The sequence below is a fragment of the Hemicordylus capensis genome, chromosome 6 (genome assembly GCF_027244095.1).
Source record: "Hemicordylus capensis ecotype Gifberg chromosome 6, rHemCap1.1.pri, whole genome shotgun sequence".
In the NCBI taxonomy this organism is placed as follows: domain Eukaryota; kingdom Metazoa; phylum Chordata; class Lepidosauria; order Squamata; family Cordylidae; genus Hemicordylus; species Hemicordylus capensis.
Genome location: NC_069662.1, coordinates 102,827,840 through 102,899,928, shown reverse-complemented (window position 1 = coordinate 102,899,928; position 72,089 = coordinate 102,827,840). Strand labels below are relative to the sequence as shown.

At 44.6% G+C, this 72,089-nt stretch overlaps 1 protein-coding gene across 4 annotated transcripts; it reads right to left on the bottom strand.

Moving 5' to 3' along the window:
- Window positions 1–16,913: 16,913 nt before the first annotated feature.
- Window positions 16,914–57,136, bottom strand: GASK1A (golgi associated kinase 1A). 4 transcript variants are annotated; one of them, XM_053266157.1, is made up of 5 exons: window positions 56,019–57,130; window positions 28,286–29,737; window positions 21,459–21,581; window positions 20,058–20,161; window positions 16,914–18,091 (listed from the first exon to the last, which is right to left on the bottom strand). In XM_053266157.1, exons 1-5 carry the CDS (start codon window positions 56,019–56,021, stop codon window positions 17,881–17,883), a joined length of 1,893 nt encoding a protein of 630 aa, XP_053122132.1. In that variant the 5' UTR covers window positions 56,022–57,130; the 3' UTR covers window positions 16,914–17,880. The 4 variants fall into 4 exon arrangements, 2 of the variants coding, with proteins under 2 accessions (XP_053122132.1, XP_053122133.1); XR_008310506.1 differs by having other exon boundaries at window positions 18,043–18,091; window positions 20,058–20,115; window positions 26,672–29,737; window positions 56,019–57,136; XR_008310507.1 differs by having other exon boundaries at window positions 18,055–18,091; window positions 20,058–20,115; window positions 28,219–29,737; window positions 56,019–57,136.
- Between the last annotated feature and the right edge of the window lie 14,953 nt (window positions 57,137–72,089).

Below are 72,089 nucleotides of genomic sequence, written 5' to 3'. Positions count from 1 at the left end.
TTAAACCTCCCTCCACACATTATGGCCCTGGTTTGAATTGGGAGAGGCTGTAGCTACATTTGCCTTTAAAAAAAAAAAAAAAGGTGGGATATCTAATCATGAATCGCCCACTGTTTTGTTGAATTATAGGACAAAAGATAACAGGACCCTTACTGAAATCCAATAGCTCTAACCCAACTTTCTGCCCCCTAATTTTCACCAGAGCATGACCCGCTTTGGGCCTCTAAAACAAAAGTGGATGCAAAAGCTAAGGGGGTGGGCTCCTCTTTAAAGTTAAGATAAAGTGTGCCGTCAAGTCGGTGTCGACTCCTGGCGACCACAGAGCCCTGTGGTTGTCTTTGGTAGAATACAGGAGGGGTTTCCCATTGTCTTCTTCCGCACAGTATGAGATGATGCTTTTCAGCATCTTCCTATATCGCTGCTGCCCGATATAGGTACCAGAGGGGATTCGAACCAGCAACCTCTGGCTTGCTAATCAAGTCATTTCCTCACTGCGCTATTAGGTGGCTGGCTTCCTCTTTACTCCCACTGTAATGTGAGTACTTTGATTCACTGTCATGTCTAGTTTGGCCCTGCAGCTCCTCTCAGACAGCCTGACCCTCCTTACTTATGTGCCTACCCGCTCCCCCCCCCGCCCCCCGCCCCTTGCCTATCTGCCTCCTGGCTTGACTACCTGCCTGGTCAGAAGCATCTACTTCCCTCCAGGCCAGCTGTGACATGAACAACATCTTAGCCTCTTTATTAACGACTCTGTGTCTTACAGCAGGTCTTTAGGCAACTGAAATTAATCAACTCCCTGTCCTTGAAAGGAAATGTCACCTTTACTAACAACTTGCTGCACTCAGCCCTGTTAACCTTAACAATAGTGGAGGCATGAATAAGTGATGCTTGGATAATGCAGAGCAATTAACATTGTTCCATTATCATTTTAGATGCCTCGGAACTTGTGGTCCACAACACATCCTGACACAGGGCTTCCTAAAGGTCTGGAAATCTGCTGACTATTTATAGACAGCTAAAGAAAGAACAGAGCAATTGGTGGGAGGATGAACGAAGCAGAGAAGAGAATCTTGGGGCGGAGGGCTGGGTGGGATGCCAAGTCTGGTCAGGAAGAGATGATACAAAGAAGAGCAGTGTAGCTAAGAACACTCCTCAGTTTTGATTCATTACCATACTTTCCCTGAGCTGCTAAGAAAAGTGTGAGGATTGTGACTACAGTTCAGGTTGTGACTCACTAGTCTCACTCCCAAATGGTGTTAAAAGCAGATGATTATAATTTTTTAAATCAAAATGAGAATGACCTTTTAAAATTCTCAAAAAGAGAATGACTTGAGATCTGAATGCCTGCAGATAATGTAGTAAACTCAGACTCCTTCATCGGAGGCTTTTCAGGACTCTCTCTCTGAAGAAATGTGAGGCCTAGTGCCCCTATCCTGAACACATTTACTTAAGGATATATGGGGCCTGTTCAGCCATGCCCTCTCTCGTGTTTGGTGGACGTGTGTGAGGGGGAAGCAGGACCATGCCTGCTGCCCTTGCCCCCTGATGGAGATGCATTCAGTGTTAGTGAAAAGTGGGCCCTATCTGTGCACATCTGTGTGTGAACAGAGCTGCTTTCTTACTAATGGCACATGTATGGCAATTGGGTTGTGGCTGCATGGTGTTGGAGGTGTGGCTGTTAAGGTTGGTGCAATCCTGCTTCCCCTACATGCCAGACTGAGGGAAAGCCTGAGGAGCAACTCCTCACTTTGGGGGGGCACTTTTGGGGGGAAATGCTTTGGGGAACAGAAATGGGAGGATTCCTCAAATGCTTGGGGGAGGGGTTTCTGCACCTCTGCCTCATGCATTCCCTGAACTTGTGGGAGATACTTGTGAAAAAGGACTACAGTTTCTTTCAAATGTAATGGGATTCCTTCATGGCATGGGAGTAACATGCTGCCTATATCTAAATCATCATATATGACAATCCTACATGCACACATTTTGCTATAAGATACCATATAGGAAGCCATCTGAGACTAAATCAGACTGTGTGGTCTCTCTGGATCAGATGTTCCTTCCACATAGCTCCATCCCCGGGGAAACTCCATACGGAGCATTTTAAAACCTCTGATCTAAGATGTTTGCTAAGGCAGCCCCAACTCACACTGAGTTTCCCCAGTACTGTGAATCTGTGAATTCCCCCATAAGTGTATCAGATTAATAGAATCATTGGGAAACATGTGTTTGCCACTAATCCCGGTCTGGATATAAATGGCCTCAGCAACTAGCTTCTCTCCCAAGGGTCCTCTATTCTAGAGGAGCAAGAGGGGGAAATTACAGTTACAATTGTGTCCACAAGAGGTCACTGCTCTTACAGATGTAGGAATGCTAAATCGGTTCTTTCTGATTATATTTCTTTAAGGTACTGTCCACATTGGTGCATTTCTGTTGCACGCCTTTGCACTTTGCTTCTTGTTTTATTGTTCTGTGTTGCCCTTGTCCTGCATGCTTTTATTAGCCTTGTGGATCTTCATATCATATTTACAGTACCTATGTAAGTACAGTATCCTCCTCCTGCAATAACTGGACTGCTGTTTCCATCTCAGCATGGGTTTAGCATTTTAATTGCACTAGAGCACACACAAAGGAGGCACATGTGGAATGACACAGATTATCGGGAGCTGTGTCAATCTGGTTTTCACCCAGGTTCTGGGAACAAGGTGGGTCACCAAGGTAGATCATCTACCCCAGGAACTAGCCAGGAGAAGTATGTCCTGTTGTTGTTGTTGTTGTTGTTCTTGTTGTTATTTACATTTATATCCTGCTCTTCCTCCAAGGAGCCCAGAGCGATGTACTACATACTTAAGTTTCTCCTCACAACAACCCTATGAAGTAGGTTAGGCTGAGAGAGAAGTGTCTGGCCCAGAGTCACCCAGCTAGTATCATGGCTGAATGGGGATTTGAACTCTGGTCTCCCCGGTCCTAGTCCAGCACTCTAACCACTACACCATGCTGGCTCTGTTAGTTTCATTGGACGTGTCAGTGGTTTTAGATGCCATTACCATAGTAAGCTTCTGGTCTGACTCTCAGAATTGGGACTGGGTGGGTCAATTTTGGACTGGTTCCAGTCCTACTTGGATGGTCTAGTCTAGAAGGTGTTATTGGGGGACTACTGCTCAGCTCTGGGCTCAACAATTGATTGGCTTGTGGGTTCTAAATGAACTGGGGAAGATCGTCTGGAGGCAGTATGATGTTGTAGTGCTATGACAGCTTCATCTTACTATGTCATCCCAGAGAGATAGAGAAGGATCTGAGCTGAAAGGATCTGAGCTGGAGTCTGGAAGCGTGATGGGCTGGATGTGGGCTAACAAGCTAAAACTTAATCCAGACAAAATGGAGTTAATGGTGATGAGTAGAACAGCTGATTGGAGTAGAGGGTTTCAGCCTCGCCTGGGTGGAGTTGCACTCCCTCTGAAGGAGCAGGTCCATAACTTGGGTTGCCTCCTGGATCCAGCACTGTTTCTAGAGCATTAGGTTGTGGTCGTAGATTGCCTTTGCACAGCTTTGGTCGGTGTGCCAGCTGCATCCCTTCCTCATGAAGACTGATGTGGCCTGTCACCCATGCCTTAGTCATGTCATGTGCAATGTGCTTTACATAGGACTGCCCTTGAAAAGTATTTTCAAGAAGCTACAGAGTGTGCAGAATGTGGCATCCAGACTGATATCAGGAGTGCTCACCGTGTGCATGAAACACCAATCTTGACAATACTGAACTGCCTGCCAAATTGTTTCTGGGTACAATTCGAGGTGCTGGTCATTACATTTAAAGCCCTACATGACTTGAGCTCCAAGTAATTTAAGGACCACCTGCTCTTGGCTGAATCTACCCACCTGACTAGGTAGCCTGGGAGGGCTCAGTCAGTTCCATGTGCCAATTTCTGCTGAAGCTCACTTGTTGAGCATGAGGGGCAGGATCTCTCCCCCCCCCCCACCGCCCAGGCTGTGGAACTTGCTCTCAGAAAAGATCTGCATGGTTTTCTCACTCCCAGTTTTTTGAAGGTCTCAATTTCATACAGGTCTTTGGTCAGTGAGTAGCTGCCCTCTGTCTTCCTTTTAGCTGGTTTTGTTGCCATGTTTCTTGGGTTTCCATTGCATTTTAATGACTTTTAAAAATTGTTTTAATTGTTGTTTTCAATTAGTTCACTGCTGCAGAGTCCCAGGGTGAAAGGTGGTATCAATGTAATAAATAAAGATGTAGGAATGCACCATGCCAAAGTGACTGCCACACTGCTGGGTGTGCACGTGTGAAAGAGAACTTCATAGACGCTTTTGTCATTACTCCTACATACAGTAGTTACAGCTGCTCCAATTCATCTAAGTTTCAGAAAATATTCAGTACTCAGCCTTTGCTAGTTAAGGATGTTCCATCCAGTTCTCCCCAGATCAGATGACCAGCACCCACCAAAAGGACATTGGATGTTAATATGTGATGGAGAAATATTTGCATACGGGGTCCTCCATTGCTGCTGTAATTGGGAAGACAATCTAAACTAAAGATTAGAGTAAGGTATGCCATGCAGCAGGGATGTGCATGAACCTGTTCAGAGGCTCTTTTACGGGCCTTTGAACAGGTTCGAACGCTGGGAGGTTCGAAGGTTTGATGGCAGGGGGAATAACTTTAAGGGCAGGGCTGGGTGCACTTACCCTCCTGGCCACATTTTCCCCACCGGCGCTCACTGAAAAACTAGTCCGGTGGGGCGGCAGTGTACCTACCTGCCGACCCGTCTGCTCCTCGGACCGGAAGTGACATTAAGTAGAGTGTGCACATGTGCACGTTGGCTGGCGCATGCATGTGCAGGTCACACTCACATGCACGCATGTCAGGCACACTACTTCCTGTCACTTCCAGTCCAGGGTGTGGCAGGGAGGGGCGCAGGGAGGTATGCTGCCGCCCCGCCGGACCGGTTTTTCAGTGAGTGCCGGTGGGGAAAATGTGGTGTGAGGGGCTAAGTGCACCCTCCCCTGCCCTTAAAGTTATTCACCCTGTCGTCGAACCATCCCCCACCGGTTCCGTGCACATCCCTACCACACTGGAGGTGTCCTTAGCATGCAGTCTGGACACAGTAAACCTACCAAGAAAGAGCCAACCCAGCAAAGGGTGGTTGGTTGATGGGGGTAACAACTTGGGTTCCTGGATTTGTAGAGCTGTCTCATGTTTTATTTTCTTTTTTCTTTTTTATTACTATGACTTATATTCCACCATTCTGTGCTAGAACTGTACTCAAGTCAACTAACAGTGCATAAAACAAAATAAAACACACATCCCAAACACCGAAGCTATGAACAGAAACCATCAAAACACACCACAGTTAGAAAAAGTCATAAAAACAGTCGCAGTATGATGAAGCTTGTAAAGTAATACTGCAACTTCCACTGGAAACCTGAGTGACATTCCATATATATATTCGCCTACAGATTTTATTTATTTTTTTTAATCCTCTGTAAAAATTAAGATTCAAGATAGTTGTATCATTCTTCCAGTTTAGGACAGCCATTACAGCGCAGGGTTTTTAAATGTTTTGCAAACATTCAGCTGCTTAACAGAATGTAATAATTTTCAGTTTACTTTTAATGTGCCCATAGGCTGTTTATCAGATATTCGGGAAAGAAAAAAGTACACTTGGAGAATAACTTGGCAGCAGGCAGTGGTAGGATTTTTCAACATGCAAAAAACAGATTCATTTTAAATTGGGAGCAGAGACTTAGCAGGTGTGCTCTGTTCTTGGCATAAAGGCAGGAACCCATAATAAAGCATTTGCAGGAATGCAGTTTGCAGTATCCATTTGTGCAGCTCATTGGTATGGAAGCTGTCTTTTTTTTAATGAGATGGTGCTCACTGGACAGGTAATTATAAAAACCTTCACTTGCATCTCTCTCCTTCCCTGTATTGTTTTACCTACTGTCTCTTTTAGATTGTAAGTTCCTCAGGAACAGGGAACTGTCTCTGTAATTCTGTAAGGTGCCATGTCCACTGTTGTGGTCTGCATTCTTGTGGTGTGTTCCTTGTTGTTGTGTATCTATTGTTTATTGAGATATTTCTATCTTGTCTTCCTTGTTTATGTCAAAAACACTGAAGATAGTTGTAGCCTTTGTCTTAGAGCAAGCTCACGTGAGGGAAAGAAATGCTGAATCATCCTTACTGAGCTGCCTGGCTAGGCTTCTCCTAAAACTGTTCTGTATTATTGGTACGTTCAAAATGCTGCTGCCATCACCCCTTTTGTCTATAGAAACTCTCAGGGCTTGGGGTGGGATAAACCAGGGGAAAAAACCCTCTCTTAATTTGGCTCTTGGACAAGTACAAATATCTTTCACGGGCGAGCCTACACATGGTGAGAAAACTTATAGCTGCTGAACGTCTGAGGACGTGTTTGCACCAGATAAAATCCCACTCCCCCCTCCAACTTTTCCTGAGTTAAAAACCAACTCAGAGAGGCTTGTAAAAAGAAAAGAACTAGGCAAACAAAGAGCCGGAGACTGGAGTAGGGGAAGAAGATGCTGCTGGACTAGGTAGGCCCCTGCCAGAAAGGGAGGGCATTCTAAATTGGAGTAGTGGAAAGAAAGATGGAGGATGGCAGACAGGGAAGCAGGCAATCTGGCTTAGAGGGTAGAAGGAAGGATGTGTGGAGGGATGGATGATTGAATGGCAGGCAGGCAATCTAGTCTTGGTGGGGTGAAAAAAACTGTAAAGTCCTGTTGATCCCTTGCTCCTGGGGCACGGGATTTGACATCTTAGGCTTTGTCATTAATAAACCCCTCGCGTGTCCCAGCCAAGTTCAATCTGAAGAAGTCGGATACACAAAAGGGCTTCCCCTAATTATCTGGGTAAATGGAAAAGTTCATGTGTGAGGATACAGCTCTTTAATGTAACCTGGGCTCAAGAGATTTAGGACTGAAGATTTGTGCCTGAGGATAGCAAACCTCTCTGTTCAGATCTTCCCTTTGCTGATCATTAATCATGTTCATTTCCTGACCATTTGTGGCGCTTTTGATAAACTGTTTGCCTAACCATTTGAAAGAAAGAATGCCAGAAACTCTACTTTCGGCACTCTCCTAACTAATGAAGAAAATCCATCACAGTGGGAGTTTTATCTCTTTCTTTGCTGGATGTAAATAAACGTCCAGACTAATTTACATCCATTAATCTTTAGGCCCACTGCTGCTTTGCTATGTCATATTCATGAGAGGCCTCTTTTTAGCATCAGCTACTAAACAACATAAATAAATAAAATTACCCCCTGAAAGCCAGACAGCTGCTATGGGTATCGGCTATTATTATTGCGACTTGAATTGCCCTTGAAAAGGCATAGAAAGGTTTATTGTCATTAATATAATGCTAAATGCATAATCTCGACCCAATCTAGCTCCTCTTATCTAAATCTCTTCCTACTAACTGCACATGCATGCCTCAAGAAACTTCTTGAATGAGCTTCTGTTTGCTTTTCCCATAAGAATGTCAGATACCAGGAGAAGACACACATACCCCTGAAGAAACACAGAGTATATTGGAAATGCAACCATCCTCATCTCTTTGTAACCTTTACCTCCAAAAGCACAGGTCCATCTGTCTCCTTGCCCTGTATGAGGGTTTTCCTCCAGAACATTCTGTGATGTCACAGCAACAATACTACAATTGTTGGAAGGACAGATGGTCGGTCAGTCAGTTTCTCAGCTGCATCCAACTCCTGCCACTTTAGCTTCTTTCCCATTTCCTCCACACCATGTCTTTCCCAGGCATAGCATCCTTTCTTTGCCTGTTGCTTCTGCCAGTCCTCAGTACCTAGCTGCTGTTTCCTTTTTGTTGCATCTTCCTGAGCTCCACTTTGGCTCCTTGGTGGTTTTATCAATAGCGATGCTGAAATGAACCCTCTCATAAACACAGACACAGTTTAACAACAGTGGGCCTGAAGATTAATGGATGTAAATTAGGATGCAACTGCTTTTTTGTGTGTTTGCATCCTGCAAAGAGAGATAAATGGATTTTCATGTTGTTTTGGTGACATGGGATCACGCACAGTGGAGCAATTTTGCAGCAATAACTATACCACGAAGGTAGTTGGGGCAGTAACAAGATCTAGGGGGTTCTAGAGCAAAGCCCTGTAATGGGCTCCACATGCACACAGGGCTCCAACCCCCACGGTGCAGGCACTAGTCCCCACTGATGCCTAGGCACTAAAAAAAGATACAGGGGGTGGGTGGATTGATGTCCTCCTTACACTTCCCTTTTACTTTTCCCAGGCACTCAAGTAGGATGAGGTGGGGCAAAATAGGAGTAGACAGACACTCCTCCTTGAGCACCACTGCAAAGGCAGCAGTACCAGAGGAGCATCTGCTGCTTCCCACTACCTGGAGCTTTCCCAGAGAGCAGGCTTTAAAGGTAAAATGTGCCGTCGAGTCGGTGTCGACTCCTGGCGAGCACAGAGCCCTGTGGTTGTCTTTGGTAGAATACAGGAGGGCTTTACCATTGCCTCCTCCCACGCAGTGTGAGATGATGCCTTTCAGCATCTTCCTATATCGCTGCTGCCCGATATAGATACCAACGGGGATTCGAACTAGCAACCTCATGCTTGTTAGGCAAGTCATTTCCCGCTGTGCCCTGAGAGGCTTTACTGTGAATTTGAAGTTGCTCCCCAAAACCAACACAAAAAGAATATTTTTTTAACCCCTGATATAAATCGGGTTGCACTCTAACACGCAGTTTAAAAACAAAACAAAAAAACAAAAAAACGCAAATTGTGTGTGAAGTGCTCCCTGATAGCTCACAAGGACTTTTGGGTAAACTTGGCCGATATGTGAACGCATATCTCCATTCCGGAGGAGTTGTGTACTAAAAGCTGGTTGTGAAAAACTTCTAGGTAAAGGCTCAATGGGAAGGTAGTGGGCTGTAGCAGCAGTGGACTCTTGAGGGAATGATTGGGTTGGCCTTTCAGTGGGCAGGGGTCCTCACCGATACCCAACCTGGCCAATCCTTGCTGCCACCCCTGAAGCCTATGGACCTCATTCACAAACTTTCAAGGCCATTTATGGACATTCTGTGTTTCATGCATATTCCTGTGTAAAAGAACAAAATTATGTTGTTATGAAATTAGGAAATACAATTCTCAAGAGTGTGTTGTGGTGTGATTTTTTTAATATTCCCAATACCCCTGCTAACTTGGCAAAGAGGCACCTTTTAACCTGGTGATTCTCTTTATTGAGCAGGGGGAGAGTAACTGGCCCTATCCACCCCCAGCACAGTACTTCCAGTGACTGTTGCTGGTGTCTATCTGATGTTTCTTTTTAGATTGTGAGCCCTTTGGGGACAGGGATCCATCTTATTTATTTATCATTTCTCTGTGTAAATCACCCTGAGCCATTTTTGGAAGGGCGGTATAGAAATCTAATAAATAATAATAATAATAATAAGTATTCGAGTCCATAGTAGTTAGAAGGGGATAGTGACTCACCCCTAAGCTCCAAAGCCCTTCTGTGATATGACTCACAAAGCACTCACTAAGGAATCACTAATGTTTCAAATTCCATTAAATTAGGAACATAGGAAGCTGCCTTATGCAGAGTCAGACCATAGGTCCATCTAGCTCAGTGTTACCTCCACTGACTGGCAGCAGCTTCTCCAAGGCTGTCTCTCTCAGCCCTATCTTGGGGATGCCACGGCAGGAACTTCGAAGCTTCTGCATGCAAGCATGCAGGGTGCTATTCCCAGAGCAGCACCATTCCCTAATATCTCCTCAGTGCTCAGACGTGTGGTCTCCCATTCAAATGCAATCCAGGGCAGCTCCTGCTTAGCAAAGGGGGCAATGCTTGCTTGCTAGTACTCTCCCAAATTCAATGGGAATGTTAAGTATGTACTTAAATCTTTTCCACTAAAATCAAAGGGACTTTGACTGGATTGTGAAAAAAGACAACTGCAGGGAAACATTATAGAGGTCTACAAAATCATGCATGGTGTGGAGAAAGTGGATAGAGAGAAATTCTTCTCCCTCTCACATAACACTAGAACCAGGGGTCATCCTATGAAACTGATTGCCAGGAAATTTAGGACCAACAAATGGAGGTACTTTTTCACACACTGCATAATCAACCTGTGGAATTCTCTGCCACAAGATGTGGTGGCAACCAACAACCTGGATGGCTTTAAGAGGGGTTTGGATAACTCCATGGAGGTCTATCATTGGCTACTAGTCGGAGGCCTATACGCCACCTTGAGCTTCAAAGGCAGGATGTCTCTGAGTTCCAGTTGCAGGGGAGTAACAGCACGAGAGAGGGCATGCCCTCAACTCCTGCCTATGGCTTCCAGTGGCATCTAGTGGGCCACTGTGTGAAACAGGTTGCTGGACTAGATGGGCCTTAGGCTTGATCCAGCAGGGCTGTTCTTATATTCTTATTGTGCCTAAAGTGTCTGGCCATTAAGTAATAAGAAATCAGATGGTGCACATCATGTGTGAGCTGTTCCTGAGGCCTGGGATACTAGTTACTTCCTTCTTTTTTTTTAATGACCTTTATTGATGAACTTTGAAAATGTCACTTCCTTAGAATGGCATTACTAGGTGCCACATACTTGAGGAACTTGGAATCATCTTGTGAGCCATGATTCATGAGGGATTCCTCACCTTCCCACTCAGCAACTCCTTGGTTGCAGACTGTAGTGCCCAAGTTCAATTAGGTGTGGAAGCGGGGAAGGGAAATACGATGAAGCCCCCAACTCATGTAGTGCAATCCCACCCTTCTCTGTTTCTGTAATGGGTAAAGGGGGAAATCCAGTGGGCTACTTATTAAACATATTTAACCAGGTTTACTCAACAAAGGCGGGAGAGGGGAAAGAAACAATGGGAATAACTGAAACAGGTATGATTTCCAAATCAATCCCTAACTCACACAGTAAAAAGCCATTAGTGTCCGGTGTTTTAGTTGGGTCTCCCAGAGTGGTCCATTTCTCCCCTGGGTCTCTTCTTGCTGTGTCCAAGGTGAACCTCTGGCTTGGCTTGGTGAAGGCAAAAGAACAGCAGCTGCACTCCCTCTCCCTCTCAGTCCACTCTTCTCTTGAACAAATTCTTCCTGCTTGCTTTATCTGTCTGATCCTCCCCAATTCTTACTCCAGTCGAGAACTTCAATCTTCTTCTCCTTGTTCACTTCTCTCCCCTCAGACAATCTCTAGGGCAGCTGCCGAGGACCAAAAAAACCTGTGTGTGTTTGCATTCCACCAAGGGGGCTATACACTCACAGAGTTACAAAGGCTTAGCCCATTCCATCTTATATTATTTCCTTCTATCTGAAATATTATTTCTCATGGACATTCCTATATGGAAAAATAATGATATATTTATTATTAATTTTATTTACTTATTGTTAAATTTGTATACTGCCTTTCATTAAAACAATCCCAAGGCGAGTCACACAAAAATTAAAAACAAGACTATAAAAATGACACAATTAAAATATTAAGCTAAAATATAAAAACAAATCTGACTAAAAAGATTTAAAATACAAACAAAAGAACTGTAGAAAATACAAAGAAGCAGCAGTAGAGACAATCATATAAAAGACTAAGTTAAAAGCCAAGATTTAACACACTTTCTGAAAACTGTGATGGAGACCGAGGAGCAAATAGCCACCGGGAGAGCATTCCAGAGTCTGGGGGCAGCAACAGAAAAGGCCCTGTCCCGCATGCACAACAGCCAAGGCTCCCTCATTGTTGGCACCCAGAGCAGAGCCCCCTCAGCAGACAGCAACCCTTGGGATACCCTCAAGTATCCCGGGCCCAAACCATTAAGGGCTTTAAAGGTCAAAACCAGCACCTTGAATTGGACCCAGAAACAAACTATATGGAATTAGCTTATGAAATAGCAAAACTACACTTCTCAAAGTGTGTTGTGGTGGTGGTTATTTTTTTTTTTAATTTCTAGTATTTATCTAAATCAATAATGGTTCAAATGGGTCAGTGAATCACTCCTAACCTCCCAAGCCATTCTGTGTTCTGACTAATAAAGTCCTTCCTAATGAATTGTTAATATTTCCTTCTAGCAGAGGCGTAACTAGGGAAAACGGCGCCCGGGGCAAGCACTGAAATGGCGCCCCCCCACCGCCCCCCACCATACTACATTATACTTAGGTTTTTCCTCACAAGTGCCCGCCGCCGCCGCCAAGCCAGGCCACTGATTGGCCGCCAGGCGCCAGCAAAGCAATGGGGGGGGCGCAGGCAGCGCGGAAGGGACCGCTTGTGGGGAAGGGGGCACCGACGCACTCCCTTGACTGCTGCAGCGCTGCTGCACTGAGCAGGAAACATTTGTATTAACAAAAAATTTAAAAAATTTTTAAAAAAAATTGGTCATGGCGGCGCCCCCCACGTGGCCAGAAAAGATGGCGCCCGGGGCATGTGCCCCCCCTGCCCCCCCTATAGTTACGCCTCTGCCTTCTAGATTTCATAGCTTAGATTCTTCTTGAATTAACATAAAGTAAGCAAGCTCTAATGGAAAATGGAGTTAATTTCATTCTTTCTTTTGCTTGAAGTCATCTGAACGTAATGAAGCTTTTGAAGGGTCAAATTGCCATGTGAAGTGATTGAGGAAATGTAAATAAAAGTAAATAAATATGCCCGGCTGAAGTATCTTCTTTCTTTTCGGCATTTATATTTTTTAACATTTCCATTCTTATCATGAGGTATTGACACTGAAATAAGTCACCTTCGTGCATGGCACTTATGGGGTTGGGAGTTGGACTTTTAATGAAATGTCAGCTTCTAATGGATAATGTCAGGTGTCATTTGCTGTAGAAATAACTATGTTGACAGTGTCAAGTTTTCTTTTCTCACCTTCTCCCCTGTCTCATTATTATTACCAGAAATGATTTACATGAAAATAAGATATTTATTTTGCAAAGGTTCTTTCGTTTTTGATGGCTGCATTCCGTGATAAGTCATCTTAATCATTTCCATGGTAACCAACTGTGACTGAGGAAAGGCAGAAACAATTTTAAGATGGGTTTTTTCAAAGCTGCCGGCTGCTGTTTCAATCCAAGAAGAACAAACAATGAGGATGCCAGCCTGCTGTATGAGATGTCCAGATGTTGACATTGATACACCAAAGAGCTTGAGGCCCAATGGGGTTCAAAAGCAGAGTAGCATGGAAAGGCCTGATATGTTTAAACTGTCAATCCATTTTACTGTTGGATCAGCCATACTTAAATCCAGCCTTTTAAAAAAGAATCCCTTGCAACAAGATGGCAAGAAATAGCATTTCTAGAAAGGTTTCTCAACCTGTCTGTGCTCAAACAGCAGGTTCAAAAGTCAGTCATTTTGAACATGCCAGATATACTTCATACACATGTTTCCAATGTATGAAATATGAGAGCTTTGAATACAACAAATATTTATATAATGCTATTCAAAAAAAGTTTCAAATATTAGCATTATTAATTAATTTATTATTATTATTAATTCAATTTCTATACCGCCCTTCCAAAAATGGCTCAGGGCGGTTTACACAGAGAAACAACAAATTTAAAAAAGGGATCCCTGCCCCCAAATGGCTTACAATCTAAAAAGAAACATAAGATAGACACCAGCAACAGTCACTGGAGGTACTGTGCTGGGGGTGGATAGGGCCAGTTACTCTCCCCCTGCTAAATAAAGAGAATCACCATGTTAAAAGGTGCCTCTTTGCCAAGTTAGCAGGGGTTAATTGACTATTGCAAGCTGACCCACTATCAAACATTTCATTTTGGGGGTGATTTATTAAAATATTTGTCTTTGCTATTTTTCCTTTGAAATAATGGGAACTATATGTACAGGAATATTTAAGTATCTAACTCCCCATAAACAAACTGGGGTTTGAAAACAGCCCACCTTCCATGGGAGGAGAGTAAACATTTGTCTATTTAGTTTGGAATGGCTAATACCCTGATTCTAAATCTGTTTGTTTGAAAATAAACCCTATTGATTTCAATTGAAGTGCCTTCCATGTAAATGTGATTGGGATCAAAGACTAAATCATAGCAATTGCTTCCAAATATCTATCTACTTTGGCTGAACATGCATCCAAACAAATGTATCCCTTTGCTGAAATAAGACTGCTCTATTTTTTAATATTTATTTTTGTACTTTACTTGCTCCAACATAGTACAGGAGGCTCGCCCATATAGCTGATGTGGAGGTACATCCAGGAGCAAATGCACACTAAAATGTTAATCTGGTACCTACTGAATTTAACAGGTTTGTTTGTTTGTTTGTTTGTTTGTTTGTTTGTTTACACAGTCAGACAGGTGTTATTGACTGGTTTGTTTTATCCAGACATCGAGTCCTTCCCAAGGACCTGGGATGGCTGAATTTTATTATCAGTGTTGTTGCTGTTATTATAGATATCGTCGCAGAATATAGGCTGTTCCCAATAAAGTTGCTTTTTGTAACTGACCGATGGAGATTTCTGTGGCCCCTATGGTGTTGAGGTGCTCTTCAAGGTCATTTGGAATTGCACCTAGGGTGCCAATTACCACTGGGATTATTTTGGTCTTTTTCTGCCACAGCCTTTCAATTTCAATTTGTAGATCTTTGTATTTTGTTGTTTTTTCTATTTCTTTTTCTTCTATTCTGCTATCCCCTGGTATTGCTATGTCGATTATCTTAACTTGTTTTTCTTTCTTCTCGACTACAGTTATATCTGGTGTATTGTGTGGCAGATGTTTGTCTGTTTGTAGTCGGAAGTCTCATAATATTTTTGCATCCTCGTTTTCTACAACTTTTTCAATTTTATGGTCCCACCAATTTTTGGCTACAGGTAGCTTGTATTTTTTGCAGATGTTCAAGTGTATCATCCCTACTATCTTGCCATGCCTTTGTTTGTAGTCAGTCTGTGTGATCTTTTTACAACAGCTGATTAGGTGGTCCACGGGCAGCACTTGCTGTTTGTTGTTGGTTTTTCAACTTTTGCTCTTATTGCATTTGTTCTTAGTGCCTGTTCTTGTGCAGCCAATATTAGACCCTCTGTTTCTTTCTTCAAGTTGCCATTCTTAAGCCATTGCCAGGTCTTGGTGGTGTTTGATTTTCCACTTATATTGTGCAAATATTGACCATGCAGGGGCTTATTTTTCCATTTTTCTGCTCGGTTCTTGACTTGTTCTTTCTTGTAGGCCTGCTTTGTTTCATTGGTATTGAATAGTTGCTCATTACTGACCATTTTAAGAGAATCTTCTTCACTGTCCTTTATATATTCTTCAAGTTCTCTTTTCTTCTCCTCTACTGTTTGATGGGCTTGCAGCATTCCTCTTCTACCTGAGCTGCGAGGGAGGTAGAGCCTATCTACATCACTGCGGGGGTGCAGAGCATGATTGATGGTCATGATTTTCCTGGTCTTACGATCTAGCGTCTCTAGCTCTGCCTGGGTCCAGTCTATTAGTCCTGCAGTGTATCTGATAACAGGTATAGCCCAGGTGTTTATGGCTTGTATGGTGTTCCCGCCATTGAGTTTGGACTTGAGGATTTTTCTAACTCTCCTGATGTATTCACTTCCAAATTTTCCTTTATCTTCAGCATGTGCGATGTTATCAACCTGGAGAATGCCCAAGTAGTTGTAATGTTCTTTCTCTTCCAGGTTCTTAATGTTGCTTCCATTGGCAGTTCTATTCCTTCTGTTTTTGTTATTCTCCCTCTGTTCATTATTAATGCAACACACTTGTCTAGTCCAAACTCCATTGCTATATCGCTACTAAATATACGGACAGTGTTTAGCAGTGATTCGATTTCTGACTGGGACTTTCCATACAACTTCAGATCGTCCATGTACAGCAGATGGTTTATTTTATTTGATGTTTTAGACGTTTGGTATCCGAGGCCTGTTCTGTTTAGTATTTGTGAAAGTGGAGTCATGGCAATTACAAACAATAGAAGGGATAGTGAGTCCCCTTGGAAAATACCTCTTCTAATGCTAACCTGTCCAAGTGTCTCGCCATTGATTGTTAACTGTGTACTCCACATGCTCATTGCTTTTTAAAATAAATATCTGAATGTTTTTGCTGACACCAGTTGTTTCTAAACATTTTAGTATCCATGTGTGAGGCAATGAGTCAAAGGCTTTCTTGTAGTCAATCCATGCAACACTTAGATTTGTTTTTCTTCTCTTGCAATTTTCTAAAATCATTTTGTCAATCACCAGCTGGTCTTTTGTGCCTCTGGTGTTCAGGCAATTTCCTTTCTGTTCAACTGGCAGCTGTTTGTTAGTTAATAAGTGTTGCATTACTTCATCTGCTATTATTCCAGTTAATAATTTGAACATGGTTGGCAGGCAGGTTATCGGTCTATAATTTCTTGGAACTGCACCTTTTGCTGGGTCTTTCATTATGAGATGTTTTTTCCCAGTTGTTAGCCATTTTTTAATATCATCTCCTTGCAAAATGTGATTGAACTGTTTTGATAGTTGTTTATGAAGGCTTGTTAATTATTTTTTATTTATTATTATTATTATTATTATTATTACATTTATATCCCGCTCTTCCTCCAAGGAGCCCAGAGTCTTACATACTTGAATTTCTCCTCACAACAACCCTGAAGTAGGTTAGGCTGAGAGAGAAGTGACTGTCCCAGAGACACCCAGCTAGTATCATGGCTGAATGGGGATTTGAACTCAGGTCTCCCCGGTCCTAGGTATGTCTGATGGACAGGGATGCACAGCTCCGTTCATAGCCATTAGCTGTGCAAAGTAAAGCATGGTTAGAACTGTACTGGATCCACAGATTGCCTTTCCTTAAATGTTTACCCTGCAAAGGGTAATGCAAATGTGATGTGGATTATAGCCTGATACATCCAAATATAAGTCCAGATCCAGATAATCTATCCATTAAGTCACACAACTATTTTTCATGTTTTTAAATTTTTAGTTTATTTTTTGGATTCACATATGACAGAAGGTACACAATTATTCAAGTGCCTGGAAATGATGGTTCCACTCCATTTTGCCCTGGTCAGACCTCACTTGAAATATTGTGACTAGTTCCAGGCACCATATTTTAAAAAGGACATTGATAAACTAGTTCAGGGGAGGGCAATGGTTTGGGATATGAAAACCAAATCCTGTGAGGAACGCTTGAAAGTACTGGGTATGTTTAGCCTGGAGAAGAAAAGACAAAGGAAAGCTATGATAGCCATCATCAAAGATCTAACGTACCATCACACAGATGGAGTGGACTTCTTTGGTGTTGCTCCTGAAGGCAGGTATAGAAGTACTAGACAATATGAGATATTTCCCAACTGCAAGAACTGTTTGAGAAGGTTGTGCATGAAGGGCTTGTGCAGGGCGGTGAGTGGTTCGCTTAAGAAGCAGGTAAGGCGGTCCTTACCTGCTTCGTTGCCGCCCCACCGCTTTTCCGGGTGTGGCACTCGCTCTCCCAAAGGCTGCACGTGGCTGCAGCACTGTTCCCTGAAGCCTGCTCATGCAGCACAAGGAACAGCGCCACAGCCACACACAGCCTTTGCTAGAGCAAGCACTACTGCGCCTGGAAAAGTGGCGGCGTGGCAGCGGACTGCCTTACCTGCTTCTTAAAGGAATCGCTCCATGCCCCGCCAAACCAGTTTGGCCGCAGGCGCCCGAGCCGATTTGGCACTTCCCAAAGGAAGCACCAAACTGACTTATGCACATCTCTACTGTTTGACAGTGGAACAGTCTGCACTCACACAATAACAGGCTCTCCTTGGTTAAAAGTTTTCGAATAGAGGCTGGAGAGTCATCTGTTAGACATGCTGTAGCAGGATCACCAAGCCGGGAGTTGGACTGGAAGACCTCCAACTCTAACATTCAATGATTCTATGAAATTTCCTTTTCACAGCAGGCAAGTATTGCCACTCCTGTTCCTGGGAATCTACAGAGAGGATTCTTTAATGAATGTCAAATTGTGCTCCTGGATATACTGCAGCAGGATCTGTCCTCTCTTCTCAATGGTCTGAAGCCAAGGTTGAAGTCCTTCATATCCACCTTGGCTTTCCCAGAATTCCTCATCCACATACAGTGATTGTAGAAGCATGTTTTGTAAACATCCTGACTTGAGGACAGTCACAGCTGTCTCGGGAAACCTGACAAAGAGAATTAAACAGGCAGGAAAAAGTGTTTCAAGCTAAGGCATTAGAACATGAAGGCAGCATACAAAGCATCCACTTGCTCATCCACTTTCCTCTTTGCATATAATATCAAAAGCTGACTAAGCTGCGCGTTCAAGAGAAAGTGATAGTAAGTTTAAACAGTTTTTTTCAGTTCACAGAACACAATTCATCTGGTAAACACAGAGGCTGACATGCAGAGCAGGTAAGCAGGGACCTAGTTTGGGGTGGCACAGAGGGCTTTCTCAGGAAGGAGAGGTCGTCAAAACTGGTCTTTTCCCTGGTTCACTGGTGCAGTCACTTGGAAAGTGCTGTTAGCCTGCTCCTCTGGCTGCACCAGTGCTTCCTTCCTCTGTATGTCAGCCAAAGTCCTCTAGATTCTTAAAGACCAGCAGTGTTGTTGTGGCATACATTTTCATGGCCAAGAGTCCACTAGTCCATGAAATCTTGTGCCAAGATTTCAGAGTCAAGGGCTCTGTTGTTTTTGCTACCACAGACTTACACAGCAACCCCTCTAGCAACCCTTCTGGTAGGGGAGGTTCTTGGACTTAAGGGTCTTCCTATCAATAGTGAAATCCTTGAAGGAGTCCCCAAAACATGCACAGGCCTCTAAAATATGCAGGTCATCAAACTTCTACCCCTCACCTCCATATACCCATGCTTCAAGGACAGAGCAAAAGGGTGTGACTTTGCAGCCAAGGAACTATTTGCTCCCAATATGCTATTGAACATTGGTACATACTGTTGCCATCACAGAACCCCACATCACAAAAAGAGATAACACGTCACCAGTTTTGGTGTCTCATAGAGTTGCTAACCCTCCAGAGTTGGCCTGGAGTCTCCAGGAATCAGCATTAATCTCCAGGGCGCTTTCCAGATTCGATCCTGCAACAGGGTCACAGCGGATCTCAGAAGTGTGCTTCCACACTTCCTGTGTTGTGACACCACAGCCCCTACGTGGACAGCAGGGTCCACATTTCCAATGCCTTGTTTCAAATTTAACCACTAAGATATAGAGCTAGGATGTCGTATAACCAGCGTAAAAAAGGTCTTGTTTTTTCACGTTGTAGGTTTTCGCAAGACTGCTCCCCCTGCAGGTGTTACATTTTGAATGCAATTTGCTGGAATGAGGCATTGGCTGCTTTTGAACAGCTAATCTGGAAAGCGCCCAGGCAGTTATTTAAAGCAATGCTGGGAATTTTAATGAACTGATGTTACGAACAATGACGGGGAAAATACTGGGGAAAACATCTTCAGGAATAGCTTTGGTCAGAGTTGGCAACCTTCCTTTACGACTAAGAAGGCACTTGTTTCCAACAAGAGGTAATTGTTTCCAACAAATATATCCCTGCCCATGCATGTGGGCAGAGGCCAAGAAGAAACACTAGTAATCCCCTTCAATCTTCTTTGTTCCACTAGATGTTGAAGATATTAGGTCTCCTGCTCAAAAATCAAAAGGAGCCTTCTATTACAAATACTGTGTGGCAGAGGAAGAAACACTGGGGCTATTCACACATGTTGGCAAAACCGGGCTAAGGAAGCCCAGCCCAGTTTTGCTGCTGCCAGCGCGGGTGAACCGCTAGGAGCCGTGTGACTCCCAGCAGCTGAGCAGCGGCAAACCCACTTAGAGAGCCCACCGCTTAGCCCAGGTTTGGGGCGCAAGGATGCCCTTAAACTGGGTTTAGTCTCATGTGTTGGTGCCATGTGGCTCCTACATGCAAGTAGCCTCCCGGCCACTGCTGGGAGAATCCCTATAATGCACCGCGCTCTTGCATGGTGCATTGTAGGAGTTCCAGGGGCTGGGAAGATGCATCCCAGTGCCTGACCCTCCACGCTGCTGGAAGTAGTAGTTCCACAACAGCTGGGAAGCTAAGGTTGCCTGCCCCTGATCAAACATATAGCCCATTAGACTCACACACTTTCTCCTCGAAAGACTTCTTACCCATCTATCCCTTGCAGCAGCCTGAAGTTGAGTTTTGCTTCTGGATGAAGAGGCCTGCCTGCATTGTCAATAAATACTAAGTGAGAAGGCTTGCTCCTTCGAATCTGGAAAAGAAGAATAAACTTGGCAGTAATGGAGGACGTGAGTGTGTGTGTGTGTGTGATGTCTATGTCTTAATATTTTAAGGATATGTGTTTTTGTATTTTTGCCTTAGTGTTAAACACATTCACATTTGTATGGGTCCCAGCAACATTGGACGTTAAAGTAGGACAAGAAAAGAGGGCCATGGGATATTTTGGGACAGCATTCAAGTTGGATTAGAGTTTATGGAAACATAGGTGGGGCTTTCAGCCAGAGGTGAGTTTGGATGGACTTTCCAGAGGGACGATTGTTGTGTCTTTTCTAAGACAGACTGTTCCCTTCTTCCAGACCTTCATATGTAAAGGGGTTCAGACTGGCCAAACCTGATATTGTTGAGAATCATAAATATATATGGAACTTTAAAATGCTTAATTCTGGCTACATCCTATTTTCTTAGATGGCCTTCTTTGACCAATGAAAAAAGAAACTCCTTGATCGTTTTCTCTCTGCTCACGTTACTGCCATGGATTTTTAGGGTGCCTTCAAAATGCTCGGTAAAAAAAGGCCAATGGCATTTTAAATTACTTTAACAAGAACATGGCTTCCAAGGGAAAGTAATTGCACCATTAGGACAATACTAAAGACTTCTTCAAGAGTTCTAGGGACACAATTCTCTAGAGCCAGTGTTCCCAGTTCACATCATCCCCAGCCACAATGACCTTGACCACTGTAGCTGGGGATGATGGGAGCTGTAGTATAGCAACATCTGGAGATCCAAGGTTGTGAACCCCTGCTCCAGAAAGTTATCCTGCACAATCCCTATTGAAATTAGTAGGAGCTTTACAAGAGCACAACCATAGACCCAACAAGGTTGTACTCCAACAATACTTCCTCCTCCTGGGGCAGGTGACAAGCAACCAGTGATCTAAAAACAGTCCACTCAGGTCACCATCTAGTTGCATCTTACACAACCATGTGGAGACACTTGGCATTAACTTTTTTCCAAATATTTGTGTGCACAAATTGATGTTGCGTATAAAAATCTTAATGTGCAAGTCAGATTCCCACATTACAAAGTGAATATGTTGCCTACTCTGAAGCAGTGGAGCAGTCCTTCGCGACAGAGGCATTTATTCCCACCTGTCCCTTCACTCTTAATTATTTTCTTTCATCCAAAAGATTTATTTTGATATCTTACCTAATTGACCAAGGAAAAGATATAATGAGAAGCAGGAATGCATAAACAGGCTACTTCATAAATCAGGTAGGTTAGAACAGAACAGAAAAGATTTTAAAACACAGTAACTGGGAATGGCATACCAAGATATGAACCAAGAACAGTTCTGCAGGGTTTCGGCATTTCTCATGAAGCATTTCCTGCACGCAAGGCTCAAAAGAGTCTGGCTGAAAGCCGCAGCAATATCGATCCAGGCGGTCATGGACCTGGGGGAGATGTGGAGAGTCCAGAGGCATCAGAATTTCATATCAGTAATGTCAAACAGGGACTAATACGCTTGAGCTTTATGTAGTAAACAGCAACTGGGTTGCCCCCGCTACCAAACAGGATCATGGCATGGGGGAGTGAGGGGTTAACTCCCCACCCCAATCCTATTCCAGATCAGCTTCTCCCCACACATTATCTTAGTAATGATCCTTGCAACAGCCTTGGAAAACAGACCTGTATTAGGTCCAAACTGCACATAGGTGTTGCCAACCCACATCTCCACCTGCCCCACCACATCTCCCTTGTATTGGGGGGACAACATGTGATGCAGCAGCCAATGAAGTGGAGCAGACAGAGGAGAAATGTTAATGCACTGATCTCACATCACACATTTTTAGCCTACTTTTCAAAGGGAGGAAGGCTTAGGAGATCACCATCTCTGCCTGTGTGTCAACATCCGTGTGTATGTCCATGCCCCCTTCCAGTAACTGGTGTTTGTAGTCCTATACAAACCAAATTCACAACACATGAATGGGGGTCCTAGGGGAGTCCAACATGGCTTTTTTGCCAACCCAAACATTCAAGTTGGTGGCTATCAAAAAATAGACAACACTCCTTTGTAATGCATGTGCTGGCAGTCAGATACAAACCAAATTCTCAGCACACTGGAGGCAGTCCTAGGGAATTCCAATACGGATATTTCATTTTCCAATCTGCCATGTTTGTTCAAGAAAAACAGCCCTTTGTAGCTCATTTGCTAATAGTTGGATACAAACCAATTTCACAGCACATGTAAGGGGGGCCTGGGCAAGTCCAAGTGATATATTTTTTGCAGATCTGCCATACTGGTTCAAGATGGTGGTCGCTCAAACTAAAGAAAACACCCCTTGTAACTCATATTTTAACTGTTGGATACAAACCAAATTCACAGCATGTGGGAGGGGGGCCTGGGTTTTTGTGTGTTTTGTTTTGCAGAACCACCATGTTGTTTCAAGATGGCAGACAAAATACAGGCAACATCCCTTTGTAACCTATATGCTGACAGTCCGATACAAACCAAATTCATTCAGCACTTGGGAGGGATTTTAGGTAAGTGTCACCATGTTAAAAAAAATATGCAGAAAGTAATGCCCATTAGTTCTGCTTAGAACAACTTGTTCAGCCACACAATACTAAAGACAGGTCAACACTCCAAAAGCACTTTCCTGCAACATGTAGTTTGGGGCCTCATTATTCCCATATTGTGGACTGGAGAACTCACGCTGAGAGATGGTGGTGTGATGAAGGCTGCCTAGGGACTGCATGACAGAGGCTGGAGCCAGACTATCATTTCAGAGAGATTATCACACAATCTTATGTACCCTGCCAACTGAGCAAACAGGCACATTTTAAAAGTGGTGATTCTCATTGAGCAACTGGCCCTATCCAGCCCCAGCACAGTGTCCCTCCAGTGGCTGTTGCTGGTGTCTATCTTGTTTCTTTTTTAGACTATGAGCCCTTTGGGGACAGGGAGCCATTTATTTTATTTTATTTTATTTATATCTATGTAAACCACATCGGGAACATTCGTTGAAAAGTAGTATATACATATTCTTCATCATCGTTATCCATGACACCAGCTCTCCCTGTTAAGGAAAACAGGGCTGGTTCTTGGGCTAGTTCCACAGCATACAAATGTCCTGTTATTTTTCTTAATGGAGACTGAACTGATATTCTCACCCTTTCAGCAGATGGTGTGTTAACAGAATATCTGAAAGCGTGAAAGTTGGCAGGCATTCAACCATATCTCTGTTTTCTCACTTTCTGGGGTTGCCAGGGAAAATACTGACATCTTCCAAAAAATATCCAAGAGCCTCCATTACACAGTTGGTGGCACTGAAATGACTATTCCCTCATCCATCCTTCCACAGATTTGTACACTGCTCTTTACATTAAACAGGGACGAAGATTAAAAAGGTTTAAAAAAACAAAACAAACACCTCTCATGGGGAGAGCAGGTGAGCATCTCTGAAATTTCGTGAAAAAACGACAAGATGACCAAATATCCCATATAGATGTTCTGCATGGATGGATCAGTATCAGCGCATACAACAATGTGCCTAATTTAATAAGGAACAAATGTTCACACTCGCACTGACATACTGCACAAGGTTCTGTACGTTTTGCACAAGTGCGCTCTTTCACAAATGCAAAAACATCACAAACACAGTGGCACACGAGTACGGCCACTATTTCTAATGGCTGTGCTAGCGCACAACTGTCTTTACACAATGTTTGCACAAAAGCACACTTGCTTAACTGTATGCCTGTTACATTACAATGTGCATGAAACCTTGCACAGTCTGTTGGTCACTTTCATCAGCAGCTGATTACCCAAGGACAGATGCTAAGATTTTCCTAAAGTGGGAAACTCAGCAATTGAGATAAGATGTACAGACTGTTGCTCTACCTCTTTTTCACAACCACATTGCAGGGATATTACTTCAAATGCCAGGACAATTATTTAGGATGGTGGAGGCAGTGTGAGGCAGTTGATTACTATTTTTTAAACGAATTCTCCTGTAATATTCCTGTTATCCTGTAACACTTTGAGGTTAACTTTGGTCTCAGTTTTGTGGAAGCCAGAGTTTCTCTACATTTGGTGACATTCAGGAAGGGAAATTATTTCTGTTTAGGGAGGCATTTGCTCTCTCTCACTCACACACACCACTATGTTGTCGTTTATGTTTCACTTATTTTTAATGTAATTGAATATGTACATCCCAAAAGTGACCCTCTTACCCCTGGGCTTTGGGATCAAAGTGCAGGGCTTCAACACCCCCTGGGGACCCCCCAAATCCTCCTCAGTCTGTCCTGGGTGGTGTGGTCGCTGCTGGCCTGCACTGTGCTGGGCAGCCGAGTGTGGTTATGACCTGTGCCAAGAGATTTAGAGACAGAGCGGGGAGTGGGGAAAGCAATAACCGCCCTGAGCCATTTTTGGAAGGGTGGTATATCGATCAATCAATCAGTGGGATGGGATGGGAATATGTTAAGCTATGTGTTGAAATGTTTCTGCTAATGCATATTTGCATAAATGTACCTGTTCTATACTTTTACATTCTTGTGAGTTCAGTTGCTGTTTGTACCCTCAAGAACCCACGTGTTAAAAATAGGGGTGTGCACGGAACCGCCAAACTGCGGTCCGGCACTGGGGTGGGGGGTGGCTTTAAGAACGGGGGGAGGGTTTACTTACCCCTCCTGCCGCTTTCCCGTTCTGGCGCCATAATTTCAGTAGTAATTGGGATGGCAGGATACCTCCCTGCCGCCCCTTCCCCGCTGTCGCTATGAAAAACTCCCAGGAGTCCTTTGCGCATGTGCACGTCACAGAGATGTGAAGTGCGCGCACAATGTGCGCGCGCGCAAAGCACTCCTGGGAGTTTTTCATAGCGACAGCGGGGAAGGGGCGGCAGGGAGGTATCCTGCCGTCCCAATTACTAGTGAAATTATGGCGCCAGAGCGGGAAAGCGGCGGGAGGGGTAAGTAAACCCTCCCCCCCCGTTCTTAAAGGCACCCCCCCACCCGAACCGGACCGCCCAGGTCCGGACCCAGCCCTAGTTAAAAATACTGTGTTTGTCATAGAGTGTGAGTGTGTGTGTGTATGGAGATGATGCTTAACTTGCAGCCGGGTTGGGGGGGGGGAGGCTCCAAAGGCCTTTAGGTCCAGGCCTCAAAATTACCTAGGAGCACCTCTATACCCTGATCTGTCAAGGAAGAGACATATGCAAAAGCAGGCTTCCACATGTACAGTTGACACAGATCCAGATGTGTGCATCCACCTACATCAGATATGCTCATCTGGGTCTTGCTGGTTAAATCGTTTCTTGCAAATGAGAAGGAAATGTGTGTTATAAAGTAAAAAAACAACTAAACAACACTGGCTGACATACTACACAAGAGTGCATCAGCCTAGTAACATTTTGTTTGTGCAATTTGTACAAATGCAAAATTACACAAGACTCTTTGCATTACACAAGAGTAGGCCCATTATAATTGTGCAATAATTTGCACAACACACAAATAAGTTACTAGGCTTATGTACTCTTGCACAGTATGTCAGCTACTATATTCAGTTGGGCTCTGGATTCTGTATATTGTAGTAAAATGCCAAACACTACAATTATATGAGAGAAGGAAAACTGGTAGGCTGCATTCAGCGAAGGCATGTGCATTGTATTTTGAATATGTTTGATTGCAAATGCTTTTGTATGAGCCACAGATATAATTATCTGCAGAATAAAAATGAACAAGGAAGAAGTATACATTCATAGGCATGTATGCACATAGTAAGGTAAAGTTGTGCCGTCGAGTCGGTGTCGACTCCTGGGGACCACAGAGCCCTGTGGTTTTCTTTGGTAGAATAAAGGAGGGGGTTAGAATTGCCATCTCCTACGCATTATGAGCTGATGCCTTTCAGCATCTTCCTATATCGCGGCTGCCCTATATAGTACCAGCGGGGATTTGAACTGGCAACCTTCTGCTTGTTAGTCAAGCATTTCCTCGCTGCACCACTTAAGGTGACTACATGCACATAGTAGCAGCAGCAAAACCGCAACTGGAAATATCAACTGGCTTTTAGAATTGCCAGGGCATCTTTCACAAAGGGCTTTTAGCTAGTGTTTGCATTCACATCTCAGCCAGATTTACCCTGAAGTCCCTGCAAGCTATCAGGGAGCACTTCAAACACAATTCAGGTTTTTCATTGTGCGTTAGAGTGTAGCCTGATTTATATCCAGGGTAAAAATATTCACTTTTTACATCAGCTTTTGGGGGCAACTTCAAACTCGCAGTAAACCCATGGTAAAGCCTACTGTGTGAAAAACGTCCAGGTATTTTAGATACCACCTTGAAACTTGCCTTTGCTCTATAGTGTCCTTTGGTCATACAATAATAGATCTAAGTCATTTGGCAACTTAGTGGACAGACCTGGATGCCCTTTTCATGGAAATATGTACTACAGCAAGCATCAAGGACTTGAGCAAACAGAAGAAAGGAAGAACAAACTGATCCACCGATACAAAAGTAAAATTACTTTTCTGTAAGTTGTACATACACTGAAGACTCTGTTGGGAAAAGAGATGGCTGAATGTGTGGAAGTTTTTCAAAGAGTGTTCACAGTACACTACACTCTCTCTTCAGGAGGCTTTTCTTGGCAATAAAAGTAAATCCTTATTCCTGTGGAGAGCTGTTCACAGAGCGATCGGAATGATATCAGTAAGTAAAGGCAATAAAAAATAATCAACAGTGGTAGCCTCTCTGTGAAGTTTGAGGAGTTTTACGGTGGAATCCAATGCATGCAGCTAGCCTTTGGGAACCCCTGTGGAACTGCAATATATTAAGGAAGCTGCAAGTAATAATAACCTTATGGGAAAGTTCCATAACCACCTCTAATAACAGAAAAGCTATCTCATCTCCATGGAATGTCTAAGCCATTCTGTAGGATTTACTAAAAAGTCTAACCTTCTCTAGAAGGCTCTCAGCATGTATAATCTCAGGCCAGAACACATAGTCAAGATCTTCTTTGCCTAACGTGACCAGGGCTATACTGAGTCATATGATCCTGACCCTAGCTGTGGACAGAGTTGCAGTGAGCTGGCACAATTTTCTTGAGTGCATCAGTGCTTTTTCCAGCCACAGCCATGGAAATGGCAAGATGCTTTGGGCTGTATCAGTTACCAGTCCCAGTTCACCCAGAGGTTTCTCCACATGATAATGGGAGGGATCCCATGGAGAAAATAAGGAACTGATGTACATGTTCTGAACTGACTATTAGACCCTTATTTGGCAGAAATAATTATCATTTTATTCTGTCTTGGTCTGGCCTATCCCTCCCAATCTTTGCTAGTTTTACAGTTCTTACCTGAATCCTGCAACTATGTTGTTCTGGCCTTGCAGTAATCTAATGTTGATTTTTTTAAAAACTACCTGAGGGTACAATTGCTCTGGGGAGATATTAGGCCATGCCCTGTTTTTTCTAAATTTCCTCAGCTAAACATCTACAGACAACATCCATCCATAACTGGGAATGTTTTAAAAAGTCAAGCTCAGATAATATCTATTCAGATTTTTGTAAACCAGAAGAATCTGACAGCAAAATTTTCCTCATATAAATTTCAGCACTAATTTGCACAATCCAAATATGTTTTTTAATGTTTTCTCCCTAAGGACAGCCTATTATGCTTCACACGTCTACTTTTGAAGCTCACACATCAGCTTGCAATCCAGTACAGGATGGGTGGGGTGAGGACTCCTGCTGGGAAGAAAGGATTTTGCTTGTGTTCTGTTTTCCAGCCTATGTAGTAGGATCTGAGAGCCTATCTTTTTATTTCTTCTGAAGCACTTGAAGAAAGGATTTCATGGCAAGCCATGAAACTCCCTGGGTGACTCTAGGCCAGTCACTTATCTCTCAGTCTAACCTACCTTACAGGACAGTTGCGGAGACAAATATAACTATGCACTACACTCTCTGGCTCCTTGGAAGAAGAGGATATAAATGTAAACATAAACAATCTGTTCCTCTCCTTTCCAATCCAAATAAAGTATATAAATATTTGTCTTATTTCCACTTCCCTTATATTTTTACTCTGTTGCTTTTCATACCTTGGGGATAAAAAGATAGGAGAAGGGGAAAGAGAGATTTAAAAAGTTGCTCTGTCACCAGGTCTACCTGGAGAAGAAAATCAAAGAGTGCTAATTTGGCCCATTCTGAGTGTAGGACAGTCAAACACGGAGGTTTCCCAAGAGCTGTTCTGGAATCTTCCATGCCACACCGATGCCTCAGTAGTTCCTGGTATTGTTGCCACCCTAGAGCAAAGGAGTTCTGGTCATTGTTTGAATCATTCAGGTGTTGTATATCAGGTACCCACCATATGATGGGCCTAGTAGCACCATTGGTGTATTTATAGGGTAGCAAGTGACTGCTAAATTTCCTAGCCACCACAGGCAGGCTCCGATGCAGTCCCAACACTCTGTCCAAGTGGAAAGCCAAAACCTCATAGAGGTCAGTGGACCTTTTGATTAAACCACAGAACCCCTCCAAACAGAGTTTTTGAGGGTCATGTGAAAAGGCATCTTGGTGGGATGAAAGGGCAACTCTGAGTATCTGCCCATGGGCAGGGATTCTGTCTTTATTTACAATTGCACCAGTGGCCAGGAGCTTCATCTTCTGCACATCATCTAGAGTAAACCAAGGCATGATCTTCTTATCAGATCTCAATCGGCCTTCCTGACTTCCAGGACGGCGATTGTCTTGAGGCTCTGTGCACCATTCTGATTTCTGCAGTCCCTCTGCACCTCCTTTCAAAAAATGAGCTCTTTGACGATTCTGAGAATGAGTGATCTCCATCTGTCCATGAGTGTCGATCTTGCTCTGGAAGGAATGCCCATCCAAGATAATAGCTTTGATTAAATTGGCGGGCTGGTGTTCAGCGCCAGCTGTCTGCACATCTGGTTTATGTTGCTCCTGTGGTACAGTTGGCTGGCCTGAAGAACAGTTCTTAAGATATAAAAGAGCTCCAAGCTTTCCATCTTGTAAAAGGGGAGAGAAGGAAGCCAACGCCCTTTGTGGTTTCAAATCTACCTCCACCCCTGTATCCGGATAGATGCTAATATATTTCCCTGCATTCTTTAGCGTAAAGGGGACCTCAAATTCTCTTCTGTTTTCATGGTTTTTCATGGAGGGAGAGCCTTTATGTTGTAGTTTGCTGCTGTGCTCAGAGATTTTTGCTGCCATGTTCTGCTTTCTTATCTGCCCTTTGGACTTTCTCCTTGCGTTTAACCCTCTACTATTTTGTTCACCCTGGCTGTTTTGCTTGCTCCTTGGTTTGCAAACAGAGCTGGGATTCTGCAGAGTTTGTCTTCCCTGAGGGCTGGGCCCTTTCTTATGGCTGAAGAGCCATGCTTGTTGGGCAACAGGAACACTGGAGTTCATCCAAGCATGCCTGGACCGGGCGACATTTTCTTGTGGCTCACGTCTAGGTTCGTGGAAACCAAATCCCTTGTAGGTGCCCAGGGATGCTGGCGAAAAACTAGTAAGAGCAACTACAGACAGAGCAAGCAAGAAGCAGCATCCAGCCATGGGTGATCTCTTCAGCCTCATCCTGCACCACGGTCTCCGGGCCTGTGAAATCAGAAAAGGAAACCTTCATCAAAGCACACTAGGAGTGGCACTACTTAAGAGCAATACAGGTGCTGTGGAGCCTTTGAGGTATGTGGCTATTCCACATGACCCTGACTATGGTGATAGGAAGCACTACTTTTCAGGTGCACAGAGTGGGTCTCTACGGTGGTACTGTTAACATTATTTTGTATGCATTAGCCATTCAGTTGCCACTGTAGGCAGACAGTGGGCTTACACATGCTGTCCTTGGTCCTGACCTTTAAGTATTCATTAACAGATTGAAACAGAAGCCCCATTCACAGTTATGTTCAGTGCATGTATAATCTGCGTACAGTGGCTGAATCCTGACTAAATTTACTCAAGGAACTCCCACTGAAATTAAAACGACAACTTAGGCATGCCTAACTTGTCCTTTTAATTTCAATGAGACTTCCTTGAGTAAATTTAGTCAGGATGTTAGTGAGGGATGTGCCCGAACCGGTTCGGTGCCTCCTTAGGGAAGCACCGAATCAGCTGAAGCGGTTGGGTGGGGCGGGGAGCAGTTCCCTTAAGAAGCAGGTCCTTACCTGCTCAGCTGCAGCCCCGCTGCTTTTCCGGGTGTGCTGCTTGCTCTACCAACAGCCATGCGCGGCTGTGGCACTGTTCCCTGCAGCCTGTGTGCAGTGTCGGCACACACATGGCCGCCACACAAGTGCGGTGGCCATGCGTGTGCCCACGCCACACACAGGCTGCAGGGAACAGCGCCACAGCCATACACAGCCATTGGTAGAGCGAGCACCACATCCAGAAAAGTGGCGGGGTGGCAGCGGAGCAGGTCAGGACCTGTTTACCTGCTTCTTAAGGGAACTGCTCTCCACCCCACCCATGACTGCCCAAGCACATTTGGGCACATCCCTAATGTTAGCCAGCATATGCATGTACAGATCTGCAAACATATACAGTGATTCACACATTATGTTCAACATATGTACAGTAGCACACTTCCTCTATGTACTCTGCATTAGAAGAAGCCTGCCCCCAGGTTCACTTTTAACATGAATGCATGCACAGCCATTCACACAAAAAGATGCACGTGTATGGACACCTGTATGCACATACAACATAATGTCTGAATAGCACTAGAGTCATTGCGGTATAGTGGTTAGAGTTTGGCACTAGGATAAAGGAGACCCAATTTCTATGTTCCTAACAAACCACTCTTATCAAGAAACAGATGGATGCGTTCCTCTAAATTATTGAGCGTCTACATACAGTGGCTGATGTACAAAGCAGATGGAACACTGTGCAGTATCAGAACATGTGCACAGTAGCGCAAGAGCACTCTTGCACAAAACTCAAGATTTGCACAAATGCAGCTGCGCAACAGATGGCCATTCTTTCCAATGGCTGTCCATCGCACAACTGTGTTTGCAAAATTCTTGCATCTTGTACAAGCGTGCTCTTGTGCCACTGTGCGCATATTCTGTTACAAGACAGATGGAAAATTGGGCAGTATGTCAGCCAGTTTCTAAATTATTATTTATATGGTGCCATCAATGTACGTTGCATTCTAGGCAGCAACATAAGGAGAGGTCTCTGCCCTGAGGAGGTTAAAATGCAGACTAAAAGAGGAAGGAAAGTGGAGAGAGAAGCAAATACTGTTGCACTGGCTTATGTTTTGCTTTGTTCAAGGGTGAGGGTTAAGCAAAAAGCATCCTTCCTCAAAGACAGTCCAATGAAGAGCACATTAGAGATTACAAAAGCATGGATGATCATTTCACACTGTGCAAGCTGCTCTTAGGGTGCTTATATATGCAGCACAAATCACAAAAAGCTGAGATTTCCACAAATAAACCCTTCTGCAAACTGTGACAAGTTCACCTGATTGCCATGGAGACCATTTCTCTTACTCCACTTCTTGAATATCCTCAGAAGTAGGGTTGAAAAGAACACAACTGCCAAAAGTAACTTGATATTCCTCTAGCTCTTATCGTGCAAGAAAGCATACCTTGGGTTGAAGAACATCACTGCCCTCCCATTCTCATGCAAGGGAATTCTCATTATCTTTAACTTTGTTAAAGATAACTTTGGATTATTTTGCTGAATAAGCACTAGAAGAAATCAGGTAAACAGCAGGACAACAAACAGGCAGAATTCTGGTTTCACGTTTCTATAACATTTGTAGAGACCCACAGCAGGCTACATTAAGAAAGGAATTTTTCAGGTCTATGGCAGGCAGAGAGAATACAAGCTCTCAGCAACAACTAGGAACATGGCCAATGAGGACACTTCTCATTTTTAGCATCCTTTAGAATATTCACAGTACTTCCTAGAAGTTATCTCAATAATCTGTTCAACTACCTGTAAGGTGGGTCATAATAAAGGGTCAAACTAGATAAGATGTGAAATGCAGTTTAACAGGTTCACCAGCCCAGAAGGTGGAGGCAGTGCCATATGGGATTGGTACCTGCATTCAAGAGTTGAGACATGCCAGGAATTTGTTGCAACATGAGGGGTGTCGTTATAACTGAGCGAAAGGGTTCAAAGAACCTCAGGCCCCCAGCTCCTGAGGGTCCCCCAGCTTCACCCCTCCCTATCTTCTTCATTATCTGAGACAGAGGTGGAGCCACCATTGGGCCAACAGGTTCAAAGAACCCGGGCCGGGCCCAATCAGGGGCCGTGCTTTGTGGCCCCGACACACACCCCTCGTCTGATGTCAGGCCCCCATGGCCCCCACTCGGAAGTTAAAGGGCTGCTGCGTTTGCAGAGTGGCCAGGAGCGGTTCTTCCCTGCAGAAGTTTAACTCCCGAAGGGGCTGTGCAGCCCCTTCGGGAGTTAAATGGCCGGCGCCGCAAACACAGCGCCAGCCTGAGTCTAGCTCTCGAAGGGGCCGCACATCCCCTTTGGGAGTTAAACAGCCAGCCCTGCATTGGCCTGACTCTCTCCCTCTCGAACGGAGCTGCACGGCTCCATTTGAGAGCCAGGCCATGCGCTCCCCCCCCCCCGTTTCTGACGTCAGAAGCAGGGGGCAGGGTGAGTGGAGCCACCGCCGTGGCTGCACACAGGCTGCTGGCGGTCAGGCTCCGCTACTGCTCTGAGGGGCCATCAGAGAGAGGCGTGAATACGGGCTCCATCTCCCCTAGCTACGCCCCTGTGCAACACCAATTCTTTCTCTTTATTGGCTGTTACATACACAGCTCTCTGGATTTGCACTTATCCATGATATGCTTATGGCTATCCCTGGAGAGTTCTTCTCCAAGGGAGGTGAGCTTTCCAGGGGAATGGAGATCCAGAGATCACTCCTGCCTGGCCAGCCACCAAGCAGCCTCCCTTTATAGGGCAATTCCTCTTTCCACCTCTCCCCTGGCATTATCCAGGGCAGGTGTGCATGGTTCTGACAGGGAATTGCCCCCAGGGTCCTACTGCTCCTCAAGCTCCCTGGGCCTACCTTCCTGCCTCCTCCCACAGGTTTCCCTTGCTGTGGTCCATGAGAGGCAGGGGTCACACATGGAGAGGCAGATTAAGCACTATTATTCTTTGGTGCAGTTCCTATACACACCTACCTCCCCACACCCAGAGCATAAAGCAGCTGGGGGAGGGCAATTTTCATGAGAAAAACTGCACAAGGTAAGAGTTAAAACCCAATGCCATCATGCCACAGTTCCAATCCAAATTCGGATACTCCATGGCTGCAGATACTCCATGGCTGCAGTAACATTTAAAAGGGACAGAAACTGTGACAATGCAGCTCAGATGCTGTAGAGGACGAGGTTAGAGCGCTGGATTGGGACTGGGAAGAACCAGTTTTAAATTCCTGTTCAGACGTGAAGCTCATTAAGTGGCCAGCCTACCTCATAGGTGGTTGTGAGGATACAGATTACATGCACCCTTCTGGGCTCTTGGGAGGAAGAGTGGAATATCAGGACAGACAGACAGATAGATATTAGAATTGGGCTAAAGCTGAGAGTGAGTGGCTGGACTAGCATTACCTAGTGAATTCAAGAAGCATTACTGGGAAGCACAAATTTCCTGGTTCACAGCTTAGCATCCTAGCTGCTATGTTACTTTAGCTCTAAAACCAACCCACTTTTTAAATGTGTAGCTACATGCACAATTGAGTGTTTTATGTCCCTACAAATATATGACCCCTCCAGAAGCAGATTACTGGGGTACCAGCAGGGTGACAAGACTACCTGCTCTTCGGGACTGATCTGAGCCCTGCAAGTTTTGCTAGGAGCACATTTTCTGCTGGCAACCCTCCTTCCTCCTCGCGTCCTGCACCACCTTCAAAGATTGAAAGAGTGGGTTTTGAGAAAGGGCTGGTCCCCACCAGGAATGATGGTTCCCTGTCCCCAAGGGGCTCACCAACTTAAAAAGAAGCGTAAGACAGACACCAGCAACAGCCACTGGAGGTATGCAGTGCTGGGGATGGATAAGGCCAGTTGCTCTTTCTCCCTGCTCAATAAAGAGAATCACCACTTTAAAACGCTGCCTCTCTGCTCAGTTAGCAGCAAAGTTTGGGCCAGCTACCCCTCCTTCCATTCAATGGGAGATTAAAGCTGACAAGGATAGTAACGATTCTGAAAGGCCACTAGAGTCCATTGGCCTTGCCACAGTAGGGTTGCCATGTCCCCTGGAATTTAGGGGAGACCCCGGATTTTGGCTCCTTCACCCAGGTGCTAAATTCCACCCAGATTTACATGGATTTCAAATGCGCTGCCCGGATTTCATTCTGGATCTGACCACATGGAAGGGCAGAGGAGGAGGGGAAAGTATACAAATCCGTCAAATAAATAAATAAATACATAAAATGCAAATTAGTTGCCACATAATTTGCATAATATGCACATTAGGCCACCCGGATTTGGGAAGCTTGAATATGGCAACCCTGTGCCACAATCTATTGCTCAGGTAGATTCAAGTTCAGCTGAAGCCATCTTTAAGTTCTTGCTTGGGAGTGTGTGCTCCCTTTTCTGTAAGCAGATTCCAGCAACATGCCAGAAGCTAGCCCTTTTCAAATGAGTTGGCTCCAGCCTCATTCATGCATCTTACTTCTCCTTACAGTCCCCACCCCCACCCCCCCCGGACCTAAAGGCTGAATAGAGTTTCTTGCCAAAGGCTATATCATATACTGCTTATGCTTAGGAAAAGCCAGGGACGCAACATAAATCTTTGCATGGTATTTCAGATGTCACTGTGTTGCCTTTAGTCATACTCAGGTTAAGTATCTTGTGCTTGCAGACTCTGGATCTAAGAAATCTACCTGCATAAAACTGAAACCAACCTCCATGTCTTCTTTTCTCCATCTGTACCTTTTTCTCCTCTTGGTCCCTCCTTATTATAATACATTCTATCCATGCTGAAAATTTGGTTTCACATCATGAAAAACAGAACCAACATAAATTATGAAGAAGGGCCATGCCAAAAATCTGCTATTAATTTCCTTGTCTGTTCCTCCTCTGTTCTCTTTGGAGGTATGGACATCCTTTTCTTTACACACACTACTAAAGCTGTGCCCCATTTCTTCCCAGGACAGGAAAGAGTATGTTCTCTCAAGCCTGTCCTGATCCATTCCTTAGCTACTTTTTCTGCATATGGATTGCATAACACAGAAAAGAGAGCAGCACAGAAATTCCTGGGTCAGTAGGTCCAAAGGCAGAGGAGATTCCAGCCGGCTACTTCAAGCTGTAAGCTACCACTTTTATCTCCAGCCACATGCAGGAGGATGCAGGATGCTTCCTTTCCTTTCTGGTGGATCCAGGAAAGAGGAAGCATTGTAGATCTCCTCTTTACAAGTGGATCTGCTTACTTTTCCATATCAGGATCTCACAGCACCAAATCACAACACATTTATCATTCCTCCCCACTTTTACAACACAATATGAGGACACGTTAAGGAAAACTAGACAGAAATGTTGAATGCATGTAAAGGCTTCAGTCACACTCATCTCTGGATCACAGTCATTTAAATACTATCAGCTTTCTAGTCCTCAAGGTTGTCGTGATGCAGTTGCATATTTGCATATTTCTACTATCTTGGGAACTAAAAGGTTAACAGCTTTAAAATGAACGCCCAGGTTTAATTCTCAATAATACAAATACTGCAGCCAGTAACCAGATTCTGCACAACATTTCATCTGTATCTCCTTCATGTGTTCTAAGCAAAATGCTGTCAAAAGATTTAACTGCATGTGTTAAATTCAGCTGGAAGCCTCTAACCATCAGGAGGCAGACAGACACACATGATAACAAGGTGTGCCCACAACCTGCCAATCTCCCATCCTGCTGCTGGTCTTCTTAGGTTTCTCTACAGATGAAACAGCTGCCCCATTATTAGCTTCCAAAGCTGGAGACAAAGAATAGTTTTTAAGATAATTTGAAGGTGGTACAATAGTGGCATTATTTCACGCATGCGCGCGCACACACACACATTTTTCGTGTGTGTGTTTGTGTCTGTCTCAATGTCGTCTCTGGTCAAACAGGTTTTTGCACTACAGAAACCTGTTCACTTGAAACACGAATGGGATGAGTGTACCAAACCTTTTGCAATGATGTCTCTTTCATACACCTTCACCTCCCTGAAAAAATCTAGTAGCTGACATCCTAACAAAGTGCTTGTGGGAGAACACTGCACTACCACAAAGCCTTTGTACTCACTACTTGTGGTGCAGCGGGGAGGTAACTTGCCTAAGGAGTAAGAGGTTGCCTGTTTGAATCTCCGCTGGTATGTTTCCCAGACTATGGAAAACACCTATATTGGGCAGCAGTGATATAGGAAGATGCTGACAGGCATCATCACATACTTCATGGGAGACGGCAATGGGAAACCCCTCCTGTATTCTGCCAAAGACAACCACAGGGCTCTGTGGGTGCCCGGAGCCGAAATCGACTCAAGGGCACAACTTTACTTTACTTGCACCAAGTCTGAACTTGCACTCCAGACTAGTACTGTGCTATGGCAACATATTTGCAACTGCAGCACCTCCTATTTATTTTAAATGGACCTTTTGCACAACTATGCAATTGCACAAATCCCTGGCAACTATGCAATCTTCTTGCGCTAGCAAAACTTTGCTCGTTACACAAGTGCTTCAGTAGTCAGGATGTCAACCATTGCCTTCAGCACAAGATAATTTTGTCTCTTCTGCCCTGGTTTGGATGTGGCAAGTTTTGGCTGGAATCCCTTTTCTTCTAGACTCAGAATCATGCACCATTAATCAGAAGGCATTCTGGTGCCCCTTTCCCTATCACAAAAGACATATCCTAACTTAAAGAAAAATTCTTGGGTTGTTTCTGGCACTTAATATTATAGTAGCCCAAATGGTGGTGGTGATGTGATACTGTATAAAGCCAGGGTTGCTTCTACAAGCAAGCACATGGCAAGCTTTCCCTGCTTCCAAGATGCTTGCATTGGATCCACATAAACAAAGAAATGTGTCATTTTTTTGTTATGGTGAGAATTCGGGCTAATGGAAAAAACCACACATAGGGTTTGAAGTGCCAGCATGAATAACTGGGAGGTGTGGTATCGATTTTTCTGGAAGTATAAACAAGTCCCTACAAGGAAGGGGTAGTTCACACAGTTGGATGAGACCATTATGTGATCACCTTAGGCTTATCTAAAGCGGGTGGGGTGGGGGGGACCAGGAAGCCAAAGAGGCTGCATGGACATTGAAGAAGCCAGATGGGGAAAGCAGACCTAAGTCAAGACGGAGTTACTAAAAGAATTCAGAGATGAGGGCTGGTTTTATTTTGTAAAAGATTATATTGCTTTCAGAAAAATAAACCAAAAGCCACATACATTCTTTCTGGCCTGCTAATATGAAAAAAATGATAACAGTGTCAAGGTCACACAGTGCCTCTAGAACCGCAGAATATGTACTGTAATTTGGTCCCAGGAGAGACACACTTTCTCAACACTGGTTCGGGATTTTGCTTTGCAAACTTTCACCCAAGGACTTTGGGTCACAGCAGAATCCAATACGTAAAGCAGTCCATTTTGCTCTATTCCTCTTAAATCAGGATTTGCAAAGTTTTATCACACTCTAAAGAGACAAAACAACATGTTACAGGAGAACGCTGAATGCTGCACATCCCATTCCCTACACATCCCTGGCTTGCAGCTCTGGTTCCCCTACATCTCTGTTTCATCTGAAAGAGAACAGTTGCATCTATTTTGTGCCTATTTGGCTGGCTTTACTTGAGAAACAGATCTTGCAATGTTGCCAAAGTGCACTGAACTTTGAAGTTCTGAAAAGGAGTCCTACTTGGGGAAAGAGATTGAGTGCAACTATTAAAACATGCATTTTCATTATAATGAAGTGGGAAATTGTGTCTCCTGGAGTGAGGAGAATGGAACTTTTGAAACATTGTTGTCAGGTTAGGACTGGGGAGGATTAGGACCAGGAAGACACAAATTCAAATCCCTGTTCAGTCATCAGACTGACTGGGTGACTCTGGGCCAGTCACTTATCTTTCAGCCTCACCTACCTCACAGGGTTGTTGTAAGACTTAATGTAAACATGTACACTTCTCTGGGCTCCTCGAGGGAAGAGTGGGACATAAAATGTAAAAATAAGAATATTTTTATTTCAGTAAGCAGGGGCAAGGGTGAGCAAAATCAAAATGTTCTTTTCATGTACACTGACTTTCAAAACAAAATGGTGGGCAAAACTGACTCCTTTACTAACATTGATTGCAATTATGTCACAGTGATTTTAACAGCATTGACAAGCACCACTGCAAACACAGGAATTGCAGCAAAGGAGGCGAAATCCTTATAGGATGTTTGAATGCGCATTTATTTTTCTATGCAATCCTGCATATGGGGATAGCCATGTAGAATCACATGGGTTAAAATGTGACTATTCAGAATGAATGCAAACAACTAAATATTATTTATTATTATTTTATTTGTCAAATTTGTACACCGCCCCAAACCTTCATCTCTGGACAGTTAACAATACCATAAAACAAGTTAAAAACACACACAAGAATCTTAAAACAATTTAGGCAATCTAAAAATTAAAAAAAAGATTAAAACTTAAAAATTTAAAAAGCTGAAAAAGCTTGGGTGAAGAGGTGGGTTTTCAAGTGCTTTTAAAAAATTGCCAGAGATGAGGAGGATCATATTTCAGTAGGGAACACATTCCACAGTCTCAGGACAGAAACCGAGAAGATCCATCCCTGTGTGGCCACCAGACGAGCTGGCGGCAACTGTAAACGGACCTCTCTGGACAACCTCAATGGCCGGTGGGGCTCATAATGAAGAAGACTGTTATATCATAAGACTGTTTCAGGCAAACCTCTCCCTAGCAGGTAGCAAGATGGTACCTTCATCTCCTCCTGAGTCCTGGGTGAGTCTACTGGGCCAGACATTCAAGTGTGTATTGCTTGTGGCATTCCTACATAAATTCCAGCACATATATTTCAAAAGCACAGTCAATATCAATATCCCACCTACAATATCCCACCTCAAACTATGCAGTTTGAGCCGCAGCACTTATCTTGGACATCCTATTCAAATGTTATGCCCACATGTGGACATCTGTAGTTATGGAGGCAAGACAAGTGTGCCTGATAAGCACAATCTTACGTTCCCACTACATGCAGGGAGAATTTCAGGAAGACTGCCTGATCCAGTCCACACTAACGGCCATACTTTGCAGATCTGGCCTGGGAGAAAAAGACTCACGTTTTTCTCACTGCTTCTCATCCATGCACTATAAATCTTGCAGCCTATCGGGAGTTCATATTCAAGGCAGCCTGTGATTCATGGCAAGCGCGCTTTTCTCCCAGACGCAATGTCTGCTGTCATTTCAAAACCACAGCTTTAATTCTGGAAGCCAACATATATCACTTAGAAAAATAAACAGTCTTTACACACACTCCGCTTGCTTCATATTAACCGCTTTAGCATTTCTCCCATCCGCTCATCTTTTGCAAACCCAAAGGCTGAGGCATCGCTGAAGGTTCATACATCTAGCATGGTTGGCTTCTTAAATGTGAGGAAATGTTCCATTTCTTCCACTCCCCCCACCCCAAATCATCGTTTGTAAAGTGTTAGTCTAGGAAATAGCAGAGCAAAGGGGGGGCGGGGAAGAGAGTGGAGAAAACTATACTAAGAACCAGGATGTTTCAGGAGAGTCCATCTTGTAATGGGCACTGGCCACCAGCTATATCTGGCCAAGCTGTGATGGGACACTGCCCACAGGTCCGCTATCCATTAGCTGCTTGGCTGAAAAGTGAAAAAGATGTTTCAAGGTCATTTTTCTACAGCAGGCCTTGACAAATTTTATTTGGATCTAGAAACCAGCCCCAAAGTTTAGGAGCCAGACAATGGACGCTTGACAAAATTACGGGACTTACACTGTGGAAGGCGAGCGTAAATGAGCTTTTCTTTATCCTCTTTGACAACTAAGGTACTTAGAACAGAAACAGGGCAAATAAAGATTGTATTAAATAACTCGGCTTCTGAATTTCACAGACTAGCTGCCATGGTTAAATTTCTAGTTGCCCTAGCTCCCCGATGCCTGAGATTTGTCACACCCAATTGTGAAGGCTGTAACCCTATTCAAGCACTATTCTCCTGTGTTCATTGAAGAAGTAGAGCAAGAGCCCATCAGCTAGTCCCGTTCTTGGGCCTACTAGCCACACCCTGCTTAGCATCCTTGCATTCAGCACTCACCAGCAGAGGGCAACACTGAACATGGGGAGGGTTTCTCCCTGCAGGACTGGCCAGGAGTCCAAACCACACAAAGGACCCTTTCCCACATGCAGTGCTGCCCTTTGCAGAGACACAATGAACACTGTGATGCCCAAGAGTACGTGGCCAGTGTGTATGTTGACACTAGGCCTGGCCCCAACCCCAGTGGTTCCTGAAGAGGCACTGAAAGTCACTACCACCCACCGTATGGTGTGTGAAGCCTGGCAATCTCTCCCTGCTTGTGCTCCTCACCCAGGGAGTAAGCCACACACCCATTTCCTCTGAAAATTTTCCCATCCATGCAATCTGCAAGGAGCTGGCAAAAACATCATCTGGATTCTCCACAGAAAATGCAGGCAAAGGATGGCAATTACAGCTAGTATGGAAACAAATGTAGTCTGGTTTCATCTTTTTCTTTCTTGATGAGATTATCAGCTATGATTCTAACTGCCACAAGCATTGTTATATATTCACATTCTGTAAGATTATCCCATTTATTTTTCTGAGATTTCTTTTTAACTCTGCCTATTTCCAAGGTGCACACAGGAAAGCAAACTCAGTTTCTGCCCAAGAATCTGCAGCGTTACTGGATTTTTTAATGTTACCCACAGCATCAGTTCCTTCCCCCAAAGGCTTTTTGTAGGGAAACACAGAAGTCAGCAGATTTGGTTTCCAAACAGTCCCCACCCCCCGAAGAGCAGGTAAAGGGCAATCTTTAGATCCCAAGAGAGCTCAGACAAAAAAGGGGCCAGAATTGTGAATAGTAGAGGTCCCTCATCACAAGAGATTTCCCTCAAAAGAGAAGGAAAGCATTGCCATTTGAGCTGCACTGAATTTCAGAAAATCAAGTCTTTAGGGCAGTCCACAGCAGGCTGATCCAATGATATACTGTGCCCTTTTCCTGCATTTTTGGCTTAAAAAAAAAAAAAAAGACACAGGCCTGATCCAGTCCATCCCCTATACACACCACAATACAAGTACAGATCTCCATGCACAAGATGGCCGCTGACCTGGAAAAGGAGCAGTAGGGGACTCTCCAGTGCAAGCAAAAGGGAAGAATGGAGCATGAGAATGGATTATTTTGAAAGATATAAAGAAAAACATGCAGAGAGTATTCCACCCAGTTACTGAGGGAGAAGCAAGCCTTGACCCCTGCTACTGGGCAAAGTGGCACCTTTTTAACGTGGTGATTTTCTTTATTTAGCTGGGGGAGAGTAACTGGCCCTATCCACTGCCGGCACAGTACCACCAGTGACTGTTGCTGGTGTCTATCTTAGGTTTATTTTTAGATTGTGAGCCCTTTGGGGACAGGGAGCAATCTTATTTATTAATTATTTCTCTTTGTAAACCACTTTGGAAACTTTTGTTGAAAAGCAGTATATAATATTTGTTGTTGTTGTTCTCCTGGTTTCCAGTATTCTGACCATTAAATGCCAAGATACTGGGTGATGGGCAAATCCCACCCGCCGCCAAATCTGATTAATTTTCTTTAAATTACTCAACCAATGCCATCTTGAACATGGCAGACTGCTTGAACTTAGGCACTGGCTGTATTGGGTTGATTTTCAACAATCCCTATCCCCAAACCATCTTCTCCTCACATTTCTAAATATGGGCCTGTATCCTCCTCTCCGTTCAGTTCTCCTAGGAAAGAATCACTCTCGGCTTTGGATGCCCAGATTTAGTTGCTTCCCTTGGAGGACAACATTTGCATTCAGAGAGGCTCAAGAGGAAACCACATTCCACGACAACTTCCTCTAATGAATCCTAAAGGGCCAATGAATATGGCAAGCTCACCAAGCACACTCAAGAAGTACCCTGACACACTGCTAAGGGGTCTTTTTGCCAAGAGCACGGGAAACTGCTTCATACAAACCAGGTTTATTTAGCCTGGCCTGGGCACATTCCAGACTAGGCCCTGCAACGGGATCAGGATGCATCTCAAAAGTGTGCTTCCACCAGGCGCGGAGCCTGACCGCCAGCAGCCCGTGTCTGGCCGTGGCGGCGGTCCTGCTTACCTCACCCCCTGTGTCTGATGTCAGATGCAGGGGGCGTGGCCTGGCTCCCGAACAGAGCCGTACAGCTCCATTCAGGAGTTGGAGGCCAGCGCTGCGTTTGCAGCACTGGCCATTTAACTCCCGAATGGGGGCCGCGCGGCCCCTGCTTGGGAGCTAAACCAGCACCCGGCGTCTGACGTCAGATGGGGTGGGTGGGGGGTGTTGGGGCCGCGAAGCACGGCCCCTGATTGGCAGCAGCCCGGTTTGTTTGAACCTGTTTGTCCAATGGTGGCTCCGCCCCCGGCTTCCACACTTCCTGCATCCTGACACCACAGTCCCTATGCGGACAAGCAGGGTGCCGTTCATATTTCCAATGCCTTGTTTCAAATCTAATCGTTACGAAATGGAGCTACGACATCTTACATCCGGCATGGAAAAGTTGCTATTTTGTCAGGTTGTTAGTTGCTGCGAGACTGTTCCCCCTGCTGTTTCCGTTCCAAATATGACTTGCCTGAACGCAGGCATTTTGCTGCTAATAAGCAGCTAGTCTGGAAAGTGGCCTGGAAGCAGAGATCTGCAAGGAGGATTTATTGAGGCCCTTAGCACCCCAAAGGATATTAAAACCACTAGCTGAACTGCCCATCATATTTATGCAGATCTCGTAAGAGAAAATGAAAATTAAGGGCATGGGACATGTAATGCTTCTGCAAAGCATGTGGTGCAATTTATTTTCCCAAGACGTAAGGGAGGGCAAGGGGTCATACTGAGTGGCTGGATATTCGTAACAACATTTGTTATACATGGCCACATTCCATGCTTTGTGACTATGGATTAGAAATTCATCAGTAGCTGGGACTGGCAGGCAGAACCAGAAAGCTGTACATTGCCCATACTGACACAGTTGTATCCAGACTGTCTCCAGGAGGAGGTTTTCACCAGAAAAGCCACAGCCTGTATGAAGGCTTCACACATCAAAAAAATCATGTCCACATAGGGTGATTCCACATCAGAGTCCTTTAGTACTGCTGAGCCACTGCTCTGCCACAATTAGATGGAAACAAAATAAAAGCTGAGGTTCCACACAGCATTTAATATAGTATTAATATACTTCCTGTTCCCACAAGGGAGGGATCTTTAATTAGTGATTTCTTCATTTAAAAAACAACAACAACCCAGTGCAATAGCACTGTTTTGCCATTTTAAAAAGGAAGGAATGTAGAGGAAATAAGTTATTATTCTTCCCCCACCCCGCACTCCGAGAGCTACGGTGCAGTGGGGAAATGACTTGACTAGCAAGCCAAAAGTTGCCGGTTCAAATCCCCACTGGTATTATATCGGCAGCAACGATATAGGAAGATGCTGAAAGGCATCATCTCATACTGTGTGGGAGATGGCAGTGGTAAACTCCTCCTCTATTCTACCAAAGACAACCACAGGGCTCTGTGGGCGCCAGGAGTCGACATTGACTGAACAGCACACTTTACCTTTACCCCCCAGAGGAACAGAATGACATGGAACAATTCATAGAGAGGCTATTCAAGGTGCAATCACAAACTAATGGCCCAGCCAGGATCAATAGGAAGCAGGAAAGGAGTCTGAACATGCAAAGAGTAACTGAGGACAAAGGAGTGCTGAAAAGCATTTTGTCTACACTGGGCAGGCTCGAGCACTAATTGTATTTAATTACAAAACAAAAAGTCACCCCAAGTCAGCTCCGGGGGGGGGGGGATACATATGGGGGGGCAGCATAGTGTAGTGCAGGGCACAACTTTGGCTTGCCTGCAAATGTTAGACTGCAGCTCCCATCATCTGTGACTCCTGGCCACTGTGACTGGGGATGATGGGAGCTGTAGTACAAAACAGCTGGAGGGCTGAAGTTGTGCAGACCTGGGATAGTGGTTAGTGGGTCAGTCTAAGACTGGGTACAAACTCCAACTCAGCCAGGAAACTCACTGGTTGACCTTAGGCCCGGCACCTGAGATCAACCTAACCTTCCCCATCGGACTGTTGGAAGGATAAACCCTGAGCTCCTTGGAGGAAGGGCAGAATCCTCAAACATATGCAGAAAACATTGGAAGCAGCAATTTGGAGTCAGTGCCATCTGGCTATGCAGTAGAAACCAAGAGGAGAGAGGATAACAATTCCAGAAAAACGGGCTAGTGTGGAAGCAGCCGTAATTGCTAGCAGGGCAAGGCAGTGCACCATGACCTCCGGTTAAATCCTATTCAGCTCAACTCCTACTTCGTGGTTAAGTTATATTAGATGTTATGAAGAGGGAGAAGGAGTTAAACATGCAGTTGCCATTTCAGTAGCAGCTGCATGCTTAGCATAACATCTGGTTTGGGGGCCTAAATCGTTAAGTATGTTGGATGGATCTGTTGCTCTATGGTGAGGGGATGGAGCGATTGCTTCATGAACTCCTAGTGCTACGCAAGTAGGTGGACGAGCATCAGTTAAAAGGTTACGTTGCAGGTTTGGGCACGTAGTGAGGAATCACAATCAACTCCATCGGATGCCAAATTCTTCTTATACTCACCGAATGACATTCTGAGTGCATCAATTTGATTGGGTGAAAAGCCTTATTCACACATTATGTCCAGCATTTGTACAGTGTACATAGGTACATTCACATGCTGTGTGGAACACAGTACACTACTATGTATTTGAGAAGCCTCTACACATTCCCTTTTAAATGAATGCAGGTACAGTCAATCATGCAAAAACCATGTACATTTGAACAGACATCTGTACACTTATATAACATAATGCCTGAATAGGGCTAAAGGATTCAGCTCAGAGGTTCCATCTCCTGCCCCTGCCATTCCCAACCACGTACATAGAAAGGTAGTTCACACATGCCTTGCATCACCTGATCACTCAACACTTGAAGACCCACAACTGAACCAATCCTATTGGTGATGGTGAACAACTGCGGACCAATACATTGAAAAGAACTGTGTTTGAGGAAGAGCAAGGTGATATGATAATTCCACCTGAAGTACTGTCAGGCCTCAGCAGGCCTGGGTACTGGAGAACAAGACCCAGCATCTCTCCAGTGTACTGGAGACCCTGGTTCATGGTACTGAGTTCAGGGTACCTGGTGCAGGGTACTGGAGACCCTGGGGCAGGGTACTGGAGACCCTGGGGCAGGGCACTGAGACTCCTGGGTACAAGACCCAGGGAAGCTGGCTGTTAGTCCAGGGAGCAGAGACAGGGGTGTAATGCATAACAAGCTAACTCAAGGAAAGGAAGAGCAGAATCCCAAGTTCCAGGATGCTATGGCACGGTCAGAGTCAAGCTAAAGAGCACGTTCCCAAAAAGACAATAGGACAGGTGCCAGGAGACTATGCCGTTATTCCCAGCAGCAAGTTACTCAGACTGAGGTGCAAACTCTAAGGCTAGGGCTTTAAAGCACAGGGCTTGACAAATCCCAGGCACCAGGGAGCCATGGCACCTAGAAATTTAACCAAGGCTCTAGATGAAGATATTCAGAGGTAGAGTTATTTAATAAAATGTTTATTTGTCCCAGGCGACCCTGTTTCAGGTATGCTACTTGTAAAGAGGATAAAAAGAAGCCCATTTATTTATTTAAACAAATTTCTATTCTGCCCCAAACCCAGATCTCTGGGTGGTTTACAATTTACCCTTCCCTTCCACTATATCCATCAGCTGCAGTGGCACAGTGCGAAAGCAGCTTGCCTAGGGAGCAAGAGGCTCTTAGTTCGAATCTTCATTGGTGTGCTTCTCAGACTGTGACTAGCAAATATATATTTGTAGTCACCTGAGCAGCAGCGATATAGGAAGATGCTGGAGGTGGATGCTCACTTCAGTGACAATGGCAAAGGCATCATCTCATACTGCACAGGAGGAAGGCAATGGTAAACCACTCCTGCATTTTACCAAGAAAAACCACATGGCTCTGTGGTCGGCAGGAGTCAACACTGACCCAACGGCACAATCTTCCTTTACTTTTCCACAATATCCATCACTAAGTCCCGTAATTTTATAGGTAAACTATGGGTTGTATGAAAAAGTACTTCCTTTTGTTGATCCTAAATTTCTTGGTAATGAGTTTTATGGGATGACCCCTGGTTCTAGTGTTATGCAAGAGGGAGGGGGAAAAATCTCTTTATCCACTCTCTCCACACCATGCAGAATTGTATGGACCTCTATTGTGTCTCCCCTCAATCATCTTTTTTCTAAACTAAAAAGCCCCACGTGTTGTAGCCTTACCTCTTAAGGAAACTGCTCTAGGTCCCTGGCAATCTTGGTTGCCCTCTTCTGCACCTTCTCCAGTTCTACAATATCCTTTTTGGGGTATGGCGACCAGAACTGTTCACAGTACTCCAAATGTGGCCGCACCATAGATTTGTATAAGGGCATTAGGACATCAGCAGTTTTATTTTCACTCCCATTTCTAATGATTCCAAGCATGGAACTAGCCTTTTTCACACCTGCCACACATTGTGTCGACACTTTCACCAAGCTGTCCTCCACAACCCCAATATCCCTCTCCTGATCAGTCACCAACAGCTCAGACCCCATCAATGTATATGTGAAGTTGGGGTTTTTTGCCCCAATCTGACACTTTACACTTGCTAACACTGAACTGCATCTGCCATTTTGCTGCCCACTTCCCCAGTTTGGAGAGATCCTTTTGGAGCTCCTTGCAATCTGTTTTGGATTTCACTTCCCTAAATAGTTTGCTCTCATCAGCAAATTTGGCCACCTCACTGCTTACCCCATGTCTAGATCATTTATGAATAAATTAAAAAGCACTGGTCCCAGTACAGATCCCTGGGGGACCCCACTTCTTACTTCCCTCCATTGTGAAAACTCTCCATTTATACCTACCCTCTGTTTCCTTTCCTTCAACCACTGACCAATCCACACATGAACCTGACCCATTATCCCATGACTATTAAGTTTCTCAAAATTCTTTGATGAGGAACTTTATCAAAACCTTTTTGAAAGTCAAAGTATACTCTGCCAACTGGATCAACTTTATCCACATGCCTGTTGACACTCTCAAAGAACTCCAAAAGGTTGGTGAGGGAAGATTCACCTCTGCAGAAGCAATGCTGGTTCTCCTTCAGCAGGGCCTGTTCTTCTATATGCTTAACAATTTTATCTTTGAGAATGCTTTCCATCAATTTATCCAGAACAGACGTTATGCTAACCGGCCTGTAATTTCCCAGATTCCCCCCGAATCCCTTTTTGAAAAGGGATATACAGGTAACTTATATTGGTTACTTTCCAGTCCTCCAGCACAGAGCCTGACTGTAGGGATAAGTTAACATATTTTTGCAAGGAGGCTGGCAATTTTACATTTGAGTTATTTAAGGACTCTCTGGTGGATGCCATCTGGCCCTGGCAATGTGTTCATTTTTAATTTTTCCAGACAGTTTAGAACAGTGTCTCTCATCACTGCTATCTGACTCAATCCTTTAGCCTCTGTTCCTGAGAAGCTCGGTTCAAGCGCAGGTATACATATGCTCAGTACCCTCTGCCATGAAGACAGATGCAAAGAATCATCTCCCTCATCATCTAACGGACCAACCACCTCCCTGGCAAGTTTTCTGCTTTTGATGTATTTAAAAATGTTTTTGTTATTTCCCTTGATGTTTTTAGCTAAAAAAACAAACTCAAACTCTCTTTTTGCTTCCCTTTTTCTCTTCTTTACGAGATGTGGCGACAGCTATCAGCTTAGATGACTTTAAGAAGCGCTTAGATAAATTCATGGATGACAAATCTATCAATGGCTACTAGTCTGAGGGCTATAGGCCACCTCCAGCCTAAAAGATTATGACTCTAAATACCAGTTGCAGGGGAGCAACAGCCCGAGAGAGGGCATGTCCTCACCTTTTGCCTGTGGGCTTCCCAGAGACATCTGGTGGGCCACTGTGTGAAACAGGACGTTGAACTAGACAGGCCTTGGGCCTGGTCCAGAAGGGCTGTTCTTAAGTTGTCATGTGTCCATTTTCTGGCTCCTAAATTTTGGGGTTAATTGCAAATCTGTATTTATTTAGCATATTTAAATACTGCCGAAAACTCATGTCTCTGGGTGGTTCACAATAAAATAACACAAATAACAACAAAATTAAAACAAAACAAATTTAAATTTAAAACAATGCTAAAATCTAGGAGTCTAATTAAAATCCTAGGTGAATAAATGTGTCTTGACTGCCTTTTTACAAGTTATCAGAGATGGGGAGGCTCTTATTTCAACAGGGAGAGCATTCCAAAGCCTTGGGGCAGCAATGGAGAAGGCCCATCCCTGATTAGCCACCAGACGAGCTAGTGGTAACTGCAGACAGACCTCCCCAGAGTATCTCAATAGGCAGCAAGGCTCAAAACAAAGAAGGCGTTCTCTCAAATACCCTCGATCAGAGCTGTGTAGGGCTTTATAGGTTATAACCAGCATTTTGTATTTTGCCCAGAAACATATTGGTAGCCAGTGCTGTCAATTTAGTATAGGTGTAATGTGGTCTCTTCGAGATGACTCAGACATAGAACATAGAAAGCTGCCTTATACTGGGTCAGACCATTGATCCATCTAGCTCAGTATTGTCTTCACAGACAGGCAGCGGCTGCTCCAAGATTGAGGCAGGAATCTCTCTCAGCCCTATCTTGGAGAAGCCAGGAGGGAACCTGGAACCTTCTGCTCTTCCCAGAGCGGCTCCATCCCCTGAGGGGAATATCTTACAGTGCTCACACATCAAGTCTCCCATTCATATGCAACCAGGGTGGACCCTGCTTAGCTAAGGGGACAAGTCATGCTTGCTATCACAAGGCCAACCTGGTTGCTGCATTATACTTATTTATTTATTTGATTTATATACTGCCCTTCCAAAAATGGCTCAGGGCAGTTTACAACAAACAGAAACAAAAATCAAAACTAAACCAATTAAACAATTAAAATCATTTCAACATTAAAAACGCCAACATTAAAATCATTTAAAACCAGCATTAAAATGTAAATGAATCTAATTAAAAGCCTGGGTGAATAAATGTGTCTTCAGCACCTTTTAAAATGTTGTCAGAGATGGGGAGGCTCTTATTTCAACAGGGAGCGCAGTCCAAAGTCCAAGGGCACCAATGGAGAAGGCCCAATTTTGCACCAACTGCAGTTTCCGGACTACATACAAAGGCAGTCCCACATAGAGAGCATTACAGTAATCAAGTCTGGAGGTTACCAGCACATGTACTATTGTTCTGAGATCATTTATATCAAGAAATGGACACAGATGGCATATCAGCTAAAGCTGATAGAAAGCACCACTTTCACACCTGTTCCTTCTCAGAACCCCATCCAGGACAGGCAGATGGAAGTTATCTCCAGAGTTCCGATCCCACAGAATAGGTAAAGGTAAAGTTGTGCTGTCGAGTCGGTGTCGACTCCAGGCAACCACAGCACCATGTGGTTTTCTTTGGTACAATACAGGATGGGTTTATCATTGCCATCTCCTGCAAAGTATGAGATCATGCCTTTCAGCATCTTCCTATATCGATGCTGCCTAATATAGGTATTCTCATAGTCTGGGAAACATACCAGTGGGGATTTGAACTGGCACCCTCTTGCTCCCTAGGCAAGTTACTTCCCCACTGCGCCATTAGGTGGCTAGTACAGAATAAGTACCTCCGTCTTATTTGGATCCAGTCTCAGATTGTTATCTCTCATCCAGCCCATCACCGCCTCCAGGCAGGTATTTAGGCAGGTTATGTCTTTTCCTGATCATACTGACACGGAGAAATAGATTTGAGTGTCACCAGCATACTGATAGCACCCTGCACCAAGTCTCCTGATGATCTCTCCCAGCAGTTTCATGTAGAAGTTAAAAAAGCATTTGAGACAGTATGGAGCCTTGTGGGACTCTCTACAGGAGCTCTTGTTTTGAAGAGCTACAGTCTCCAAGCAACTGTTGGAATACCTCTTGGGAATCTGCCCAAGAGGTAGGTACGGAATCACTGCAGAGCAGTGCCTCCCACTCCCAACTTCCTCAGACGCTCCAGAAGGATACTATGGTTGATAGCATTGAAAGCCACCAAGAGATTCAAAAGGACCAACAGAGTCACACTCCCTCTGTCATTTCTTAATGGGAAATCTTCCATCAGGCTGACCAAGGCAGTCTCCACCCCATAGCCCACCTGAAAGCCAGTTTGAAATGGATCTAGTTAATCTGTTTCATCCAGAACCACCCGGAGCCTCTCAGTTACCTTGCCCAACCATGGAAGGTTGGAGATGGGCCTATGATTGCTTCTTCAAAAGAAGTCTAATAACTGCCCTCTCTCAGAAAATTCTACCCTCCCTCAAAGAAGCATTCATGATGTCTACTTAGCCCCTGCCAATAACCTCTCCACCAGAGAGTATAAGCCATGTTGTGTCAAGAAAACACATGGTAGGCCACACCACTCCAAGCAGCTTGTCCACGTCCAAATAATACACAAACAAGAATTGCTCGTCAATTCGAATTTCGAAACCTTGTCAATGGAGTGATATTTGGTACATTTATATTGGTTCTTATTGTTTTTTGCATTTGTTATCATTTTATTCATTGAGTGGCATCCTTCTTTGCATTTTTGTGTTAATACCACTCTTCCCTTATATATATTTTTTCTGTTTGGGTAGGATACACAGCACTGGTGGAACAGAAGGTAAGACACTAGACCCTGATTGCCAGGATCCCCATTTCATTACACAAACACCAGCCCCTTACCAATATTATATCTGCAATGGCCCATTCACACATACAAGGCAGCAGTTACTGAGTGGTGAATACACATTAATGAACCAAGACAAACATCAACACAGAGAAGTTGCTTCTTTTGCTTTTACGTTGTGTCTCTCTGGCCCCTCTCCAACTGGACTCTGCACATGTGCAGCAGGACAGTTGTCAGCCTCACCTTCTTTTCTCCCTCTCTCCTTCCCCATCTCATGCCAGGATTTCTGGCAAAAGGGGGACAGATGTACAGGCATACTGCTGCCAGCTGGCCCCACAAGGAAAAAGCAGAGTCAATTTGCTCTTCATAGGACCCACCCTCCAGCCCACTTGCATATACTGGCCACGATCCCCCCCCCACTCTTCTTCATGGACTTCCTTGGCACAGTTCCCAGCATGGCTCATTCCCATAAGTCAACAAATCACGTTTTTTAATACTCTGAAAGGTTAGAAAGAGGATTGTGGGTTTGTTGGTTTGCTGATGCAACCCAACTCAGAAGCTGCTGCTGGGAAAACAGCAGAGAAAGATTCGGTGTTGGGATTTGGGAACACTGCCATTTGCATATTACGTTTACAAGAGTGTTCAGATATAGGCATGCATTACGAAAAGAGCCAGCCTTATTTCACACTTAAGGCTACTGCTTAGTGCAGTATATTGTAAGAGGATAAAATGGAGGGAGGGAGGGAGGGGAAAGTGTGCTGCTTTCCCCTCTTAGCCTTAACATGCATTTCTGCTGTTTGGAACAACAGCAGGGAAAAGAGTGATGAGGATTCCCATTATATGAAAACTGACAAGAAAGGTCAGGCTAGGATCCTATGGGAGCAGAGGAGTCACACTATTCACCAGATCTCTGGCTAATATTTGATTTATACCCCACATTTCTCCCATCAAGTCTCCCATCCAGGCACTGGCCAGACCCAGACCTGCTTAGCTTCTGTAAGCTTGCATGCCTTCAGATCAGACATATAAAACCCACAGCAGCACTGACGATGAGCAAGAGAAACCCCACTCCTCTACCCCGACCTCATACTCACTGCAGAACCCACCCTGGTTCCTATCAGCCACGTGGACCAGTGGGAGTGACCAAATACAGACTGTATGTAGCACAAGGCTTACATATAAAGAAAAGACCAGATGTGCCGAAATACTGCACCCTATTACCTAAATGCTGTGAGGACTTGCCTTGAGATGACAGGGCCATTTTCATTAATACTTTCTTAAGCAACTGAGAACGCTCTGCTGTGCGGTTGACAGCTCTGGGCTGGTTCCACCTAAGAGTACCAGAAACATTATGGCTTGATTTAATATGCAGCCCGTGTGTTTACATCAGTGCTCAAATGTGCAGCCTTGCACATTTTTTTGGAAAGCCCTACAATTCTCTCACTCTAAGAAAAACAGGCTCAGCATTCTTGCCCTCCAAGAGCCTCTCCCATCTTATCCATCATGAAACAATTCCTTTCTCAGCGTCAGACCAGCATCTGAGATTCCTAGGCATCTTTGCCATTACTGTCACCCTGTGTTGTGCTGAAGATTACTTTGAAACATGGGATAGTGGCCAGTAGGCAAGGAGGGCAGGGGATAGGGATGTGCCAGAACCGGTTCGGCGTCTCCTTAGGGAAGCGCCAAACTGGTTCAGACGCCAGCATTCAAACTGGTTCAGTGGGGTAGGGATTGGTTCCTTTAAAAAGCAGATAAGCAGGACCTTACCTACCCCTCCTCTGCCAGAGGAGCACCGTTTTTCTGGGCACAGCGCTTGCTGTTCAAAAGGCCACGTGTGGCTGCAGTGCTGCTCCCAGCGGCCTTTTGAACAGTGAGTGCCACACCCAGAAAAGCAATGCACTGGTAGCAGAGCAGGCAAGGTCCTGCTTACCTGCTTTTTAAAGGAGCCGATCCCCTCTCCTCCCCTCCCGCAGCTGCCTGAGCTGTTCGTGCACATCCCTAGCCGTGAAGTGACTTACAAAGCCCACATTCTATTCAGCTTCTGGAACTGACATCCATGATAATGTCAGTAATACATTATGTTTAAAATAATAATAAGAACTACCCTCATAAGTAAATCTAATAATTAAAATGTGCAGAAGGGATAAGGGGTAATTCAAAGATGCACTTATTATAACACTGGGCCATGATGATCAATTCCTGCTCAAACAACAGCAGTGGGGAAGAACTGATTTTTTTATTTTTTATTTTTTGCACTTGTGCAGAATCTTGGAATGCACATAACCCTTTCTATGGGCATATTCACCAGGCAGCTTTCCATGCTGCCAATCTGGCATCACTACAGTGTAGTAGCTAGAGTTACAGACTTCAGCTGGCAAGACCAAGGTTCAAATCCCTGCTCCACTACAAAAAATCACTAATTTAATTTGAGCCAGTTGCTGTCCCTCAGCCTAACCTACCCCACAGGACTGCGGTGTGGATAAAATAAGGGGGCATGCATGCTGTCCTTAGCAGAAGAGAAAGCCAGTGAGGTGGAATAGTTAGGTGTTGGCTTAGGAGTGGGAAGTCCTAGGTTCAAAATCCTCACTAAATAATGGCTAAACATGAAGCTTAGGGTCAAATGACTAGACATGACTTTAAATACTTCTGTTGATACTGCAGTTTTCTCCTTTTTCCCCTATAGGAGTACACAAACATGATTGGAACGCCTGCAGTGGCTGAGGTGTGTTAACATTTTACCCCCACGATGGCCTAAATCCTGAATATGCACCCCTGGATATGCTATTTATCATAGGGGAAAAAGATATCATTTATGCCAATAGAAGCTCCCCCCCCACTACCCCCAGAAAAATTGTAAACATGGGGGTGTGCAATATCTAGATCAGGGATTCTCAACCTTGGGTCCCCAGATGTTATTGGACTTCAACTCCCATAATCCCCAACCAAAGGCTATTGGGGCTGGGGATTATGGGAGTTGAAGTCCAACATCTGGGGACCCAAGGTTAAGAATCCCTGATCTAGATCAGAGCTGTGGTGGGGGCAAAGTGTTAAAGCCCCTCCTGATCATGGGCTAGAGTTGGGCAGAAATGAGCACTCTAACACAACCTTGCCAGGGATGCAGAAATGCCTGTGAATCTGAACAATGCACATCTCCTGAATCAAAACATTTTTATTATATTTTATTGCATTTATATTCCACACTGCCTCCAAAATGCTCAGGGTGGCATGCACGGCTTTCTCTCTCCAGCCCATTTTATTTTATTTCTCTTCGGCTGAGAAATGGTTAGAAATTAAAAAGCCCAAGGTCACCCAGAGAGCCTTATGTCATGGGGATTTGAACTTGGGGGCCCCCATTGCTAGTCCAGCATTATAACCATGCTCTTTGATAAAGCCTCCATTTTAAGTGATGGGCAGCACAAGCCATCACCTCAGTCATTGCCATGTGCAGGACACTATTACTCATTCTGCGCTCACCGTATAAGCAACTGTCTATTGTGTGCATTCATGGGCTAAGTGGGCAGCATTGAATTTAAAGCACTCAGAGTTGCTTAATGGAGTTTTGTTAACTCAAATCTGTGCAAAGCCCCTGTGTCTGGATTAATCAAACCCAGGATTATTATATGTCATGGACATATATAGGAGTTCCAGACATGCTGGATGCAAAAGCAAAGGTGCTGAGCTCTGGGAAATGAAGCTTCAAAGCAACTTTTACCCCACTATATCTGCTCATAATACCCAGTGAACAGATGCTGTTTTTACAAGTCGCTGGAGTGGACGTTCTTGCTTCGTTTACCTTTTTGCCAAAGTAAAAGATTCAAGCCACAACAGCTTCATTACCATCATGGAGCATAAGGCCACATTCACATATTATGCTCATTGTGTCACTTACGCCTAGCAAGACTGGAGGGGGCGGGGGGTGTGTGTCCCTCAATCAGAACCATTTCCTTCCCCTCAGCTAACTTGCCATTCCATTGTTTTCAGTGGGGCATTAATCCTGCCATGAACAGGACCAGATGAGACCAGTTGAATATTGGTCCCTTGTATTCATCTCAGATGCAGATCATAGCATCCATCATATTTATATACCGCCTTATATGTTCATCTCTAGGCAGTGTACACAATTCAAAACACAACAAATACAAAACAGAGTAAAAACAGTTAAAACAAATTATTATATCATCAATTAGATTTTTACCCCACTCTTCTGCCAAGAAGTTCAAGGCAGTGCAGATGGTGCATGCTTCCCATTTTACCCTCACAACAACCCTGTGAGGCAGGTAGGGTGCAGGGAATACAGGAAGCGGCCATATACCTAATCAGACCATAGGTCCATCTAGCTCAGTATTGTCTTCACAGACTGGCAGCGGCTTCTCCAAGGTTGCAGGCAGGAATCTTTCTCAGTCATATCTTGGAGATGTCAGGGAGGGACCTTGGAACCTTCTGCTCTTCCCAGAGTGGCTCCATCCCCTGAGGGGAATATCTTACAGCGCTCACACATCAAGTCTCTCATTCATATGCAACCAGGGCAGACCCTGCTTAGCTAAGGAGGCAAGTCATGCTTACTACCACAAGACCAGCTCAGTGTGAAGCAACCCAAGCAGCTACATACCCCGGTGGCAATTTTAACCCAGCCCAACACTCTAGCCATTATACCACAATGCCATGAGATATCAATCTCATGAAATGCCATCTAATGCTTTTTGTTACCACTATTCAGCCTCATTTAAGATTTCTTTATTTTATGAGCTGCGCTTCAGTGAGGGGGGTAAAATCTTGTCTCTGGGTCCACTCCAACCTTGCTACGCCCCTGCTGCCAAGTACACCGAGCAGAGAACTGTTAACCTGTGAATCAGTCTGCCTTTATCTAGGACTTTCTGGCTTGGCCAGATTTTTTTTTAAACACCTACACAGATTAAGAAATGTAACATGCAAGTCTTACCATATTTAGTCTGACAGTGGTTCTCTTTCACCCCTTTCTAATACAACACCCAGCAGAAGGCACAAGGGACGCTGTTCGCCTTCTTTTTGTTCTTAAAATTTATAATTACTCAGCTGGACTGATACATTTGAGTTCCCCAGAAGCAACAACTCCAGCCACGAAGGCGTTTGGTGCTGCCTGCTCCCTCTCTTTTGTTAATCGCAACCAGATGCTCCCTCTTTGAAGCCCGGCGACGACCACCATACAGCCCTTTCGGTCGGCTCTGCTTTTGCAGGCTGCGCCTCTTGCTCATCACTCCAAAAGGGATGCAGTTTTCAGACGCCCGGATTGCAGCTCCGTCCGTGGCGGAACACTGCAGAACGGTCCAGCGTAGTACGCCTTAGAAATACCTGGCGTTGCTGGTGTTACTCCGAGGCGCGTGTGGAAGCAGGGGGAAGGTGGTCCGACGAGCCCCAAGGGGGCTACGCGTTCATTCGCCGCCGGCAAAGTTTTCTTTGCGGAGTTTGCAAAGTGTGCCAGCCCTGGCAAGCTCGTGGGGAGGGGATAAGAGGAGTGGGGGAGGTCGGTTCACTTGTTGAGGCTCTTTTCACAATAAAAGCCCTCTCGGGTGTCTCTTCCGAAGTTAAAAGCGGTGCTTGGCGCTGCAAAAGATGCCTCTAGTCTGAGTTCAATCTCGCTTTCAGCCAGAAGAACTAAATGTGGACCTCGATGGATGGTGAAACCAAAGTCGGAGGAAATCCCCAAAGCCAAGAGAGAAAACGTCGAGGTGAGGAGGGCACGTGCTGCTGCTAATTTAGCAGCAGTGCTAAAGCAGAAGTACCTCAGAAGCAGAGGCCTAGTAGCAGTCGTGGCCTAGCAGGCCCTGTTTGAGCCCTCCCAGGAAATTGATACAAGTCTTTTGCTCCAAATTACAACCAATGGAGCTGGAGCTAATCTTTAATCTGCCCCAGGCTCTGGAGACTAGCTGCTGCTGCTCCTCCTCTTTGGGTTTAGAGCCAGCATGGTGTAGTGGTTAGAGTGCTGGACTAGGACCAGGAGACCTGAGTTCAAATCCCCATTCAGCCATGATACTAGCTGGGTGGCTTCAGCCTAACCTACTTCACAGGGTTGTTGTGAGGAGAAACCTAAGTGTGTAGTACACCACACTGGGTTGGAGGAAGAGCAGGATATAAACTGTAATAATAATAATAAATGAGGGGTTCTTAACTTGGGCATTCTTCACACAGCAGGCTTTACCTGCGAGGCTCTACTACAAACTCAAAGTTGCCCCACCCCCAATGATGCAAAAAGTGGATTTTTTTAACCCTGAATATAAATCGGGCTGCACTCTTAACACGCAGTGAAAAACCCAAATTGTGTGTGAAGTGCTCCCCGATAGCTTGCAGAGACTTGGGGGTAAATCTGCCCGATATGTGAATACACACCCTCCATTCTGGAGGAGATGTGAGCTCAAGGACTTTAAAAGTGCCCACTTCACAGTTGCCAACAAACTGTGAGTGGGAGGGCCCACTGCACATACGGTGGAGTCAACCCAGAGAATTGTGTTGGCACCTCTGCTGTTACTCACTGCTTGTCAAAAGCCTCTAAGGCAGGGTTTCTCAACGTGTGGGTCCCCAGAGGTAACTGGACTTCAACTCCCATAATTCCCAACCAAAGGCCGCTGGGGATTATGGGAGTTGAAGTCCAATAACATCTGGGGACCCACACGTTGAGAAACCCTGCTCTAAGGCCATTCTTGTCTGAGATTTGACCAGAGATGTCGCTGTAATGGAACAGGAGGTGGGGGTGCTCTTGAAATTGTCCCTGGGCCCCTGAGACAGGAGGGTGGGGATGTGCACGAAATGTGAATCGAGTAGCAGGTCTCAGCACATCCCCAGCACCTTAAATAGGGAGGAGAGCAGGTCCATACCTGCTCCTCTGCCGCTCGCTGCCACAGGAAGTTTGGTGGTGCTTTCCTCAGCTATCATAGTGCTGCAGCGGAGCATCTCCCAGCTGCCCTCGTGTGACGCTGGCATGCACATGACCATCACGCATGTGTGGAAGCCGTGTGTGTGTTGGCGTCACATGCGGGCAGCTGGGACACTCTCTGCCGGCACACAATGATAATTGAGGAAATGTTGCCGAACGTCCTGTGGCGGCGAGCGACAGAGGAGCACATATGGACCTGCTCTCCTCCCTGTTAAAGGTGCTGGGGATGTGCTGCGAGCCGCTGCTCAAATCACATTTCGTGCACATCCCTAGAGGAGGGCCCATCAGCTGAGCAAAAGCTTGTTCTTTACTGTTGATGTTGTATGTGTGGTGATTATGTCAGGGCTGCTCAGCTTCAGCCCTCTAGCTGTTTTTGGCCTACAACTACCATAATCCCTGGCTATGGGCCACTGTGCCTGGAGATTATGGGAGCTGTAGTCCAAAAACAACTAGAGGGCTGAAGCTGAGCAGCCCTGATATGTTAAACAATTTTTTTTCTGAGTCAGGGCTTGTGTGCACATGTTTGTGTGTGCACGCATGCATGCATAGAGACTGTGTGAAATTATTTGATAGGAAGGAGAGAAAGGGCAATCTGAGAACCATGTCCTTACAGTTCTTCTATAGCAAAGACATGCGGGAGGAGGAGGATGGGGGAGACCAGGGGCCCATTTTCACTTATTGTTTCATGCTACACCTCTGGTTTTGCCCAATATCTCCTCTATGCTATGAAACATATAATATTGTGGTGACCTGAAATACTTATGCCAATTTGCAGGTAGATACTAATAGGTTTGGGCCTAATGTCAAGTGCTTTAAGCCTAAACTTGCTTGCCTGTTATAGAAGGTCCCCAAAAGCTGCTGGCGTGGGCGTAACCATAAACAGAGTTGTATTCAGGATTGCAACTTAAAAGGTGTCTGATTTGAAATCTGCACAGTTTATATCCAGCATACTAACACAGACAGATTGGGGGGAAAGAAGTAAATGATACATCCAAACTAAACACTGATACACAACAGCAGGACTTCGCAATTACAACATACATATTGCCTCCCTGTTACTAAAACAACATATTTTTTCCATTTGCCTTTAATACAACCCATCTTTTGTAACTGCATGTATTGTAGATTTTTTTTCAGAAGTGGAATCTCCATACAGGCACAATTCAGATGAACGCGACCCTCTACACAGAGTAATGTTGGGTCCACAGTGAGAATGTGCTTGCCCCATTACTAAAGAGTATGCCAACACATTCTCAGTACGTCCTTTAATCACATGGGAGGGGGCATTGCCCTTTTTTACACACCCTACAAAACCCTCTTTAAACAGGGTGTAGACTAAAAGAGTGATTCAAAAGAATACCCCCTCACATGTGCCAACTTGGCACTGCCAAGAAGAGAACACATCCTCCTTTGGAGACTATTGTTATCCAGTGTAGAAGGATGTGTTCATCAGAACAGGCCCATTAAGCAATGGAATATCCCTTTATTATTCAGAGATTACAACAGTGAGCACACGAAGCTGCCTTATCCTAAGTCAGACCATTGGTCCACTTACCTCAGTTTTGCTTGCAATGACTGGCAGTGACCCCTGTAAGGTTTCAGGTGGGAGTCTTTCCCAGCCCTTCTGCGTACAACACATGATGCATGAGCTACCAATACAGACAATCACCCCCTGGTTTTGGTGGCCACTTTGGTTTTTCTGTGTCTGTAATATCTGCTCCCTCTCCCTCATGCCACTATTTAAAATGGCAGCTCTGCTTGTGGCAAACACATTGTGACCCAAACATGTCAGCACAACCAAGGAGTAGCTGCCAAAGTACAGAAACAGAACAAGCCACCAAACCCAATCTTCCACACTAGGGTTAGTCAACTTTAGTAGACTTAGGGCTTCTTCATTATCCTGACAATGATCTCAGATCAGATGTTTATTTGATGAACTCACTGCTAGGTGGTCAAGCTCTATAATGAAGTCTCCAAATAGTTGTTGCTTACATTAAAAATCCAAAGTGAGATATGTTTCATGAAGCACGAAATTGTTCCATATTGCAGTACTTTTGGAAACAAATGTACTGTCTTTACAAATGATGAAACCATGCACAAAATGCTTAGAAAATCTGAATTAAAGTTTCTTTGGAGACCTAAAATGTTGTTCACAGCCTTGATTCTAAACAGTTGCTCCTCAATATGCTCCTCAAAGAAGCACACCATGGATAAAAGCTGTTGGTTGCCTGGCCTGAGCTAAGGTTTTATTTCTTGGTTGGTTTGTTTTTCATTTTTGCTTCATTTTGGAAGCATTTCACTTTATTTCCGTTTTCTTTTCTTATTTCCAAGTACTTCAATTCATATGCAATTTCCTGTCAAAACAATTGCTGCTGAATCAGGCTATACTGCATCTGTAAATTGTGAGTGACATGACAGGTGATCTGTGTAGTTCTCCCAGAGCCCATCTGCTCTCATGCAAATAGGCATTTAGACTGTATTTCTGACATTTGAAGAATTTGGCCGTAGAAACTGATACTAGGCACTGTCAAAACCCAGAGCTTGTGCGAAGTTGAAAGCTTGAGGAGTTTGGGGATGGGGAGCGGGGGAGGAATTCCAGTAGTCTGTCCCTTTAGGAAATATGCTGGGGCGGTTGGGCTCAATATTTCCCCTTCCATACTTTGGTGAATGGTACAGGAAGGGATTGGAGCAAAACAGCTGTGTTCTGACCTGCTAGTGTATTCTGGAAGAATGCAAACCACCTGCAAGCACTGCAGGGTTTTTCACCTCTGTCTCTCTCAATGGGGCATATATAGGTTTCCCAGGTGGTGGGAACCCATCCTGATGCTGACCAAACCTCAACCTGCTTAACTTCTGCAAGAAAACTGTATCACATATCCTCAGAGCATGCCATGGTATACTTCAATGTATACCATGAATATAATGTACAAAGCTAAAGATCATCATAATTATCCTCAGAAACATTTTGTGGATGCTCTGTAGTGTTTGTTATATTTGTAAATTTATATTCCAGTGAAATTCATGGTTGATCTTCCAGCCTACTAAAAAAATCGATACTGCCATTCAGAGGGGTTTAGATAAATTCATGGACAGGTCTATCAAAGGCTACTAGTCGGAGGGCTATAAGCCACCTGCAGTTGCAGGGGAGCAACAGCAGGAGAGAGGGCATGCCTCTCCCTCTCATGCCTGTGGGCTTTCCAGAGGCATCCGGTGGGCAGGATGCTGGACTTGTTAGGCCTTGAGCCTGATCCAGCAGAGCTGTTCTTATGTTCTTAGTAGAGACAAACAAATAACATCTTCAACACATATACACTTTGTATAAATGGACAACTATTATGTGATCACTTGTACTAATTACTCTCTCCTTTAGCCAGTATGAAAACTAGAACAAAATAAATCACATACCTGGGTCTACAAGAATACAAAGGCCTTTGCATCACTTGGAATCAGAATTAATGGATTCCAAGAAACAAAATATACATGTACACACAGCATTGATTATGAACAGCACTCAAATGTACAAGTTATAGCTTCGCCATTCCAAATAAATACAAGTGATGACCAAGAATAGATCACCTCTCCCTTCCTGGGTGTATAGATTTGGTGTATATGGGTGCCTTTTACAACTGATAGTGCATGGACATATGTGTGCATTTTGTACCCAAGAATCCATTCCTAAATCCTATTGTGGCATTGACCTTCCATTGTTTCAGAGGCACAAGCTTGAATCCTTTTTCCGAGAAAGAACTGTAAGAGTCAACAGAAGTTTTGCATCAACTTCAAGGTTACAGTCATACGCACATAAAGCTACTACTCCCTATTTCAGCTGACAGCAATCCGTCTATCATGCAAATACTTGTAATATTTCTTGAGCGCATAAGACCAATACAAAGAGGAATTAAAACCAATGAAGTCCACAGTTTTGCATCTCAAAAAACAAAACAAAACAAAAAATGCACATAGACAAGAATAAGGAGAGTGCTTCTGGGAGAGAGCTCTCAGGCCCTGAATCTTTTTAGCAACAGATTTTTCAGAGTTGATGATAACTGGAAACTGTTCCAGTGAACATCGCAGCCCTCCAGGTAGAAATTAGGTATGCCAATATGCAAGCTGGGAACAGAGCCAGCTGGAGCTGTTTGGCAGTGTTACACTAAAGAGCTCCCTTCTGTCTGCCCCAAATCCCATCAGCCCCTCTGAGCTTGTCATGCAGGATGGACAGACAGGTGCAAGGGAAGTCATGCAGAAAAACAATCCTGTTTGTTCTCTGCTCCTGTTCTTGATACAGTACAGCAGATTTCCCAGCACCAGTAGACCGGCAGGGTCCTATAAATAGGCCGGGTTTGTCTGCCCTCTTCAGGTAATATCAAGTGCTGCTTTTGCAGTTAACTTGTTATTCTCTTCACATATAGTACTGACTGCCCATTGAGGGCTGAAAGCATTAATCGGTTTAATCGTTAAGCTAATGAACCAAAGCTCTAGTTGCTTAATCAGTGAGGGTCAGTTTTAATCAATGGGGCTGCAAGTTGAGGGCACTCTTGCACATTTGCTGAGGGTATAATGCTCTGATGTGCTATTCTCATGAGGAATGAAAATGAAATATTACAGATGGTCAGTGGAGGCAAGGTTCCCCCTTTTTATCATCAGCACAGGACCTCAGATTTAATGGGGGATATACTGGTGCCCAGTTACATGGGGACAAAATTGCAAAGTAATGTGTAAAATCAGCATTAAGAAAAACAATTAAACAAAGCCACAATTCCATGAAGAGGTATCACTGATGCATGATCTATTTATGATGAGTACTAGGACGAGGAGCAAAAATCTAAAAAAAAAAAAAAATGAAATGCTGGCATTGTCTCTTATACAAAAGTTTTTTCTGTTCAAGATATTTCTGTTCGATTTGGCGCCTCTCTGAAAAAGTGGAATTGAATAAAGAAGTGTTCTTTTCAAAAACGAAATAATGAAGCTGTTCACATGAGCAGCCCTATCTAGGCTAGCTGCAAAAATAGTTACAAAAGCAGCACTTATTATTGATGCCAGTCACAGTGCTGCATCTCCAAGTAGCCTGGCATTTTTACCCAGCCTTTTACCTGAGTAAAAGGGCACACCCTTTCCCCCATGTCCAGCTTTGTGCGTCTGCTCAGGTTGCAATCGGCCTGAGCAGACATAGAGCTGGGCACCTAGAGCACCCAACTCATGGGGGAATCCCCTAATGCACCATGCTCCTCACACGGTGCATTGTAGGATATCTGGAGTCCAGGATGGATTTTCCCGGCCTCCAGAACATGTGTTGGCACGCGAGCCATGCTGCCTAGATTGCTGCTGGATCCTCTAGAGGGAGGGAGGGAGGGAGGAGGGCAGGTGCTATCCTGCTTCCCCACCTCCTGCCCTCTCCAGCCCAGCAAAAGGCCGTGTGAACAATCTTAACATGTTTCACTTTGTGTAGTTGTATACGGTAGGGCTGTTCAATCACTCAGTCATCTTTATTATAGTCAAAGACCAGCACAGGATGAAGTACAGGTACAGTATAATAAAACTCATGCTAAATAAAATATACCTCTAAAAGCTAAGTATGATTATAATAGTAAAATACAACTCTAAAAACTGTAAGGAATTAATAAAGTAAAATGCTACCAGCTAAGCCTAAAATCTGTAGGAAGATTAATATAGTAAATAAATAGCTATCCTTAAAAGCAGGGCAGCTAAAAGTATAAAATGGTTAAAATAATATATACAAGTTACATAAAAGCAATAGAAAAGCAGTGAAGTAAAAGGCTAATTAAAATTATTATACAATCAAGCAAATAAAATGCTCAATAGTCAGACATCTGCTGCCAGGGATATTAACTGGTGGTCAGGACCCTGCAGCTCTTGCATGCTTCCCCACAGAACCTGGCAACTTCATACGTGAAGGACCGATTTTCATCTGAGAGCAGCATCTTGGTGTAGACTTGACTATAGCGGCTGGGGTATTTAAGAAGCAGGGGAGATATGAGCTTGTCTCGACTGTATTTATAAAAGGGACATGAAAGGAGCACATGGTCTATGGTTTCCACCTCCCCAGAGTCACAAGGAAAGAGCCTTTCCATGAATGGGATCTTCTTGTATTTGCCTTCCAGAATGGCAGAGGGAAAGGCATGACACCGGGCAGGGGTGAACGCCCTTCTATGGCTTGATATTTCCAATTGTGCCAGATATGCAGAGGGGGAAACAATAAACCTACTACAGTCCAGGGCTAGAAAGCCTGTTGCCTTACTTAAATCTGCCTGGCGTTCTGTGTCCAGAATCCTCTGTTTGATGTCCATTTTTGCCATGTCAAAACCCATTGTAATTAAAATGGACGGAGAGAAGCAGCAGGGCTGTTCTCGCATTTCTAATTAGAAGCCTCCTACCCAAGTTCAGGAGCTGTGTGCACTCCTGTTTTCCAATCACCTCTGAGTAAAAAGCAAGGTCATTATAATAAACTTTTGATAGTTACCCTGTAACAAATTGTTCTCTGGACAGCTAGAGGTAGGAGGGGGACGAAATGATAGTCTGCGAAGCAGCAGCTGGATCAGAGGGCTTTTTGTCCCACCTTGTTAAAGAGCTGGGTATAGTTGCTGGGTAGGACTGAACCCTCCAACCCAGCTGCTGCTTTGCAAATGATCACTTCCTCCCGCTCCTTTACTCACAGATGATCGGAAAAGAGGAGCATGCCCAGTTCCCGAACTTGGGTAGAATGCATCTCTGGCCTTAATTAGAATCATAAGAACAGCCCTAATGTTTCTCTGTGTGAACTTTGGTAACCACACCGATCCCACAATCTCCCTGCTCAGTTTTGCGACTCCCCACACACTTCCATGGTGCCACCTCTCCCTTTCTTCCTTCAAAGCCCTCCTTCATCTTCCATAAAGCTTTTGGTCTAAATCTTTATTCCTAATTCAACTAAAGCAAAACCTAGATATGCGTAAATACATTAATTTGCATTCATCCCTTGTTATGTTACCTCTTCCATTCTTTGTCATCTCTTCCTTCCCCCTTCTAAATTTGGCCTGGAAGTTCTTTGGTGCAGGGAGTGAACTATCTGGTGTTACTCTATCCAAGGAGCTATCCAGACATGGCTTCATGTTGTGGGGTGTCCAAAGAGCAAATCTGCTTGGCAGTAGATTCACAGCTGTTTAATTCATTCACATAGGTTCTTGTCCGCATTCCCTGCGGATATTTTTTCTGTGGGTGTTCCCACAGCTTGCTCCAGGTTTTTTCTCCAACCAATCACATTCCAGGAGGAGGTAAGAGATGCCTCTCTTCATTATTACTCTTTTTTTTTAGTTTGATAGTTGGCAAGATTGACTAATCAAAACAACAGAATGCTTAAGCCGAACCTGCCAAATCTGACCCAAATCTTTGCTTTTTATAATGAGCTTGCCCTTGTGACTGCCTTCATCACCTCATGTTCCCACCCACCCACCCCAGACCATTTAAGAAGCCATGGAAGTTTAACGTAGAAATCATTGCTTTCTCTCTGTGATGAAGAAAAATGCAGTCTCATGGAATCAGCTCAGACACAAAGGGCTCAGGTTACATCGAAACTGTAGTCTCCATTGTTAAGCTTCCAGGCATCCTCCAACAACATCTGCATGTATAAAGCCTGCCTATCTGCCTGATTTGCAGCATCTATGTTCCTGTGATAACCAGGTTTTAACAAAACAAAGCCAGAGATTCATATTTGAATTAAAGGTAGCCAAAAGACTGGAGTAGCACTAGCAAGGATCTTGTACATACTGAAAGCATAGGAAGATCCACATTTTGCATTCCTGTTTGTGCTTGTGTTTAACTCAGAAATTTATCCCCCCCCCTTCTGGACTCCCTCCACAGAATTTCACCAGTCTGTCACAACCCCTCCGCCCGCCCCCAGTGCTCGCAATTGCAAATCACTCAAAGAGCAGACCATACCGAACACAACTGTCAAACTCCCCTTCATTTAGCCTTGCGGAAGATTGGCGAGACAAGTTGCCAAGCAGCACCTTCTGCTGATACTTGGTGCTCTGCTAGTTCATCCAAGTCTCCAGTTCCTTGAACACTGTGAGACTCTCCCCTTGCCTTCAAATATTTTTGGAAATCAACCTGGCAAGGAGTGACCTGCTCAATAATTCAGCAGGGGAGGGGGGAGGGGGTGCAGGGGGAGAGAGAAAGAGAAGCAGCTTTTATTAGTTAGAGATGGTCACTCCTTCTGTCAGCCCCCTCCTGTCCGCAGGGACGGCATAGGGAGGGTGTCAGGAGTTAGGACACATTAGGACAATCTCACTGAACTGATCGGACCTGCCTTGGCAGGAGGCAAGAAAAACAATGTGGGGAGGGAACAACGTCTAGGTTTGGGGATGGGGAGGCAGGCAAGGCTTCACACCTCCTCTTCTGATCCCCAGTGAAAAGTAGGGATGTGCATGGATCAGCGGAGCTGCAGTCTGTCACTTGGGGCAGGGGGAGGGTGTACTTACACCTCCCACCGCTTTTCCCCCGATGGCGCGTGTTTTTTAGGAAGCATTTTGGGCGGCAGGATACCTCCCTGCCGCCCCTTTCCGCTGCAAAAGGCTTCAGAAAGCCTTTTGCACATGCGCACATCACGCAAGCATGCCACATGCAGACACGCATAAGGCTTTCTGAATCCTTTTGCAGCCAAGAGGAGGAAGGGGTGGCAGGGAGGTATCCTGCTGCCCCAAATGCTTCCTAAAAAATGCATGCTGGCGGGGGGGAAGCGGTGGAAGGGGTAAGTACACCCTCCCCCTGCCCTTAAAGGTACGAACCTTGAACCGCCCCAAGATCAGACTGGTCCGGAGGCCTGTAGAATGGCCTCTAGACCGGTCCGTGCACATCACTAGTGAGAAGCCCCTCCTGAGCTGCAGGCTCTTTCTGAAACTGATCAGCACTGCTTGAAGTTTTAAAAGAAACACATCTTGGGAGAAGCGGTGGGACATACCAGAAAGCTCATTAAAGCAAAAACAAAAAACTACCGCAAATAGAGGATTTTTTTACCCCAGACATAATTCAGACTAAGCTACAATGCATAGCAGTAATTTGGGGGAAAGCAGAATCATGTGTGAACTGGTCCCTTATAGCTCACAGGGACTTCAGGGTAAATCCAGCTGATATGTGGACTCACACCCTCCATTCCAGAGGAGCAGCGAATTAAAAGCCATGTGTGTAAAAGTCCCAGCACAATATTCATTGGTGGCTTCCGCAGCAGCAGGAATCAGCATGAGAATTGGCACGCTTGTCATGTGCCTTGTGTGCTTTTTGTTGTGCTGAATCAGCACATATGAACTTTAATAAAAACCTCAAGCAGCATGCACTTAGAGAGACTTCCAGTTTTAGAATTGTTTTAGGAGGATTAATTACAATGAAGTTTGAGAATCTCTATCCTGGGCAGATTCACGATGGCATTAACTGAGGCTAACTTCTAATTAAAACCTAGTTCCAGTAAAGGGATCACATCCAAAATGTTTCATTTCTCTGGATGAAGGAAACATTTAGATGCAGCCTGAGGAATTTATCTCCAAACCCCTGTATAAAAAGAACATCACATTCCAAAGAGTCTTGGCAAGGCAATATGCTAGCATCTTTCTGGTTTTGAAAAGTTAAGCCTCTCCTTCTAGCGTATACAGGAACATCTGTGCTAAGGTTATATATTTTCTGTATTGGGATCTTTTTTGCATTTCCCAAATATTCTTTCTGTCCCTAGTTTATTATTATGACTCAGATAAGCATATGGAGGTGGGAGATCTATAACCATTATACCTTTCAGAAGTATTTACTCATTCCAATGGTTTAACCCAACCATGCATACTGAAAAGCTTCAAATTGCTTTTCTAACCACAAAACAGCCTTTGCAGAACTCAAGCTGTGATTATTTAAATGAGAGAGACTTGTTTGAGCGCCTAATAAATGTGAGATTTTAAATGTCTCTAAGCACACTGTAGAATTTTACCCATAAAAATACCTTTTGGAAGACTCAGATTCCACTAGAAAAAGAGACTTCCACTTTCTTCCCATTGGTACCAGTGAGAACTTCCCTCCCCAAGCAAATAGCAGCCATGGGGCTTTAACCTTTTGTTCCTGTCACGACCTGATGTATGTGGGTGGGTGGGTGGGTCTGTCTGTCTGTCTCTCTGTCACTCACTCACTCACTCACTCACACACACACACACACACACACACACACACACACACACCTACATCATCCAGATCAGAACCATGGAAGGGACCAAAAGTGTCCCCCTCCCTCTGCCAAGATCCCAATCTGGAATTGGTCCTCACACAGCTATTTATGGTTGAAAAACACTTACACAGTCCCCAGTCATGCAATCTGTGCCTCATCTAGTTTGGCTGTGAAGGCTCGTTTGAGGCAAATGCCTAAGAGCCCTGGCAGCTTTCTGAATATCAGACAGGGGCAGTCCTTCCATGAGCAAAGTGAAGTGCCCCTCCTGCCCCTCTTTAAAAAGGGAATGAGGGGGAGGAGGGTACACACAAGGGTGGGTGGGGCGTTTGGTGCTCTTCTGCCTCAGGTGCACAGAAGTCTTGAGCCACCCCGGATGCCAGGGCTCAACTTCAGAGCATATGCCCTAGAAACAGAGTGCCTCAGAGCATGTGCAAATTATCCCAGCCTTGATCACTGATTGTGCATAGCCTTCTCTCAGTCCTCTGGTTGGGGACAGGCTTTTGAGGTCAGAAAGCATAAGTTCAAAGCAAAACGGAGATCAAAACTGCAAGCTTCCTTGAAAGGAATTAAATTTCTCCCTACAGCCAGAAGCGATATTTTCCCCTCCTAGCCAATGCCCTGGACAAAGATACAAACAAGTTGATACCTGAGAATGACCTTCTAGCCATCCAGAGACAAACAAGGAGGCATGTCGATCATGTGTTCTTGGTAAATGCCTTATAAAACTTCCAACTAAGGAGCATTAAAAGACTTGTGCTTAGGATAAAATGGAGGACATGAGAATGATCAGGATGGGTCAAGCCAAATGTCCTCTAGTTCGGCATTCTGCCTGGAATGGCTTGCCAGGTGCCCCCCTTCCAGAAGTGCACAAACGCTGCAGTGAAAATGGCCACCCCCTCATGCTTGCCCTAGCACCTGATAATCAGAGGATAGAGAGAGAGATTTTTATTAGGGTACTTGACCAGAAACAATAATCAGAAGTTTAGTGCCCCAGGACAAGGAGGTTTTACTGAGCAAAGAGACATCTTTTAAAAGTGATGATGCTCTTTATTTAGCAGGGGGAGAGCAACTGGCCCTATCCAGCTCCAGCACAGCGTCCCTACAGTGGCTGCTGCTGGGGTGAATCTTACGTTTCCTTTTAGATTGTAAGCCCTTTGGGCAGGGCTGGCTTTTCCTATGAAGCAAGAGATGCGTTGCATCGGAGCGCCACCCACTGGAGTCTGGGACGGTGCTGATGGAAGGCTTTTCTGTCTCTTTCTTCTCTGCAGCCAAGTGGATTCCGAAGTGGATTGCAATGCAAAGACAGACAGACTCACAGAGGTGGGGGTGGGTGGAGCGGCTTCCCTTTGTTCTCCCAGCTGCCCCCTCTGGGCTCGGGCTCGGGCTCTGGCTCAGTCTGAGTCATCAAGTCAAAACAAAAGGACTCTCTTTGTTTTGCAAAGGGACTCTCAAACAAACTTGACCAGACGCATGTAGAAAGAGGCTCTCCTCCTCCCCTTTCCTTGCTCTGGGCTAGGCAAAAGGAGACATGGGGAGCGAGCAAGACCACAGGCACAGTCTCATTTCAAAGAGGAAGCATCCTTTATCATTCCTATTTCAAAAACAGTAAGCAAAAATTGAGGGGTGCTTATGGGGGATGTATGTTTTGTGAAATGGGGAGATACCAGGCATGGAATCACTCTGTGTCTGTGATTCTGGGGATGGCAGAGTATTGAATGCAAAACATGCAGTGCCTGTAGAATCCAGGGCAAAAATGCAGTATGTTTTAGTTGCTTAATGCAGTATAATGTTCAATTTAATTTTCAGTATGATTATTTTGAGTTAATTGAGTAGAATTTACAGGCATAGGTAGGGACTATTTTTTTAAAGGGTGAAAATAAGGAGCAAGGACTACTTGAGTGTTTTGCCTGCTTAATCATGAATGTATCCACAAAATTGAGATTAATTGGCACAAAGAAAAAAGCCTGTGTGTGATCTTGTGTAAGTTTCAATGATGAGATAGAGGGGAGTAAGAAGGATTTTGTGAGTGGTTGTTCATGCTGGCCAGTGAATTTCTGTAATGAATACCTTACTTATATGCTACACCTTAGTTTAAAGAATATACATACGGATATATATCTCTCTCACTCACTCTCACTCTCACTCTCACACTCACACACACACACACACACACACACACACACACTCCTCATTCAGTTCTGGACATGTAAAGGTAAAGTGTGCTATTGAGTTGGTGTCTACTCCTGGTGACCACAGAGCTGTGTGGTTGTCTTAGGTAGCATACAGGAGGGGTTTACCATTGCCATATCCCGTGCAGTATGAGATGATGCCTTTCAGCATCTTCCATGTAACATGTGTATAAATGTGGTTTAGTGGTTAGAGTGCTGGACTAGGACTGGGGAGACCCGAGTTCAAATCCCCATTCAGCCATGAAACTAGCTGGGTGACTCTGGGCCAGTCACTTCTCTCTCAGCCTAACCTACTTCACAGGGTTGTTGTGAAAGAGAAACTTAAGTATGTAGTACACCGCTCTGGGCTCCTTGGAGGAAGAGCAGGATATAAATGTAATAATAATCTGTCAGGGACAGAGAAGCCATGCGATTTCATAACCCCATGAGAAATGAACCTGTTCTTCTATATGCCATAAATAATATAGCTTGAGAGGTGCTTATATATAACTTATCTCTTCTCAGCTATCCTGGAGACCTTACTTCTTGTAAAGTCAGAGCCAGAGGTGAGGGGTTGGAGGTGAGATATAATGTTTTTGTGTGCCACACTGTGCATGACGCATTATTTGCTTGTAGGAACATAGGAAGCTGCCATATACTGAGTCAGACCATTGGTCTATCTAGCTCAGTATTGTCTTCACAGACTGGCAGCAGCTTCTCCAAGGTTGCAGGCAGGAATCTCTCTCAGCCCTATCTTGGCAACTTACTGTATGCTTTGGTAGTTTGTTGGTTCAATAAAAAAAATCTTGTCCTATAAAATAAAATAAAATTAAAAAATCTTGTCCTATCTTTGGAGAAGCCAGAGAGGGAACTTGAAACCTTCTGCTTTTCCCAGAGCAGCTTCATCCCCTGAGGGGAATCTCTTCCAGTGCTCACACATCAAGTGTCCCATTCATATGCAACCAGGGCGGAGCTCTCTTAGCTAAGGGGACAAGTCATACTTGCCAGCACAAGACCAGCTCTCCTCCTATTGTATCAGTTTGACTCTGTAACTGACATTTCCATCAGTTCCCCCTAATTGTCCTTTCAAGTGGAAATCACAGAAGCTGATGACAAAGGTGTGCTATCCATTTAAATGCCACAGGCCTTGGATGGTTCTAAGCTAGGCCTGCCTTCTGACAGCTGGGATGGATTCTTCAGCCTTGAATTTTTCAAACAGGCTTGGCTGCTGTTCCCTGATGGTTTGCTTGAATTCTTGCAGTCCTCAATCTGGTCTCTCTTTATTTTATTTATTTATTTATTAGATTTATATACCGCCCTTCCAAAATGGCTCAGGGCGATTCACAACATGATAAACAATTAAAACAAATTAACTATTAAAACTGGGTAGCCATTCCCCAGGTCATCAGTATCTAGCCAGCAATGACTCTCTTCCCTGGTAAACTGACTTCCTGAAAGGGAACAGGCACCTTAGCTCTTTGCCTGCCCTTCCTCCTTCAGCTCTGACTCCATCTTCAGCCTTCTTCCTAAGACTTCCGTCCCATGCAGTATCTTCCACCCAATCTGCCTGAAACCCACTAGGACCGGGGAGACCCGAGTTCAAATCCCCATTCAGCCATGAGACTTGCTGGGTGACTCTGGGACAGACACTTCTCTCTCAGCCTAACCTACTTCACAGGGTTGTTTTGAGGAGAAACCTAAGTATGTAGTACACCACTCTGGGCTCCTTGGACGAAGAGCGGG

Bases quoted from the DNA above. Each gene is read 5' to 3' on its own strand.
- GASK1A (XM_053266157.1), bottom strand. The intron at 21,582-28,285 runs GTAGACCTGGTG...CATCTCCCCCAG, and splicing joins TCTTTGATTTTCTTCTCCAG to GTCCATGACCGCCTGGATCG. The intron at 18,092-20,057 runs GTAAGAAGTCTT...TCTCTTTGTCAG, and splicing joins CTGCTGCAAGGGATAGATGG to GTTTCCCGAGACAGCTGTGA.